The sequence below is a fragment of the Tachypleus tridentatus genome, chromosome 13, assembly GCF_004210375.1.
Source record: "Tachypleus tridentatus isolate NWPU-2018 chromosome 13, ASM421037v1, whole genome shotgun sequence".
NCBI classification, from domain to species: Eukaryota; Metazoa; Arthropoda; class Merostomata; order Xiphosura; family Limulidae; genus Tachypleus; species Tachypleus tridentatus.
The window spans coordinates 142,604,557-142,658,080 of NC_134837.1; the positions used below are offsets into that span (position 1 = coordinate 142,604,557).

Here is a 53,524-nt window from a genome sequence, read left to right on the forward strand (position 1 = left end):
TTTACATATATAAGGTTCCCCTGACATTAATTTTCCAACTTCTATCTTCCAGGACTCCTCGGTGTGGATTCCTGCAGTGGTGAGGGGACCTCCCAGGGAAGGTTATGTTCTGTCTGGTTACCTTCTCTGGGATCTAAACATCCACCCACGTGTTTACTGTGCGTGGCGACCCGTGAAGGGGAAAAAAGGATCCTGGTGGTTGAGGGGTCCAACCCTAGCACACTACTTTGGCCTTGAATAATTCCTGTAGACGGGCGACCTTCGGGTGGTCCCCCTTGGGTCAGTCGGCTGGTCCACTTGGGCTAGAGTCAACCAAGTCCCAGTGTTGGAAATTCTCAACGGGTGTTGTGGACATTGTGCCTGATGCTGGTGTTTGGATATAGTGCTCACGAAACCCTGGCGTTGCTGCATTGTCCTTGCATGACTTTGTAGTGTGTCCCCTCGTAGGGCTCCATGGTGGGTGGGGTCAGTGGGTACCGAAATTTTTCTTTTTTCCTATGGATCCTCCTTCAAAAAATTTAAATAAAATAGTGAAAAAACAGTCAACAGGTAAGCGACCACGTTTTGAAGACTCTGAGCAGCACTATTCAACATCTGTAACACATGTACCTCATTTTCTCATATTACATTCTCTTTCAAAAAAACCTTTAGGGCAATTGTCCCCCATTTTTATTCAGAAGAGACGAGAGGGTCTTGCTGGCTCTCCAAAGTCACTAAAGAAGCTTCGATTGGAGACATATTAGTTGAAACATCCACAACCCACCACAGTGAACTCCTCTTGAATTCAACAGCAATTGGGGATATACCTATTGAGGTTACCCCTCATGCTACCTTGAATTCATCACGACGAGTTATTGTTCAGAGGGATTTGAAGAACGTCCTCGAGTCAGAGATTCTCGCTGGTCTCTCCACTCAAGGAGTTTCTGCAGTGAGGCGCATTTCCACTCGCAAAGATGGAGTTACACTGCCAACAAATACCCTCGTTTTAACATTTACATCATCACGTGCACCTGCCACCATCAAGGCAGGTTATCTAATTTGCAGGGTACGGCCATACATTCCAAACCCTCTCCGATGTTTCCAGTGTCAGAGGTTCAGCCACTCAAAGACATCTTGTCGTAGTTCCTCGACATGTGCTCGTTGTGGTGCCAAGGACCACGATGCCTATGAATGTGACATAGACCCACATTGCGTCAACTACAATGGTTCTCATTCTTCCTACTTTCGTTCTTGCCCAAAATAGTTGGAGGAAAAGAGGTGCAGTGTTTGAAAACGACTCATAACATTAGTTATCCTGAGGCTCGGAAATTGCTGCCCGCCACTCCATCTCGGACATATGCTGCTGCACTTCGTTCCACAACTACAGTGGGAGTGCAGACAGATTCTCTGTGCCTCCAAGAGAATCGTTTTCAAAACAAATGAAAAGCCTTTTGACCTCCATGGTTAAAAAGGTTGATGAATCGACTTCCACACCCATCTCTGTTCCTCCCATACATTCCAACTAATCCCAAGATCCACATCCCTCGGTTTCAAATACAGGCATTTCTTCTAATACATCTTTTTCTTCCACCCCAAGAGAAAAAAACAATCATTCGTTCACATCCTCAGTCACTGGAATCCCCTTCCAATTACAAAGACCTACCCAATCGCCCCAGGGCAGGATCCATGGAGGTTGATAGACCTCCTCCGACTAAGGACAGTAAGGAAAAAAGACGTGGTCGTAAACAGAAGAGTTCTCCACCCAATTCACCTACACCTAAATAAAAATGGCCACCTTGATACAATGGAACTGTCGAGGTTTACGTTCTAATCTGGATGATATCAAAACACTGATTGCTTCCTTCCATCCTGTATGTCTTTCCTTACAAGAAATATTTTAAAAACCTATTGATACAATCACCATTCGGCAGTTTTCTCTGTACAGAAATGACAGGCTCTGTGATGGACAAGTACATGGAGGGGTGGCATTATTGGTTGAACAGCATGTGCCCACCCTGTCTTTGTCACTCAACACACCCTTGGAGGCCGTAGCCATCCGTGTTTCCTTGGGTCATACCATCACTGTTTGTTCTCTCTACCTGTCCCCTGGAGAGACATATGATCAATCAAACCTTGATGTTCTCGTTGAACAGTTGCTGTCTCCTTTTCTAATTCTGGGAGACTTTAATGGACATTATCCCCTCTGGGAAAGTGCTGTTATTGATGGGAGGGGTCGCTCTGTAGAGCGTATGCTCTCTGATTACAATCTTTCTCTTTTAAATACTGGTTCTTCCACTTATTTTCATGCACCTAGTCAGTCCTTTACCGCTATTGATCTCTCAGTTTGCTCCCCTTCATTATTCTCCCATTTTTCATGGAGGGTTGACAGTAATCCACTAGACAGTGATCATTTTCCTATACTTTTGAGAGAGACTGGCCGTGATCGATGCCACCCTACCCACGTGCCCCGGTGAAAGCTGGATCAGGCAGAGTGGTCCACTTTCACTGCTCTTGCAGAACTTGATCCTGCCATCGTGAATCAGCCATCAATAGACGACTGTGTGGCAGTGGTAACTGACTGTATTATACAAGCAGCTACTCAGTGTATTCCTAAAACCTCGACACGTTTTCCACGATATCCTCGTCCGTGATGGAATCCTGCTTGCCACTTAGCACAGAAGGCTCAAAAACGGGCCTGGGATACTTTTCGTAGATATCCCACACTTTCGAACCACGTCGCTTTCCAACGGGCCCGTGCACATGCTAGGTGGGTAAGATGTCAAAGCCAGAAGGAATCTTGCATTAAGTTCACAACTAGCATATCTTCTACCACCAGTTCCAAGGTCACATGGAACAGGATTCGAAAGGTCAGTGGGCACTACAATTCTGTCCCCCCTCTCGATTTTACTCTCTGATGGTCAGGAGGTAGCTGATGTCCGGAGCACCGCTGATACTCTAGGTGAAAGCTTTTGCCGAGTATCTAGCACTTCTGCTTGTTCCTCCACCTTCTTGGCCATCAAGACTCGGGCAGATCGTTCACCTCTTTTCTTTCGAACTAACTGTCTCTTTGACTATAATTGTCCCTTTACACTAGTAGAACTGAAAATGGCCCTTCAGCGGTCTGGCAGTATATCTGTTGGAACTGATGATGTACACTATGACATGCCGCACCATCCATCTCCTGCTTCTCTTGATGTCCTTCTAATTGTCTTCAACCGGATCTGGCAGGAGAATGTTTTTCCTGATGCCTGGGGCCAGGCTATTGTCCTACCTTTCTTTAAGTCTGGGAAGGATCCCAAGATTCCTTCAAACTACCGTCCAATTGATTTGACGAGCTGTCCGTGTAAGACCTTAGAGAGGATGGTTAATGCTTGCCTTGTTTAGTTCCTCGAATCAAACAACCTCCTTTCGCTTACCCAGTGTGGGTTCCGACGACAGCTCTTCACCACGGACCACCTAATTCGACTTGAAACATCAATCAGAGAAGCCTTTCTCAAACGCCAACATCTTGTATCAATATTCTTTGATATTGAGAAGGCTTATGACACAACATGGAGGTATGGCGTTTTATGGCTCTGCCAGACCCTCGGCCTTAAAGATGCTGGACCCCATTCATCACCAAGGACTTCGACTCTGCACTGGGGCTTTCTGCACCTCTCCAGTTCAAAGCTTATACGTTGAATCTCATGAACCTTCTCTGCACCTTCGCCGTTTGCAACTATCTTTACTATATTCTTCGAAACTTCGTTCCTTACCAAAGCATCCCACCTGGGGATGTGTTTTCTTTCCTCAGTGGGCCGTACTTTTCAGAACAGACGATCTGCCATTGCTCCGTTTGGCCTTCGTATCCAGGCGCAACTGGATGACTTGGGTCTGTCCTTGGATAACATTGTAGATTCCATAGGTCATCCCATCTCTCCATGGCTTATTACAGCCCCCAAATGTGACCTTTCTCTCAGTCATCTGAAAAAGGCAGATTTTCCAGATTAGAAGTACCGTTTTGTATTTAATGAACATCTTTCAAACGATCATTCCGTTCCCATTTATACAGATGGTTCCAAATCAGGTAATTCAGTGGGCTCTGCTGTTCGGTGGTTACGCGCATTATCCCCCTCTACAGCTTTTGTGTTCACTGCTGAACTGAATGCAATATCTCTTGCCCTGGATCACATTGAAGGTGAGTAGTGCTCCAACTGCACTATTTATACTGACTCGCTTAGTTGTATACTGGCCCTGGAATCGCTACACGTTGGCTCACACCCTGTTCTCGCTAATATTCAAAACCGACTGGCTCGTTTCTCATTAACTGCTACTTTTATCCAGTTTTTCTGGATACCAGGCCATGTTGGTATTCGCGGGAACGATCTTGCAGACACGGCAGCTAAATCTATCTGCTCCGGCACTATCACCACTGTGCCTATTCCGTACATGGACTATGGTCTTCTATTCAAGGCTCGGCTCCGTGCCAGCTGGCAATCCACTTGGAGTGAGCAACACGACAACAAGCTTTTTCAAATAAAACCTAATATTTGGCCATCTAGCTTCCGTAAGGTTCGGAAGGAGGAAGTTGTTCTAACTAGACTACGCATTGGTCACAGTTTTTTAACTATTGTTTTCTTTTATCTGGAACTGATGCACCAGTGTGTAGTTTGTGTAACACTCAAATCACTGTTAGCCACATTTTACTTTCTTGCCATAGTTACGATTCTCAACGACGGCACTATTTTAAACATGTTTTTTCCCAGGGTTTATCTGTAACATTGGACAGTGTTATTGGTGATGATGACACTGTCTACCTTGATAATGTTATAATTTTTAATGGCCTTTAATCTTTTTAATCTCATTTAAGTGTTGGATATTTATTCATTACACCTTTTTAATTGCGGTTCCCTTTTTACAGTTTCATTTTCTCTAGTTCAATTTGACATTGAAAAATGGCCAGAACATTAAATAACTTGACACCAGAACTGGAAAGGCCAACTTCAGATGACTAACGCTGCTGTTTGAACTATCCTTTTGAACTACCCGTTAGTCGTCCTGGCGAGTTGTTATTCCAGTTTTCTGCATGTCTTTCAAACTTTTATTACTTTACCCTTTGGTACTGGCCATAATGACACATAACCCGGAACCAGGACTGGAAAGACCAACTTCAGGTGACTGACAGTGGTTCTAGTACTTACCTGTTAGTCTTCCTGGCGGGTTATGATCATTATCATTCTGCTACAGAAGTGTTTTACAACTTTGCAGACTGGATATCAACATTGGTTTTATGCAATTTTCTTTTTTTAATTGCTGTTTTGTTTTTACCTTCGTTTACTTTTACAAATTTTACTACATTTGCTTTACTTTTACCTTCTTACTGGACATTTGGCGACTCATTATTAAGATTTTGCTATATGTCTTTTAAAATTTCTATTATTTTACATTTTGATAATGACCGCTATGACACATAACCCGGAACCAGGACTGGAAAGGTCAACTTCAGGTGACTGACGGTGGTTCTTGAACTTACCTGTTGGTCTTCCTGGCGGGTTATGATCATTACCATTTTGCTAAAGTAAGTACTTTACAATTTCTTTTACTCTGCTTTCTCTCTTACCATTGTAAACTAGGTGTCAACGTTGGTTTTATGCTTTTTTTTGTTTTTCAATGATGTTTTGTTTTACCTTCATTTCCTTTTCTGTATTTTACTACATTTAATTTATGTTTACCTAGCTGCTTTGTGTCATAAAACACTAAATCAATCAATCAACTATCTTCTAGGTAGTTAGATAGCCAGGTGATCTGTGGTCTGTCTCTATATTTTCTAAATTCATTTTTAATTCTGGTAATTCTCAAGTTATTTCTAAACAATTTGAGAGTCTATTACTAATTATTCTTTCGATAATTTTTCCTACACAGCTGGCCAGGCTGATCGGGGGGTAATTGTTTGGTTTACTTGCTGGTTTTCCTTTTTTATGGAATACAAAGACTATTGCTTGCTTCCAAAAAACCGGGATGTATCCAGAACTGAGTGATAAGTTAAAGATTGCTGTTATATGTTCACACAGTCCCTGAACGCCTTTTTAAAGAGGAAAATGGCTTGTATGTCATTCTCTCCTGGTGTCTTGTCTTTTTTTAGATTTTATTGTTAGTTTTACTTCCTTTCCTGTTATTTTTTTAGTTTGATTGTTTTTTTTTAATTTCACGCAAAGCTACACCACGGCTATCTGCGCTAGCCGTCCCTAATTTAGCAGTGTTAGACTAGAGGGAAAGCACTAGTCATCACTACTCACCGCCAACTCTTGGGCTACTCTTTTAACAAAGAATAGAGGGATTGATCGTAACATTATAACGCCACATTTCTGAAAGGGCGAGCATGTTTGGTGTGACGAGAATTCGAACCCGCAACCCACAGATCACGAGTCAAACGTCTAAACCCAACTGGGTAAATTGGTACATGCTCGCACAAGTGTTGATTGTCATTGAAGCGCGCAGGTGCGTAAATTGGTATATGCACGCGCAAGTGCTGATTTTCGTACATGTGCGCGCTTGGACATAAATTGTTACATGCGCACACAAGTGCGATAAATAGTACAAGCACGCACAAGTCCTTATTTTTGTAGATGCGCGAACAGGTGAGAAAATAGGTATATACTCCCGCAAGTGTTGATTTTCGTAGAAGCGTGCGCATGTGCGAAAATTGGTACATGCTCCCGCAAATATTGATTTTGGTACATGTGCGCGCATATGTGTTTCAGATTTTGTTTTCTTTACTATTTTCATGTGTGAGTGGTTGGAGTAGGGACAGTGATTTCTTCTTTTATTCAACAGATATAGATATACAAGGATTAATTTGCTACATGTTTTAGTAACTGCTGATTTTGCAACAAGATATTCTGATTCTTCGATTGTTTGTGAATGGAGTTTTTCTCTTGCTACGTAACATAGATGAGCGTGTATCTGATTTTAAGAAAACAAATAATAATTTATTGTCTGCAGTATATTAATAAGCAATGTGAAATAGTTTTATACAACAAAGTAACAGGTTAATATGAATTTTATAAATCAAACGTTTTTCAATCCGCTTTTGACGGTGAGGTATGTAATTCTCTTCAGCGTCGAATAATTCCTGTAACCGATTTAAGTTTCATTTAGAATGTAGGTGTCTTATACAAGGGTTCTAATGCAATATCAAAAGAAAAGAACACGTGAATTTATGTTGTAACTAGGGTTAACATTTTCTTACTTTATATAAAAAAGAATTCGAAATAATAATATTTAGAACGTGATTCATATGGTGAAATTATCTTGTTGCTGTAATGTAAAAGCACTGGTTTTTCATATTATAATCTTGCCCTTCCTCTGATACCATTATCTCGTCTGTTGTTTTCTAATTATAAACAAACTACAATTAATATTCTTCCATGCTGCATGTGTATATGAATCTTCTGGCATACCAATTCTCAGGAAGTTACACGAAATACAACTTTTGTCAGAAATAAAGTTACAATAATATTGTTCTAAAAACAGTTCAGACAGTTGAATCAAGTTCTTAATGCTAATACATACTTCAATATCTTTTCGTCAGATCAAGCCAAAAGCAAGCAATCCAAACACCCAAGGAAACATGTTGACCTAATCTGATTTATTGTTGATTTCCTTTCTTTTGAATTGTCTAACAAAACGATTAAAGAGCTATTTGCTCTGTGAATTCCTTAACTTTGAACGGAAATACTATAATGACAGCAGTCAATCAACAGTATCCACTACCAATTGTAGTTTACTATTGTTTGACTAAAGAATGAAATTTGACCTTACTCTTATAACACACCCATGATCCAAAAGTGTAGACCACATTTTTTTGTTGTTGTTTATTTACATTGGTAGAAGAAGACAGATTAAGAAAGATCCACGAGAATAAATCGCCCCTCTTATGTGTCCCAAATATTCAAGTCTATGGTGGTGGATTCACGATTTGAGGCATATTTTCCTGACATACGATGAACTTTTCGTTCCTTTAGAATGAATATCTCAGTATGATTTGTGATATTCAGCTACTCCAAAGACGACAATACTTCCATACGTCATACCTAAGATTTGAAGAAACTTTTGACATCACCTTAACCACCAATTTCCAAGATCTCCATCCTATTTGATTCTGTTCATTGCTGACAAAATCCGTTGTCTGATTAACATCTTTACTAGCCTGTACATATTAAAAAATAATTAGAAGCTTATAGCAATTTTAATGAAAGCTAAAACTATAAATCCATATTATTTGCTGAAATATGTGAACACCATTGTACCAAGTCACGCACCTGCCTGCGCATCTACAATTTTACTAATTTCGCGCTCATTAAAAAAATAAGCACCAGCGTGCGCATCTACCAAAAAAGCGCCTGATCGCACATGTATGAAAATAAGCATCTCTGCGAGCTTACCAAAATAAACACCTGAATGTGCATCTACCAGTTTATGCAATTACGCGCAGATGTACGAAAATTAGAAATAAGCACCTGCGCGCGTCTATCAATTCATGCACATCTGCCTAAATAAGTACTTGCGCACTCATTTTCCAAAATAACCTCATGCGTGCCCATATACCAAAAGTATCTGCACTCGCACCCACCAAAATAAGCCACTGCGGGCGCATCTACCAATTTATGCACATGCTCGCAAAGGTACGAAAATTTAGAACCTGCGTGCGCTTCTGCAAAATAAGCACTTGCGCGCGCATCTAAAAATTTATACACATGCAAACGCATATACGAAAATAAGCTCTTGCGTGCGCATGTATTAAAATAAGCATCTATTACGCCATCATGTATCAAAATAAGCTCCTGAACACACATGTACGAAGATAAACACTTGAGTGCGCATGTACAAAAATGAGCATCTGCGCGAATGTACAAAAAGAAAACCTGTGCTCGCATTTACTAATACAAGTACATGCGCGCGGATAACGAAAAAAAGATCATTGATGCGCATGTACCAAAATAAGCTCCTTCGCGTGCATTTGTCAATTTATGCACATGCGCTTACATGTACGAAAATTTAAATCTGCACGCCCATGTACCAAAATACGTATCTGCGCGAGCATTTTCCAAAATAACCTTCGAGCTGATCTACCAATTTGTACACATACAAGCACATGTACGAAAATTAGCTTTTGCGTGTCAATATACAAATTTATGTACAAAATCAGCACCTTCGCCCTCATGTAGGAAATAAGCATGCGTGCGCATCTACCAATGAACGCGTATCTATCAATTTACCCACTAGCGCGCATGTAATAAAATAAGCATTGGCTCGCGCATTTACCGAAATGACCAACTGCGCGATCATGTACCAAAATCAGCACCCGTGCGCCCATCTACGAAAATAAATACCTGCGAGGTAATGTATGAATATACGCACCTGCGTGCTCAGTTGTATTTTATTTTTGGCTTCACTTGTGGATGAATTTTAGATTAATGTATTAACACACAGATATTTGTTACAGTTAAAAACGCTATTGGCATGACTTCCTTGGAATTGGTTTCAGTTTTATCTGCAGAGGAGGTACAAATGTAAATTCATTGGGCTTTAGATTCACATGCACAGCTAGTGATCGTTTTTCTCTCCAACATAACACTGTTCAAAGGAACAATACAACTAGTGATAAATAAATTTGGACAGTTTTTCTGACATCTTCCACCAGTGTCATTTCATTCACCTTGGTGGCGAATTGTTCTTTCCCTCCTTTCTTCCTGTTATTTCCAGTTCTCCCAGGAGATCTTTAGTAAGTTTCTCGACATATACAGAGTTGATATATCCACAGTTAAGATGCCCTGCTTATAGCTTTGTCCTTATTCAAACATGGGAAAATTATATATTTCCTATCATCAGTGCTCATACTTTGGTAAGTTAGATATTTATGTCCTCTGTCATCTGAGTTACTTTAGATGAATTGAAAGTTAGTTACTGATTGCTACTTTGTTTTTTCTGGGTAAACTTAATTGTCTTGGATGTTCATTACTATTATAATCCTAATTTTTAGAAGTGCAGGACTTAATTATGTGTCCTTCCTTGTCCTTGTTAACTTAGATATTTGTTAACTTAGACATTAATTATTAACGTGTTTTTTAAGGTAATTTTGGTCAATTTGCACATTCTTTATTATTCCATACTTTGTTGACTAGATACAATTAGATGGTTTGTCCATAAGATATTTATCAGTGTTTTGTTAACTGAGTATGCTTTAATAGTTTCTACATTACACAGCTTTACTACTTGTAATATTTCATTTATTCTGTCTGATTGTTTTTCATCATTGTTAACTGTATACCTTATTATCCTAATTTTCATCAGTGGGACTTAAAATCTTTTGACTTGTTATGTATTTATTTATTTCCTATGGCTATACTTGATTTTGGCTACTTCAAAGTTTGTGACACTAGAAACCTAATTTAATTCCAGTAATCTACACTTTATTGTTCTGCCCCATAGTATCCACTTTATTGATAGCTGCTTGCAACTTTAAGTCCAATTCTCAAATTCAAGACCGACCATTCAGACTAACCTTGGCTCTAAGTTGTGTGGAGGTACAAACTTTTTCTGACTCTGAGTCTTTGCACCCTTCATTCTGGACCCTGCTTGCTTCCATCCATTTGAAGTCCAGAGACCACACTACTCTGCTCTAACAAGATGCACTATTGCATAGGATTCTAATGATGGAGAGAAGTCTCTTCTCACCCTTCTCAATAACTCATTCAGTGATGAGTTCTTCTTTTCAACCTCAGTAAAGTTTAGTTTCCTCCTTCATCTTCACGTTTGGAATGAATAATTCACACATCCATCACCTTCCAATCTCTGGTCTACCATGGAGTGTTCACTCCATACCACCTTTAATGAGGTTCTTAAGCTTTGTCCCACTTCCCTCTACTTCTGCTGGGATGGTGGTTGTTATGGTGCATTACAACATCTTCAAAGTAGTCACTTATATCATAGAGCCAGTGGTACCAATTCCAGGGCTCTGTGCTCATGGTCACCACATTATGATTGTAGCTTTCCATTTTCCTGGCTCCCTAAATTTGGTGTTAATTTGATTATATTCTCCCAAGTTTCTTCTCATGGAGTGGCCTCTCATTTCGTGGGTGTCAACACTTCCTACCTACATGTATGGCTTTAGTCAGTTCCATTGTCTCAGCCCAGTCTCTGGTTGAATGTGTTACATTTTTCCTTTCCTGATTCATCAAGCCTCTGTCCATGTCTATTACCACAGATAACACATCTTTTGAATTTTGTCTCTTTCTCATTGTTTCTGCACTTCCCACCTTTCCCTATTATTCACCCAGTTGTTAAATAAAGACTTCTCCACTTCGATTGTGTCTAGCTATTGGGCGACCTTACTGATTACCCAACATTTCATCTGGCTTAATTTTTTTCCTTTCTTTTCCCTCCTTTTTTACTTCTTTGAATTGTTTATTGTGATCTAAATGTGGTCCTTAATGCTCTTTCCTCCATATAAACTTTTGTTTTCATATTCTATCTACATGCTCTTCCTGAAGACCTCTTTCCTTACAGTCATAGTTCAGCTACTTATTAATGTTACCCACTCATTACATCATCCCTCTTATGTCATTCTTTATCCAAATTGGTCCTTCTTCTCTAAGACCTATGCCAAAAGTTTAATTGTTTTTTACTCTCTCACCTTTTCTTAACCTTCCATTTCTAACCTATATTCCCATTCCAGTCCTGATCAACTTCTTTGTCCGATTCATTCCTTAAGATGATATATGGCATGTACTGTCTCCTACTCCAAATCCTATTAACCATATTGCTAGCTAAAATACACTGCTTAAATGACTTAAGTGATTTTTTTCTATCACAACATCATGATATTTTTTTTTACGTGCAGTATTTAATATATTCATATTTAAATTTTAAGAATAATTTGAATTGAGAAAACCCACACACATCACATTTTGGACATGTAAACATCTGCCATGTATTGGCCCAATACATTAAATGATCTAAATCTCCTAGTAAGTCTGCAGCATCTCTGATGCAGTTAGCAACCCCAAAAACCTTAATGTCATTTTCAAACTTCAAAATTTCATTACTCATTCCAGAATAAATATCATTAATACAAGTCTCAAATAGCAGATAACTCAGTAAAGAGCCCTGAGACACACTACTTGTTAGTATGACCCAGTCAGATCTAATTCCATTTATTACTGTTTTCTATCCAATTTAACAAAATTCCTCCCAGAACCACATATTTAGTTTTTGTAGCAAGTGTTTTGTAAGGCATCTTATCATCAGATGCTTCCTGAAAATCAAGGTAAACCAAATCCATGGTATTTCCTTAATTAACTCTTTCAGTAACATCCACAAAGAATGTCACAATATTTGTTAACCAAGACTTTCCCTTACTGAAAGCATGCTGGCTCTTTCATATTATGTTAATCTGCTTTAAGTGAATTTGTAATGCATCTTTAATTACACACTCCAAACACTTTCCAACTACTGATTTAATATTAACTGGCCTATATATCTCAGGATGGCTGGTATGGATATAAACACTTTTACTAATGAAGCAGAGAAGAATGTTACAACCTTCTTAGGTCATTTTCAAGTTAATCATACCAGCTGTCCTGTGATACATTTTTACTTTAAGTGGGTTTCTCATCATCAAGAATAATTGGCCTATGATTGCCTGGGAAATGTTTATCACCTTCTTTAAATATTAGACTAACATCCAACTTCCAGTTGTCTAATACTCTTCCACTACTCAATGACCTATAAAAAGTATTAGCTAGTGGTTCATAAATATAATCTTTAAGTTTCTTTAAAACTCTAGGATAAAATTTGTATGGTCCAGGGATTTATCAATTTTCATGTTTCCCAATTTTAGTCTTACAGTTTCAGAACTTCAAATGATATATTTTACATCAATATCTTTCTCATACATTAAGTGCTCTGATTTGTCCATTAAGTTTAAATTTATTGTGTTTATTTTGTTTATCCCAAATATGATTGCTTAAACATTACTAAACCATACTGGAACTGTCCTGTATTTCATGTATAGAATACGCATGTCACGTATGCATATCAATTATTTACCTTAAGTTCTTACCACATATGTTCAAGATCACCTGCCAGCTCTTTAACCAAATCTACAGAACTAGATCATGTTTCATTCCATCAAAATTATCTTCACCAAAATTTGGAATTAGGATACAATTCATCTTCAATTTTACATGTAATAAAATACCAAACCTAATAGTTCCATATCTGCATGTACTTAAAAGCTCACCAACCACAACTTTATCCTATTGACTTTGGAAATTAATATTAAATCTAATATAGATTCCTTTATTCTAGGATCTGTCACCAATTGGTGTACAAAAGAATTCTGAACAATCTCCAGAACCCTATCCCTCTCATTGTCAGATGCAAAATTATCCCAATCGATACCCCTAAAATTAAATTATCCCATAATAACATCTTTTCATTGATATCCATTAACACTAACCCAAGCTGACTCAACCTTATTGCTGTTATCTTCAATATACTCTAACTCAACAGAATGTAGTTCACTCCTCACACATAAAGCTACTACTCCCACTTTTTTTTTTCAATATTCTATATCTAGTAAATAATCTGTAGATTGGTATTTCAAATAAATTTCCTTCATCAAAATTGTTCAAACTTAATCCAGTCTCAGTGATACCCATAATATCAAAATCATCAGCTTTTCCCAGATGGGTATTGATAGATAAAATAATAAACTAATTGGTTGGAACAGGTCCATCTCACGTGGGATCTTTTCATGATGTTGGAGTAAAATAGATGCCTCTGTTCTCATTAATTACAGTTGCAGAAGGTTCTGTCTCTGCTTCTAGAGGTGAGAGTGGGAGACTTTGTCCAAAAAATGTAAAATAAATCAAAATTACTCTTCTTTTCTTTCCAAAATGATTTCAAATTGTAATATGAAACTATACTCATAACAGTATACATCCATTTACAATTAAACTTTACTTTTCTCCCCGTTTGACTACCCTTTGAACTGTAACTACTATTCGTGCCATTATAAGTTGTGTCACTCAATATGCACGTAGCTCTCATTATGCTATTGAATTACACTACCCATTAGCTACTGCCTAACTGCTTGCATTCTTGTCTTGTAAAACATTTTTATTACATTATTATTACTATTTATTTCACCTAATCTGATCTTAACTTACAAAATCCCTATTTTTACATTTTAATTACCTTTAGAGTATTGAATAAAGAATAAACAGGAAAAACAAGAAATAAAGTACTTACCCAATTTCTTTTCTTTCTTGGTGTCAAATGTTGAGAACACTTAAGCATATTTTTATAGTAATGATAGCAATGTATTAACATTTTGTTAATTAACTAACACACCAAAGAACATAGACTAATAACATGCAAAAGGAACATAAGTTTCTCAAACAATTACAATAATTCTGGCTTTCTAACTATGCAACAAAAGCTGTTACAAATTCATCCAAGTTACCTGTTGTGATTCCCATGGTAACAAATGTTGTATTGTAAGAGAAACTGACACTTGTCAATTCAGATGAAACTTAATACAAAATGTCATAGGATAGATCAAACCTTGATTTACTATTAGTTATAGGTAAAATATAATTAAATGTAAAAGACAACTATTAACAAAAAGAGGATGTGACAGGCGGGTGCAGCAAGAGGGGTCTGATATTCTATGACAGCTTTGTAACTATAAAAAATTGAAAATTGTGAAAAATTATGTTTTGTCTGAGCAATCAATATTTTATAGTGAGTAACTTTAATTTTGTACTTTATGAATGTGTGATGGATAAAACAGATGAGAAAAGATGGCTAGAAAAAGTGTCACACTCGAGGAAACGCAGTATTTTTTAAATATTGCCCTGCAGAATTAATATCTTAAAACTTAAAGTATTAAAATATGGATCATTAGTTGAAACTTTACACTCTGTTAATTCATTTAATGATGTCAAAAAAGCACATTAATAAATTTTGAACATAAAGCACTAAAACTTTGTTTCATGCACAGTAAAGGATACCCAGGGCAAAAGGGTTAAATCTCAAATTCATATTAACAAATTAGAAAACAGACGTTTATCTAAAACAAACAAGAAGAAACAACAGAAATCAAACACAAGTTAAAAGTGATATTAATTTATGATCAGTCATGGTCCAAAGTTTGTTACATGAAGAATGATTTAGAAACACATGTCTAAATACTATAGAATGCCAACTGAGAAAGTTAGCATGGTGCTAGTGTGGCAGAAGTAGTTAGCAATGCTAGTAATAAATGACACAATATGATTGATGGAGGGTGGTCACATGATCAGCACATGTTCTGAAATGGTGAGAAAATAAAGGAGTAGAAAAGACTGGTGCACTGATAGCAAACATTTCTATAGCAATGCTTAAAGGGCAAACCAGGACTGATATAGCTTTGGGTGAGAGGAAGTATTGTTTTGGAAAAAGACATCAGTAAAAAAAAATGTTGCAATGGTCTAGAGTAATTTGCCACTACAACCAGAACAGAAAAAAAAATAATACTTTGACAATCACAGAAATCCAAAGGGTGACTTTTAAATTACTGAAATACAAAGCTGATAACTTACCACACAGTAAATGAATATGTGTGAGGCTAGGACTTGAAATTAATGTTAATGAACAATACAATATATAAATTCAGAATAATAAATATTTAAATGAATAAATGAATCAGGAGTAAAAAGAAACAACAAACGTAATCACAAAATCACTAACAACATTTAGTAATAACATTCTTCATCAATATCTTGTGAACTAACTTGTGAAACATCAATGTAAGATTTTCATTCACTTGTTAGATCACAAGATCACAAACCATGTGACTGTAATTTTCATAATGTACAACATTTATGATATCTGTACATCACCACCAGGGAAAACTGATGCCAGTTTCACATTACATGCATGTGTACTCAAATTAAACATGATCATTTAGAAGGTGAGCTATTATTTTAATGCAATTAAACATTCAGAGATAAGCTAGAAAATAGAAGGAATAATAAATGAATGCTAACAAAACCGTAACCAAATATAAAAACGTAATTTATTATCTCTCAGTGTTGATGTAGCCTCTTTCTTGTAACTTTATTATACAAGTTACATGGTTTTAATTTTGTCACATGAATAACAGTGTTAAAAAAAAGTCATGACAAATTCACCAAGTCATCTCCAGAAACCACCAAATGTAAATGTTATAAAATTCATATTAAATTATCCCATTCACTTTTCCCATTTTTTAAATAAATTCTCTCAATATGACCAATCATGTGACTTCTTTTTACTAATGTTGAATATTTTTTGATTTAATGCTTCCAACTTTCAATATAGTGTGTATACATTCACAACTTCTGTAGTCAAAACTAATTTTATGTTATGCCTTGCCTGATGGCAGTGAGAATCTTATTCATTTTGCTCCTTCCTCTTGATCTGAAAGGCACTACAAGTAGTAAATAATACAACAAATAAACATACGAAACACAATGATATATCAAATTATTATGACTTTTTGAAAATAGTCCATCTAGTTACACTTCTTTAATTCAGACTGCTGAGATTTAATTAAAATATAAGAGTATGTATATCTTACATTAGATGTAAGACAATTATGGTAAGGTACTCATGATGACTCAATCTTATACTTATTTTATTAATCCATATTCACAATGTTAAAACTTTAAGAAAACATAACTTTTTATACCAAGCAATTACAGCCATATTATTTTCTCTGAGTACATGTATCTTGACTGTGTAAAAGGATCTGAGAATGGTATCTGTAATAATTAATTTAAACTCAGCTAAGCCAATACAAATTTAACAGGTGATTACACACTGTTCATTAACAAGTCCCAAAATTGTTTTACAGAAACAGCTGTTTAATATACATAAAGTTTGTTCAATAATAACTGCTATTCAAGTTTGATAACAGCTGATTAGCATATGTCATTTTTGTTCAACAGGACCTGTTGCTCAGAAGTGGTACCAATTGTATGTGTAAAGTTTGTTAAACAAGAACTGATGTTGACATTTTGTACTAGCTGTTTAGTATGTCTCATATTTACTAAAAAAAACTGATGCTTAACTTGATAGTGGCTGTTTATCTTCTTAAGATTGTGCAACATGAAAAAATATTTAAACTTGGTAAAAACTGTTTAGCACATCAATAGACGTTAACCACCTGTTAACAGGATTAAACATAATGTATTTCTATATCAGTTCCTGTTGAATTGTCAGAAACATGTTAGACTCAACATAGTTCAAAAGAAGCTAACATAAGAATACTAACTTGTCAATAAGTAGTTACACACACCATTATTTCTTTTACAATGATATATATATATATATATACATATATAGATTATTTTTCAACTCTCCTTTAATTAAACACAAAAGATGTTAATATTACTTGAAAACCATTGTTAGCTACATAACTTAAATGTTTTTGTTCTTTACGTTTAAAAAATCTGAACATTAATGAATGATGATTTTGTTTATTAGTGTAATGTTTTTCCAATTATCTGATGTTCTGAACACAGGGTGAGACCTCTTCTTTCCATTTCATGATAAGATAAATATTTGTTTGAAGGTGTTTTATTTTATTTGCAATGTATTTTTCTTTCAAGTGCTAATTAAAACATCCCTTTACAATTTATAAAATAACTACTGTAGAGAACATTATGTTATAAATTTCAAGAAACTTACCATTGGAAGACTACAATATTGTCAATATAAAGTTATTAATAATAAAAATTCAACTAGAATAAATAAAAAAATAAGTTATTACATGTCAAACACCAGAAGCACACACCAACACAACCTACCTTCACACATTTGATCATCCTAAACATCTTTCTACAGTTCTACATACATCTTTTTTCCTCACATTGTTCTTCTACTATTTCCTCAGCCTCTGTTAAACCTTGTAAGGGATCTATATCAGGTTTGGTTTCATACCTTTTGAAGTCAAATAGGTAGTATAAAATCTGCTGTATGACAGTAATATAACAATTTGTGGTATAATAAAGTGTAATTACTTAGTGTCACTGTTATTTAAAAAGGAACTGTACATTGGTGGAAAGAATAAAAGCCTTTATAAATGCTGACAACTAATAAAACACATAGTAATTCAGGAATAAATCATTAACACACTGATTTGATTTTATCTGTGAATCAGGTAGTTAATGCAATAAAGCATCATCTATCACATAATGAACCACAATGAAACAACTATTGATCTTTGTTCAAAAAATGTTTGAGAAAATATACATGTAAACATGTGTATACAAGCATCCAATTAAGTAAACTGTACAACTTCCAAAATGAACAGAGAACGAAAAACAGTTTTACAACTAATACAAATGCTACATTAAATATACAAATAGTAATAAGGTTTAAGGCAATGAATGATCAGTGGTCAAGAAATGACTTTCCGTTTTCTTTCAATAAAGTTTTAAGGTGTATTCCTCTTTCAGACATAAAATTCAGTACAATTATCCAACTTGGATATAGTAGTCTTACACATGTTCATTAAACATTTCTGTTTATGTTTTAATTATTAAAAACAAATGTTGAATGAAAAATGGAACCATTAATATCAAGTTTAAAGCATTCCTTAGCAAAATTCAAAGTGCATATGCTAGAAAATAAGGAGAAAAAACTAAATTTTATGCACAACCATGAGGCTACAACAAAGTATAAAATAGCACACAGAGTAACTACAGTTCAAACCATCTGTACAAACAGGAGTAGGAAAATGCTTCAGAAAATGCTCAGCAAAAAAAGTGTGTTACTTCTAATAAAGAGTATCCACTTCAAATGGCACAAAGAAAAATCATAGGTCAGGATAGTAATTAGCCTCAAAGGGACAAGCTGACAGCACCATCATCTAATAACAGCCACAACTGATTGTAATAGCACTGATTTTCACATTGAAAAGCATGACACTCAAGATACAGCCCTCAGTCAAAGATTCCTTTTGGCTTTGACTTTGGACCTGCGAAGCATGAGCATGGACCCACTAAACACCAATGCAACTAGAAAGAGTGGAATATCCACAAAAGATATTCCACGCCTGTTTCAGAGTCTTTCATGTCTGCTAGCAGGCAGGAAACCACCATGGAAAACAAGTTGAGGTTCTGAGTGTATAACAAACAGCTGCTAAAATGATACAATCTGCTGTTGTCTCCATGTAATCATTAATAGCTGGAAGATTAAAAACAGCAGGACCAGTTCTGGGCCATTTTACATAGTGGCACTCAGGTTGGATGACACTGACCACACCCAGTCTCTCTCAAAATGACAGAAATATTATCACTGCCCAGTGTCACTGTAAACCTTCCAAGAAAAAAAGAGAAACAGAAAAAATGAAAGGGAACAGACATAGATCATTAGCAGTAAAAGACTGACTAGATGCATGAAAACAGATAAAAGAACCACCACTGATTAAGAGACAAGTTATGAACTAAGAGTTTATGATAAGTGGAACAACTCCTACCATCAATATCAGCACCACCCCAAAGAAGACTGTGTCAAGTCTCCCAAGACAAAAAAGAAAGGTAGCCACAGTTCTATAACAGCATCAAAGTTGACTGGTTTTAAGTTCCTCCATGATATAAGTAGAGAGAACAACCAGTGATGGTACAACACAAGAAGATATTGATAGCTACAGCCTCCAAGTGTATATTGCCACATACAAGGGGGGTTCTTGCTGGTCAACCAGCAATGCCATCCCTCTACGAACTTATCCATCACACAACCTGTTATTTAAACATAAAGAAAACTGCCAAAAGGTGACGGTATCAGCAGGTTTTAGGAATGCTTCCTGTAAAGAAAGAGACTTAAGGTAACAGGAATCACTCAAAGCCTTAATTTCATCCAAATTAAAACAAAAACCTTGAAAGTTTCACTGTATTGGGTGAAGAACTCTTCTGCTTGCAACCACATTGCTTTTTTGTAGTAGGACGTCTCTTGACCTCCTTGTAACCTGGAGTTATTTATGCATATCTCTGTCAGTAGAAGCAGATTCAAGTGACAAAGAGTGTGAATGAATAATTATTCTGTATCTGGCTAAGTAATGTTTACAATACAAAAATGTTGTACCTCTTTCACCTACATAAGGCAAGAATGGAAAAGAGGGATAAGAAACACCATGATGCAGTGAGGGTCAAGTTGACAACTGTATGTATCAAGGTCTTTGCAACCACAACAGGCACACAACAAAGAATTATGACAAGATTATAACTTTGTATGTTCACACCTTTGACACTGGAAACATCTCAGAAGGTTAGGAACATATGACTATATTTTCTAGTAGTAGAAATATCCTCTCATGATAGAAGCATGACGATGTGGTGATGTAAATATCAAAATTAGAACACTGGTCAGTTACATAATTTTGTCCTCAAAAGTGGAGATGTGTTGTAAAGCAGAAATTCCTTTGCTAGAGAAACCAGTGAGTATCTCCAACTCTAAAATGTTTTATAATAGCTCTCTCAACAATAACTCCTCATGAAGAGTTCAAAATAGCATGGGGGATAACCTCAATAGGAATTTTGACTTCACAAGGAGTTTGCTAAGATGTGGCATAAATGTTTCAATCAAAATGTCTCCAGAACTTAACTTCTTGTCTGACTTGAGAGGGACAGCAAATCACTCTAACCTGTTCTGGACAAAAACATGTGACATTTGCCCTAAGGATTTGACAGTATAGGAATGTAAACTTAGAAACATAGGTACAGGAATTGACTTTGATGGTGACTGTAGAACAGAGGTTTCTGTAAGTAGTCACTTACGAAATAAGGAAAGGAAAAATATTTTGTGCCCTCTGACACTATCAACCCTGGGGTCTCATGAAGGGACATATAACAATACCAACAAGGACACTATAACAATGCCAGGGATTCATGAGCACTGTACCCAAACACCAGCATCAGACAATGTCTACAACACCTGCTCAGAATCCCCAACTCTGGTACTCAGTTGACTCTAGACCAAAAGGACTAGACAACTGACCCTAGAAGGGCCACACATCTAAAAAAATTCAAGGCCAAAGTGGTGTGTTGCAGTGCTCTAGATACTATTCATCAACCAGGATTCTTTCCCCTCTTCACAGGTCTCCATACTCTGCACACTCATGGGCTAATGTTCAGATCCCAAAGGAGGTAAACTAAAAATAAATAACCTTCACTAGAAGTCTCCAAACCACATAGAAGAATTCATCTTGAGAGATTTCCCATTTCAATTTAATTTTGTAACCTTGGTCAACCGATAATGCTATCATAACTGTTACTCTGTTTTCATGAACTGTATTACAATTCTAAATTTCTAATTTCATTTTTTAACTTCTTAAACCTATTACATATGTGGCATAACAAACATACCTATAATAAACTTTTACAGTCATATTAAACCCTACAAGACATTTTATTTAACTGGAATTTTCTACAGCATATTTCTAAAATAATAAACACCAAGTATGCAAAATAATAAAAGAGAAACATTATCATTGTATAAATTACTTAACAATTAATGTAGTGATTTTCAGTGTCTTGAACTTTCTAATAACTTCTAGCACAATGTTCAATATTCTGTTGTATCATCCAATATCAGTTATTTTAATACAGAGTTTTCCAGCCAAACTTAAAACTCTGAGGTAAGTTCGCATTAACACAGATCAGAGATTGCAACTTTTCTTAATGTAACTCTTAGAAAACAAAAATTATAAAAATTAATAACAATAAAATTGGTTTCAAGTCCTTATTTATAAATATTTACATTTTTATATTGCTATTACAACAATAAATTTGCATATTCCCTGATAATTGTTACAAAATCCCTCATTCCCAGATCACTTACATGTTCCTTTTCAATCCTCAAGCTAACAATCTTCAACCTGTATCAAAGTGAGGGCAGCAGCAGTCTCCAGTGCATATCATGGAATCCTTCTATACCAAATGTTCTAGCATAAAGTTGGCAACTGTAAGAACTGTTAAAACTGCATAAACACATTGCATTTTTAACAAGTTTCTGATTTGATCAGCATAAGAGGGATGTAATTTTTGTCTTATAACTAGCATAAACAAGTTAATGGTAATATAGAAATACTGTAAGTATATAACATTGCACTTCATGCTACAACAATCTGAATGAAAATGTAATGAACTGAAGTATGTATTCAGTCAATATAATTAAATATAGAACATCATCAACAACATCCATGTACAGTGTAAATGTTTAATATACAACTTCAACCCTTCTATAATTGTAATTTAAATGTTATGCAGTCTCTTTGCACCCTAACAGTATCTATGAAAATTAGTTGTGGAGAAAATAATTCAACCTACCCTATAAACTAACCTTTGAAGCTTCAGAACTTGATTAAAATAAACTGAGTAAAATTTGAAAAGTCTCAATGAAAAACGATCTTCCTAGTTATAAAGTTTAACATATTCTGCAAGTGTATAAAGAAACTACACTTCTATATTATATATGCAGCTAATTATGGTTGTTTACTACGTACTACTGGATCTTTTGACATAATTATAAAAAAATTTGAGTAATGTCAAGATAAACAAAATGAAAAAATTCTCTATTTTTCTAATTACTTGTAACAAGTTCCTTGTTATATATATTCAAACTGCTACGTTTCTAGTCATCAAAACACAATGCATGACAACACTACTGCTAAAGTAATTCAGTAAAAAATATGTACTTGATAGTTTCTCACAAAGAGTACACATCAAATGAAAATAAGCTCCAGATTAGTTGTAAAGGCAATAACTTTTAATACAAAATACATAAGAGTACATATATCAATACACAAAATAATATTTGCACAAGAGCTAATATTAAATTCTTAAAAGATTGAATTTCTCTATATTAGTCTATTGAGTTGTAGTGACATGATCAGCATCATTTATGAGCAACCTCAATGGCTTATGTGAAAAGTATCACTCACAACATGGTCTTCAGAAAAATCATAAGACCATGCTGTGTAAAAGAGATTACAATATACATATAAATAAAACCAAGCAAGATCAAGATTTTAATATACTGGAAGCAAATTTTATGAAAAGACAATTTCACCAACTATACAAATAAAGATGTATAAATGTTTGATGTGATTAATTTTTATAGAACCAAGCTAACAGGATTATGGATATTCATCTCTTCAGTTATTTTCATAATGTATTTTATCTTGTGAAAGTGAAAATTTATGTTAGTATTTTCCCACACTGAAAATGTATTTCTGATAGATACCTTCTTACACAAACTGGCTTTCCCTGACTAGTACTGCTCTTTACTGGCTCAAATTTTCAAGACATATCACTAACCCTGCATCTCCTGCTTATGCATGCTTAATGCACATGATCATGCAGCAGCTCTCTGAATCTGCACTCATTAATCACTTCAAGATCGATCAGAAGACCTACTCCATATATCATTGGAAGTGAGGAGGCAGGATAGGAAATCCTAGCTTCCCATATGATATCTCACCTCCTGCCACAAAATAGCTAAAATCCCACACTGAACTGGTGAAAGTCTAATTGAGAAACAGGATGTCCCTAAAAAAATTGCTTATAAAGACCAGAAGGCATGAAATGCAAAGTAAAAACAATGCACCTCAGTGGGAGATCACACCACACCTGATTCAGGTATACTCTTCACTCTTTAATGACACTACTGTGAACTTAAAAGTTTGAAACATGAAGGGATCCCAGAACATGTTTAATCAATGAATGGGACTCCTGGGTGTTGAGTGGCTAGGATGCAACAAACCATAGTGGTAGTTCAATCTCAAGCAACACCAGACAGTATCTGGAATGCTATAACAGATTTGCAGTAGGTAGAGGAATGCCTACCTTTTATCCTTGAAATGGGAATTGGTAAAGAAGTTGAGCATCCACATGAGAATCCATCATCACCTGCATGATATCCAACCCAACCAACACCAGGTTTATTTAAAACTGTCACCCAGCAGATTGCATGAAGGTGGAAAGCTCAGGCAAGATGGCATAAACCTGATAGAAACAAGCGTAGCACTTTTGGTCTGCAGTACAAGGAAGATCACTGGTTGTAAACAAGTGAGAAAATATTCAGTATCCAGCTACAAACAACACAAGATCTGCCAGGAACTGACATCCAGCCAATGGTGGGAAAAGGAACCACAAAGGTGAGGTGCATCTCCAATCCAAAACCTGTTGGCTGCTGGCATTCATCATTCACTCTATGGTAGGAGGAAGGAAACAAGCCAGCACATGAGAACTTACTTAGCTGTACCATTTCCAACCCTAGATCCAGCAATAGTTAGGAGAAATATCTCAGTCTGAGAGGCAAACTGCAATTATAGTTGTTTGATATATACATGACATGGTGGAATGCTTCAATTAAAACCTGGTGGCATCTGGGATTGATTATCAGTTTCAAAGTAGGAAAGACATCAAGATACAGAAAAAAAATAGATATATAGAAAAAATATAACACAATGCAACAATAAAAAAGCAGATGCAATCTTAAATTATAGATCAGGTCAGTACTAGGAAGTTCCACATGCCATCAAAACATGCATAATGCCACCCTCTACTCTCAAATAAATGGTGTGATTCATCGCAGGAGGACAGGCCTCCATGATACAACACCCCAACACTTAGGAACTGGTAAGAGCTCTCATACTCCACTATAATAAAGCTTGAAAAAATGAGCATTGGAAACTCAAGAGGACCAAGTAACTGGAAACAGTGTAACAAGCGGCCTTAAAATTCTATATTGAAAAGCAGAGCTACCACATTGATAGGGTATATCAACAAAAACTTGGAGGCATCTGGAATTCTAAATCAGGTCTGCAGTAGGAAAGACTACAATGTAACTGACAACCAGTATTGTCACAGGATGGTGAATGCTTTCCAAAAATAAAGTATACAGGTCAGACTCCACTTGCCACAGAGTGAAATCCATAATATAAAAACAAAAATATCCCTGAAAAGTCACATATTTTTGAAAAACTGGTAAAATACCAAAATGCAAAACTTGAACAAAGTGTAAAGAAAAATGAAGTCGCTAGTATAACTGAAAATATAGACAAATCTATGAGCAAAAAATAGCATGTATGTGCAGCACTACTTCCAATTAAGAAGTGATTTGGTGCACTTGTTGAAAAAATGTTGGTTACAATAGGAGTTATATGTCAAGCTTCCATTTGTGAAAAGCTGTTCCATGATCATTTGAATACGAATATGCAGAAGCAGGATATTAAAGGATAATGGCATATGTTAAACATTTGTGCTGATAGAGGGCAATACTAGTCAAGAAAAGCTATTCTGTGAGTGAAGGTAAGATATCTTATCAAAATAGTATATTCTTCTCACTGTTTATGACCAAAATACAGTTGATATAGTACTATTTTTATATAAATAAATATACCTATTTTAACATCTACACTTGTTTCCATACAGCACTACATAGTTTGCAAACAAAAACGTTACATAGCTAGTATATGTAATTGAACTAATTACCTATGAGCAAATACTGTACAGTTGTAAAGTTTTACTGTAGTAATGAAATTAATTTAAAACTACTCATTTATAGTTTTGGTACATAAAATAAAGACTACTGAGAAATAAAGACAATATATAAATTAGCTATGATTGTTCAATTAATACACTAAATCTCCTGGCTAAAGATCTATAAATACAGAATATTAAAGAACATACACTGAAATAATGAAATAATTTATAAATAACCACACAGCTATTGCTGCATATGAAGAAGGTGGTAGTTCGATATTTGCATTGTCACAGATGTCCACTGAACTACAGTGGCAGATTACTTGAAACCATATTTGAGTTCATTAGCTTTATTAATTGTATTTTGAGATAAGGCAAGAAATAGACAACATTATACAATGCTACATTAAAGATATGTTCAAAATATCAAAGCACATTGCTGTTACATTAAATAAGGTTCAGAATGATGAATACAATATTGGTGAAGCCACAGAAGTATGGAAAGATTTGGACAGTAAGATGCTTGACAGTTATGCAAAGGAAAAATTGTAAAATGTAAATGGAGCTCTTATATCTTGCAACTAACTTACAAGGGAAACAACTGAGCTTCAAAGAGAAAAAAATAACAAGTGAGAAATTTCCAAATGTTGTTGCAACAATTTTAAAATATAAGGTAAAATTTTCACCCTTTCTTAAACAAGTTTCATAAACTACCCCTGCAGTTTAATCACCTTGCACAATGGAGTTCCCTAAACCAGATCTTATATATTTCTATTTGCAGTTTTGCAGGTACAGCTTATAACCATAATCTCTCTGGTGCATCAGTGTTTTCATCATTTGGAATGATCCATTTAAAGTGAGAGACCAGGGTAAGAGAAGTAATCTTCACTTATAAATGTTGCAATAAAAAGCCAATAAAAAAAGGATGCATAAAATTTTTTGTTTAAATAATGGTAAAACTGTTCTAATTTTTATGGTGAAATAAAACTTATTATAAATGAATTCATTTCCATTTGCTTACTTGTAAAACAGTAGTTACATTTATGCAGACTTCTGTATTACACATGTATGAAATTTCGGTAAAATTAAAAAATTAAAACTACCACATCTCGTAAATGTAACAAGACCTACTGATTGAGATGACAGGTTGCTCTGTTTTTACTAAATGTAACAAGATGTAATGAAGAAAACTTTTTATGTATGTTCTTAAAAACAAAAAAGCCACACAAATGGTTTGTTAAAAAGGTGGTTCTTTAGAAAGAAAACTGGCTAGATGGAAGAAAGCAGAGGGTTGTTACAAATGGAATTCAGTCAAATTGGAATAATGTAGTGAGTGGGATACATAAAGGCTTAAGATTATGGCACTCACTCTTTTGGATTTTTATAAATGGCAAAGATGAAGGAAGTTAACAAATTAATTGAATTAACTGATGATACTTCAGTTTTCCATGTTGCTGGATGTGAGTAGAGTACTACTGCCTTATAAAAATATTTGGAGAATTTGATGAGTTGAGAAAATAAATGGCAAATGACTTTTAATTTTAACAAATGTACAGTAATTCCTGCAAGATATCACAACTCGAATTATAATTACAATTGTTACAGGATTACTCTTAATTGTGTTAGAGAAGAAACAGATCTAGGTATTCTGGTTGATCAGTATGAAGTAGTTTTAGTAATGTGCCATTCCTAGTGGCAAGGCAAAATAGGATTTTAGGTACTGCATGATTTCATCACCATCTTCAATAGTCACTCTGTTGGCTCCTTTAAAGGATTGTAGTATAAACTTAAATTTTGTTGCACACAATTCCACTTTAAACCTTAAAAGTTAAGATCAAGGCAAAACAAGTTATGAATCAGTGTTTAAAAGAGCTCTACCGAACAAGTGTTTGACCACTGATAGCAGAAACTGTTTGCACTGTGGCCTAAAATTCTAGAGTAGTATGGTCACTAATACTATACACTGTACTGGTAGAATGAAGTACCCTCACCAATGTTTCTCCAACAAAACCATTGTCAATTTTCCTTGCTTCAAAATGATTGCAATTCTTTTCTATCTCTGCACCAATCAAATTCATAAGTTTGTTTGTATCTTTTAAACTGTTTTGTTTATAAAATCTCCTTAAGATTGTTATTATAAGCTTCTCTGTATCTTGTGCTAAAATTAAAAGTATAACTCTGTTTAATATACAATTTAGGGTTCTAAAGGCTTGGCAACACAAATGAAACAAGCAAGCTTTGCATGAACCAGTTTATCTCAACAGGCCAACTTACCTGTTTCTCCTAGATACAGTTACAGATATGTAAAAGTTAACTGCTGGAAGCATGAATCTTTCAAACCTGCTTTCAATCTGTGAATTGTTCAAAGTACTCTCAGTTTTAAACAAACAAAACTTACCACTTTCAGAACAAAGTTGTTACTTTGATTTACTACAGAAATGTTTACTGTTCAAGTAATAACTAGCCCCTGATAATTCAGTGGTATGTTGATGGCTCATAAAATGAAAATGAAAAAAAAACATGTTTTGATACCTACAATTGGAAAAGAATGCATACTGTGTAACTTTGTGCATTAATTAAAAGTCAAAAACTAATGCAATTACATTGACATTGTATCAGTCAGTAATAACCCATGATGTTAATAATGCAAATATGACTAATTAATTCACAAAACATAACAAAACGATTCCTTTTGACAACCAAGATGTTCATTTTCAACAGAGGTAATAAAATGTTTCCGGTGTCTTTTACCTTCAAGTTCAAGTTGGTCCAATAGGGTCAACATTCTCTAACAGTTATGAAATATAAAATTAAAAGCTGATTAGAAGAAGAAGAAAAAAAACTAAAATAAAGTTCCATTGCAAACCAATTTCAATGACCTCACTTTTTTTTTTTTGTATATTTTTAAAAATTTCTTTGGATTTTCAATTTTGTTCAAATTTAATTTTGTGTGAAAACATGTAATGCTAAGGCCAATTTTTCAAACACATTTGAATGGCAGTAGCCTTCTCCAAGAGTTTGGTTGGCACAATAGAATGTATCCTTGTGTATGTAGTGTACATGGAATATTTAAACCAAAATGTGGATTTTTCTTCTATACAAATAATCTAGCTTAAGCCTAGATTGAAATATGTTAAATGCAAGTAATTAAAACTTTATAAAATCATGTGTTTATGAAAAAAGAGAGAGAGAGAGACAGAGGACCTTTAAGAACTTTCAGAATATTGGCTTGATCATTTGACCTCCTCTTAATTCCAGCGGCTCAGCAGTAAGTATGAAGGCTTATAACACTAAAATTTTAGTTTTAATGCCTGTGGTGAACATGAAATGAATAATCTGTTGGAGAGATTTGTGCTTAACCAAAAATAAACACTCCACCCTCTCATCCTGGATATGCTCCTGTTCTTGTTCCTTTAACTGAAAGGGATTGTTTTGTTTGACCAACATAAGCATAATTACAAGAAAAGGAATGAAATAAATAGCCAATTTGTTATAAGCTTTTACTTGACCTTTCTCTTTGCTATGTTCATTTTAATGTTTGTTCATTGGATTTTAATTTGTTTTGATGTTATTCCATTTTAAACAGCCTACTTCTGATTTGTTATTAAGGAATACTGTGGAATCCTTATATAACAATCACTGCTTAATTCCTCTGCAGTTATTTGCCCTATTTATTACTGTTCAGTTTTAATTTTTGCAAAACAGCAATATTTTTGGAGTACTTCAATTTATCATGGGGAAATGTATATACAGGCGAACACTTTTTGGTTTACAATAGTGTTGTTTATAACTTGCTATATGACTACATGTAACTAAAACACTGGAAAAAGAAAGTATGATTATAACATTTTTAAAAAGAAGTGTATGCCTGAATAAACTGAATTTAATTTTTCATGACAATATTCAATATCATAGTCTCTAGACTCTACATATAAGGATGCCCAAAGTACTCAAAAGGCATATAACAAAAATACATGTCAAAATTCAACAATGAAAATAGTTTTATTTTAAAAGATGATTGTCATTTACTTTCATTTATTTCTTTACCCAACAACAATGAAATGAAACATGTTGTATTCCTTTCAAATACTTAAGTAATCAACACTATTTTGTTTCCTGTGGTTGACTCTTAGTATCATAAAAGTAATTTTGCAATATACCTTTTGTTTTACTTTATGTGACATAAACCTGGTTATATTTTATCTCCAATATTTAATAAACAAACCATTATTACATGTGGAAGTATTTTTAATTTATGATTACTCAAGTCTGTCTTGCAGTCAACATCACTGCCTTTTCATTTGGAGTCTACTGGTTGTTTGTAAGTAAATACTGATATGAACGTTGTAGCCAAAAACTAGTTTAATGCAAAGAATATACTCAAGTAAAACTTTCAGCCAGAAATTATCTTACCATCTTTTAATTATTTAGACATATTTTCTGCATAATCACTTAAAAGTGTAATGACTAATTTATTATCAACTTGTATATGAATATTAGAAATGATATTTTGGTTACAAATTGCAAAAAATCTAATTTGGAAAGGATGGGACAAAACTATCAGTTCTGAGATGAGCATCTGAGTCGTTTGAAAACACTGATCAAATGTGGAAAATGTTTAAGTATTCAAGATAAAGTTATTCATTAAAGAAAGACATATCTGATGATTATGATATGGCTAAATTATTAAATTCTGCTTTATGGACAGTTTGATAAAAGATGATTTATAACAAACAAAATTTGGAATTTTCTTGAATGTATCAAAAATTGACCATGAAGTTACAAATTTTCCATGTATGAACTTTTTTTTTGTCTTCTATATTATGGCAACAAAATATGCTCCATCTGTGACATTTAAAATGTCTAAGGTGAAAATTCTCAGTATTTTGATATACATACATTATCTTTAGACAAGGATGCCCTGTAAAAACACTTTTCAGCAATTCAATGACAAGGCCTTATGTCAATTGTTATTCCCAAAAACTATTATATATCAATTATTATCCCAAAAACTATTGATTGATTGATTGATTTAGTGTTTTATGGCACAAAGCAGCTAGGCTATCTGCGCCAAATGTCCAGTAAAAAGGTAAAAAAAAAAAATAAATGTAGTAAAATATATAAAAGGAAATGAAGGTAAAACAAAATATCATTGAAAAGCAGAAAAAGCATAAAACCAATGTTGTCACCGAGTCAACAATGTTAAGAGAGAGAACAGAGTAAGAGAAATTGAAAAGGACTTTCTCAAGCAAAATGGTAATGAGCATAACCCACCAGGAAGACTAACAGGTAAGTACAAGAACCACTGTCAGTCACCTGAAGTTGGTCTTTCCAGTCCTGGTTCCAGGTTATGTGTCATTATGGCCAGTACTAAAAGGTAAAGTAATAAAAGTGTTAAATGACATGCAGCAAAAATGTAATAACAACTCGCCAGGACGACTAACAGGTAGTTCAAACAGCAGTGTTAGTCACTTGAAGTTGGCCTTTCCAGTCCTGGTGTCAACTTATATAAAGTTCTGGCCATTTTACAATGTCTGGTATCCAGAAAAACTTGATAGAAGTAGATGTTAATGAGAAATGGGCCACTCAGTTTTGAATATCAGGAAAAACAGGGTGTGAGCCAACGTGAAGTGATTCCAGGGCCAGGAGAGAACTAATAAGAGTCAATAGTGCAGTTGGAGTACTGCTTAGCTTCAATATGATCCAGGGCAAGAGATATGGCGTACAGTTCAACAGTGAACAAAAAAGCTGTAGAGGGGATTCTGCATGCATCCACCGAACCGCAACAAACCATGGCAGAGCCCACAGAGTCACCTGATTTTAAACCATCCGTATCAATTGGAATGGGAAGATTGTTCAAAAGATGTTCAGTACATAAAAAACTGTACTTCCAATCTGGAGTATCTGCTTTTCTCAGATAACTTAAAGAAAGATCAAATTTGAGGTCTTTAATAAGCCATGGTGGGATGGGCTGACCAGTGGATTCTGCAATGTTATCCAAGGACAGACCCAAGTCATCCAATTGTGCCTGGATGCGAAGGCCAAAAGGAGCAATGGCAGATTGTCTGTTTGGAAAAAGTATGGCCCGCTGAGGAAGTAAAACACATGCCCAGGTGGGATGCTTTGTTAAGGAACGAAGTTTCAAAGAATATTATAAAGATAGTTGCAAACGGCAAAGGTGCAGAGAAGGTTCATGAGATTCAACGTATAAGCTTTGAACCGGAGAGGTGCGGAAAGCCCCAGTGCAGAGTCGAAGTCCTTGGTGATGAATGGGGTCCAGCATCTTTAAGGCCGAGGGTCTGGCAGAGCCATAAACCATTAATCCATAGTCAAGTTTTGATCGAATAAGAGCACGATATACCTTTAACATTGAACATCGATCTACTCCCCAACTGGTAGAAGAGAGGACATGGTGGATGTTCAGTGCTCTTGTGCATTTGACCCGTAGCTGCTTTAAGTGTGGTATAAAGGTCAGATTACGGTCAAAGATAAGCCCCAAGAACTTGGTCTCAGGGACCACTGGCAGCGAAACTTCCCCGATATGAAGTTCAGGATCAGGGTGAATACCCCGTTAGCAGCAAAAGTGCATGCATACGGTTTTAGAGAGAGAGAAATTAAAGCCGTTCCCCATGGTCCACTTCAGTACACGACTGAGGGCAGTTTGTAGTTGCCGCTCAATATATCTCATGTTCGACGACTGACATGAGATGTGAAAGTCGTCAACATACAGCCCATTCGCAATAGTGAGAGGGAGTTGTTCAGTGATGGCATTTATCTTTATACTGAAAAGTGTGGCACTCAAAACACAGCCCTGAGGGACTCCAAGTTCCTGTACAAAAGAACGGGAAAGTGTCAAACCCACACAAACTTGGAATCTCCTGTCCATTAAAAATTTTTTAATAAACATGGGTAAATGGCCACGTAACCCATATGTATGGAGGTCTCGCAAAACGCCACACCTCCATGTTGTGTCGTAAGCCTTCTCAATGTCAAAGAATATTGATACAAGATGTTGGCATTTGAGAAAAGCTTCTCTGATTGATGTTTCAAGACGAATTAGGTGGTCTGTGGTGGAGTGCTGTTGTCGGAACCCACACTGGGTGGGCGACAGGAGGTTGTTTAATTTGAGGAACCAAACAAGATGAGCATTAACCATCCTTTCTAAGGTCTTACAGACCTTACAGTCAAAGCAATTGGACAGTAGTTTGAAGGAATCTTGAGATCTTTCCCTGGCTTAGAGAAAGGTAAAATAATAGCCTGGCGCCAGGCATCAGGAAAAACATTCTCCTGCCAGATCCGATTAAAGACAATTAGAAGGACATCAAGAGAAGCAGGAGATAGATGGTGCAGCATGTCATAGTGTACATCATCAGGTCCAACAGATGTACTGCCAGATGGATAAAGGGCCATTTTCAGTTCCACCAGTGTAAAGGGACAAATATAGCCAAAGAAACAGTCAGTTTGAAAGGAAAGAGGTGAACGCTCTGCCTGAGTCTTGATGGCAAAGAAGGTGGAGGAACAAGCAGAAGTGCTAGATAACCGGAAAAACTTTCACCTAGAGTATCAGTGATGCTCCGGACAAAAGCCACCTCCTGACCATCAGATAGTAAAATCGAGAGGGGGACAGAATTGTAGTGCCCATTAACCTTTCAAATCCTGTCCCATGTGACCTTGGAAAGGGTGGTAGAAGATATACTAGTTGTGAACTTAATGCAAGATTCCTTCTGGCTTTGACATCTTACCCACCTAGCATGTGCACGGGCCCGTTGGAAAGCGACGCGGTTCGAAAGTGTGGGATATCTACGAAAAGTATCCCAGGCCCGTTTTTGAGCCTTTTGTGCTAAGTGGCAAGCAGGATTCCATCACGGACGAGGATATCGTGGAAAACATGTCGAGGTTTTAGGAATACACTGAGTAGCTGCTTGTATAATACAGTCAGTTACCACTGCCACACAGTCGTCTATTGATGGCTGATTCATGATGGCAGGATCAAGTTCTGCAAGAGCAGTGAAAGTGGACCACTCTGCCTGATCCAGCTTTCACCGGGCGCGTGGGTAGGGTGGCATCGATCACGCCAGTCTCTCTCAAAAGTATAGGAAAATGATCACTGCCTAGTGGATTACTGTCAACCCTCCATGAAAAATGGGAGAATAATGAAGGGGAGCAAACTGAGAGATCAATAGCAGTAAAGGACTGACTAGATGCATGAAAATAAGTGGAAGAACCAGTATTGAAAAGAGAAAGATTGTGATCAGAGAGCATACGCTCTACAGAGCGACCCCTCCCATCAATAACAGCACTTCCCCAAAGGGCATGATGTCCATTAAAGTCTCCCAGAATTAGAAAAGGAGACAGCAACTGTTCAACGAAAGCATCAAAGTCTGATTGATCATGTCTCTCCAGGGGACAGGTAGAGAGAACAAACAGTGATGGTATGACCCAAGGAAACACGGATGGCTACAGCCTCCAAGGGTGTGTTGAGTGACAAAGACAGGGTGGGCACATGCTGATCAACCAATAATGCCACCCCTCCATGCACTCGTCCATCACATAGCCTGTCATTTCTGTTCAGAGAAAACTGCTGAATGGTGACTGTATTAGCAGGTTTTAGAAATTTTTCTTGTAAGGAAAGACTTAAAGGATGATAGGAAGCAATCAGTGTTTTGATATTAAACAGATTAGAACGTAAACTCGACAGTTCCATTGTACCAAGATGGCCATTTTTAATGATGGGTAGGCAAAGTGGCTGGAGAACCCTACTGTTTACGACCACGTCTTTTTTCCTTACTGTCCTTATTCGAGGAGGTCTATCGACCTCCATGGATCCTGCTTTGGGTCGAGTGGGCAGGTCTTTGTTATTGGAAGGGGATTCTAGTGACTGAGAACGTGAGCGAATGATTGTTTTGCCTCTTGGGGTGGGAGAAGAAGATGTATCAGAAGAAATGCCTGTATTTGAAACTGAAGGATGTGGATCTTGAGGTCTGTTGGAATGTATGGGAGGAACAGAGATGGGTGTGGAAGTCGATTCATCAACCCTTTTAACCATGGAGGTCAAAAGGCTTTTCATTTGTTTTGAAAACGATTCTCTTGGAGGCACAGAGAGATCTGTCTGCACTCCCACTGTAGTTGTAGAATGAAGTGCAGCAGCGTATGTCCGAGATGGAGCAATTTCCGAGCCTCAGGATAACTGATGTTATGTATCCTTTTTCAAACGCTGCACCTGTTTTTCTTCCAACCATTTTGGGCAAGAACGAAAGTAGGAGGGGTGAAAACCATTGCAGTTGACGCAATGTGGGTCCATGTCACATTCACAGGCATCGTGGTCCTTGCCTCCACAAGGAGCACATGTCAGGGAACCACGACATGATGTATTTGAGTGGCATTCTCTGACATTGGAAACATAGGAGAGGGTTTGGAATGTATGGCCGTACCCTGCAAATGAGATAACCTGCCTTGATGGTGGCAGGTGCACGTGATGAAGTAAATGTCAAAACGAGGGTATCTGTTGGCAGTGTAACTCCATCTTTGCGAGTGGAAATGCGCCTCACTGCAGAAACTCCTTGAGTGGAGAGACCAGCGAGAATCTCTGACACGGGGACGTTCTTCAAATCCCTCTCAACAATAACTCCACGTGATGAATTCAAGGTAGCATGAGGGGTAACCTCAATAGGTATATCCCCAATTGCCTTTGAATTCAAGAGGAATTCACTGTGTTGGGATGTGGATGTTTCAAATAATGTCTCCAGATCGAAGCTTCTTTACTGACTTTGGAGAGCCAGCAAGTCCCTCTAGTCCCTTCTGAATAAAAAAGGGGGACATTTGCCCTAAAGGTTTTTCCAAAGGAGAATGTAATATAAGAAAATGAGGTACGTGTGTTACAGATGTTGAAGATTGTTGTTCAGAGTCTTCAAGACGTGGTCGCTTACTCATTGATTGTTTTTTCTCTATTTTATTTAACTTTTTTGAAGGAGGATCCATAGGAAAAAAGAAAAATTTCGGTACCTACTGACCCAACCCACCACGGAGCCCTACGAGGGGACGCACTACAAAGTTATGCAAGGACAATGCAGCAACGCCAGGGTTTCGTGAGCACTATACCCAAACACCAGCATCAGGCACAATGTCCACAACACCCGTTGAGAACTTCCAACACTGGGACTTGGTTGACTCTAGCCCAAGTGGACCAGCCGATTGACCCAAGGAGGGCCACTCAAAGGCCGCCCGTCTACAGGAATTCACGGCCAAAGTGGTGTATTGAAGTTGAACCCCTCAACCACCAGGATCCTCTCCTCCCCTTCACGGGTCGCCACGCACGGCAAACACGTGGGTGGATGTTGAGATCCCAGAGAAGGTAACCAGACAGAACAGAACCTTCCCTAGGAGGTCCCCTCACCATGTACAGGAATCCACACCGAAGGGCCCCAAAAACTATTATAAAAAATTTGCTTTGTCCCCAATGCACCTTTATGTTCTATGTAGTTTAAATTTTTATAAATGTTTCTTTGTAAATCATAAATGCTGTCCCAATGTTTATGACAAAACAATTATATCACAAAAACTATCAAACATATTTTTTGCTTTTTGATATTTCAATGCAGTAGTCAAATATATAGTTTATGCAAATTATGGCTGAGAAAGTAATAAATTTGCTCTGCCTATAAAAAGACTCATCAAAGTATGATGCAGTAAAACAAATTTCATCATATGAAATACAGAGCTAGTATAACTTGCACAAATCATGTGAAATAATACATGTTTTTCAAACTGATATTTTCCTTTCATCAGTCTGGTGTTCTGCTTTCAAAAGAGGAAAGTCATTATTAAATATTCATAAACAGGTAAAAGTAAAAATTCAATTACTTTCCATTGGAGCCACGAACTTGATTAAAACATTCCATAGTGATGTTTGTTTGAGAAACCAGAAACTTTTCTTCCCATGCTTGATTAAACATTGTTTATACAACACACACCTTCCCAATTCTGAACATTATTATTTTGAGAAAGAAAAAAAAGTCAGTTATTTAGCCACAAATTTCTTAATTTTACCTAATATTTTAAAAGTGGTGATAAAAAAGATTTTTAAAATACTTAAGTTAAATACTGAAACTTATAACACCTATAATAAATAATACACCTATACAAAAATGTATGGGTACACTATTTAAAAGCTGTCACATAAATGGGCTGTTCACATTTTACTGTGCTGTACTACTGCTGCTACGAAGAGCGTTAAACTTACAGCTCATGTTACATCAAGAAGAGAAAAATGGATAAACTTCATTATCTATATCTTCTCTATGGCACACTATGGCTCCCATTCTTGTGGATCTCAAAAGAGATGGGAAGGCCCAGTAGGTGGTCTGATGCTGTGCGTTTATTAAAATTTAACAAATTTGTCATAATTGATGTTTATGTTAAGTAACCATGTAGAATGTGTAAATGTGTCTACAAAACAGACACTTGATAATAACAATATTTCTTATAGGTGTTGTAAGTTTGACTATTAACACTTTTTATCATCACATTTAAAATATTAAGGAAAAGTAAAATTTGTGGCTGCATAACTGTGTTATTTTACTTTATTAAAATAAAAAAATAAACAATAAAAATAATATAGGAAGGTGGATATTGTGTAGACTAAAGATTTAATCAAGCATAGGGATAAAAGTTTGACTTCTCAAACAAATATTATTATGGGAAGTTTTAAACAAGTTTGTGGCTCTTATGGAATGTAATTGAATTTTTACATTTACCCATTTATGAATTTTTAATAATGACATCCTTGTTTTGAAAGTAGAACACTAGATAAATACAAGGAAAATATCAGCTTGAAAAACAGATTTTATTCAATATGATTTTTACAAGTTACATTCTGCTATCTTCTACTGTATAATAATTATTCTACTACATTACTTAGCACAGTAGTTATTACTGATAAACATTTATTAAAATATATAAATTAAATAGTCAAAATGTTAGTTGCTGAATAGTAAAATCTCATGCTCTTTCCAGAAGCAAAAGAGAAAAAGAATTTGACCATGTACCAAGAAAATTTCAAACATTTGCACCATGTTGATGATGAAGATGAAATTAACTCAAGTTGGCATTTGATACAGAAACACTTATTATGAGAAAATGACTTTTAGAGGTTAGTAAAAGTACTTGATAAAAAATAAGCAGCATTTTTATGCCATGCTTATTTTCTCTGTCAACACCAAATGTTTTCCTGTATTTTTTCAGGTATGAATTTATCAAATATTTAATTCAAAATTATTACCAAAGATCCAATCAAGAGGTAGAAGTATCTACTTTCATTTTATGAAGAGAAAATTGAAAAGAATAATTATACTGTTGATTTGGAATGGACATTCAGTAACACAATAATTCCAGAAAACATTATGATGCAGTAATATAACTGGATGAAATGTACCAATTACAAAACCAATACCAAAGCTAGCTGGAAAAAAAAAGTTATTCAAAGGTGCACAGTGGACAGAACAACCTTTTTGACAATGGTTTCTTGGGAATAAAAATTGACATCAGAACTTGCCAGTTAATTGTTGAAAATATTTTTATCAATGTTTTTAATCAAAACTAATGTATTTACATTAAAATATTGGGAACTTTTGCTTTTGACATTTCAAATGTTACAGATGAAGCAAATTTCATGACCATAATCTAAAATAATGCATTGCATAAAAGACTGCAATGACAATATTATCAACCAATTTGTGTTACATGAAATAAAATTATAAACTTTGTCATATGATGGCACATAACATCTCTAACCAGACTTTCCACAAAGCATAATTCAATAATGCAACTATGGTCTTTTGAAATTAAGCACAAAGCAACACAGTGGGCTAACTGTGCTCTGCTAACCAGTGGTATCAAAACCCAAACTGCAGAGTTATAAATCTGCATACATATCACTGCACCACTATAGTGTGGCAGATATCTCCTAATAGGTCCTACTTCCATCCCTACATTTGTTTACCCTTGATGTATTGAAATAAATCCTCATTGTTAATTTTTGCATATTCAGCTAACCCATTTTCTTTCATACATCCTCTTTTATACTTGGGCCTGCTATGGTCAGTTGGTCAGGGAGCTTGATTTGAAATCTTAAGGTCACTGGTTTTAATCTCTGTTCCACCAAATATACTTGTCCTTTCAGCAGTGAAGGCATTATAATGTGAAAGTCAAACTCACTATTCAATGACAAAAGAGTAACCCAAGAGTTGGTAGATATGACAACTAGTGCAACTAGACCTCTTGTAGCTTTAAGTGAAATTTCAAATAAAATGAACCAATCTTTGAGATCTTCCTCTTCTGCTTGATCAATTATCTTCATCTTTTACAATTTTTCCCCTGCTGGGACAGCTGTAAGTCCTTGGATCTATATTGCTAAAACCAACAGTTTAATTCCCTTCAGAAGACAGCAATTAGCCCAATGTAGCCTTGTTATGATAAAACACAATTTTATCATCTTATAATTTTCTTATCATAACATCCAATTTAAATTTCTTAAATCTGTTACACTTTTCTTGAATTTTATCCCTTATACCTTTTTTGACACAACTTTGTTTTTTTGCCTGCAGCCACTTTTTTTTGTCTTTCTATATGGAATATATTTATCTTTAGCATTTAAACATTTTCCACTTATAATCAGTGTTTCCAAATAACTCAGATGCTAAATGCACAACTGCCAATTCTTTTCTCATACCTTCCAAATTTGATTTTTTACAATTTGTAACCATTTCTGATCTCTATATTCAAATTTGCTAACCAATTAATTTTACACACTAAGTACTTATGTTTCAATAATTGAAAAAAAAAAAGGAAAACAGTAATTTTGATTAGTTAATTACCATTATGAGTTGTGATACACATACATGAATCCATACAACCTTAATTAATTTAACATGATGGGAAATCATAATGACAATATTTAAAATACTAGAAACAACTAAAAACAGTAATGAATGGAAACACTAAGTCTGATTAATTAATTAATGACATTATACTTTTGATTAAACAATTTAATTACCCAGCTCTACTGATAAGATAATTTCAGGCTGAAAGTTTCACTTCAGTATTCTCTGTATGAAACTAGATTTTAGCTGTAAAGTTCAAATCCATATTTTCTTACAAACAACCAGTAAGTTCCAAATGAAAGGGTATTGATGTTGATTACAAGATACACCCATGAGATCATAGTTTAAAAACAAGTCTCTGTGTGATGATGGTTTGTTTGTTAATAGTTGGGGATAAAATATAATCAGATTTATGTCATGTAAAATAAAACAAAAAACCTGTATTTTGCAAAACAACTTCCATATTGCCAAGAGTCAACCTTGGAAAATAAACTATGTTGATCATCTAGCTAATCAGAACTACTGTTACATTGAAATAAACTTCTATTACATGTTATAACTTTCAATAGCCTGAAACTGAGTAAAATGATAAGTTAGAAGATAAATAAATGTCAGTATGTATCCAATCTATGATACTTTCCAAGAATGATCAGTGTTTCTTTTTAAAAACAAATACATTTGAATATACAAACAATGATACAATTTACAATAATGGATATAACATATAACGATCTATGTACAAGAGTTTTAAGAACTTACAAACAATATTGAGTCTTCTATCTAGACTGGAACTTCCCTGATATCACACTGAGGATTCATGACAAGTGAATTAATTTTGAGTTGACATAGAAACAATTCACTTAATTCTGTTCTTTTTTCTTCATCAACCACACATCAAATTATCTACCAAGGAAGTTATATAATGATTTCGTAAAAATACAATTGTCCAACACGAATCCACTGAAGTCAAATGGTTTGTAATTTTCCAAATCTGTAAATGTTCCTAGTCAGTTATCTGAAGTTAATAAGCATTATAACAATTGCTTATAGCTTTCAGGGTTTTCAGCATACCAACTATAACAAACCCACAATATATACTGTCTTATGGCACATTGTATTTCTTGTATATAATTATAGCTGTGAGGGGATTCTCAAGTTTAGCTTATGCATTAACACAGATGATACACCAATGTTTACATTCACACACATATATTGTTTATTTTAAGTTCAAAAAATTTCTACGGTGTTGGTGGATATGCAGGAATTTTGCAATACTGATTTAACAGTACAAATTATGTGCATTTCTAAATATAGATTTAACTTAAACATCAATATTAAGTAGATATGTGATGATAAATTCATCACACTCAAGAGAACAAAACCACATGAAAAGAATGTTAAGAAACAAAAATTCTCTAATTAAGGTGTTGTAATATACATTATAACATTTGTCATTTATTACCATACTTATGCACTGACAGTACAAAAGAAGTCACTAATTGGTATATTTTGCTGATTCACACACCAGCTAACAACAGTTGCTTTCTGACACATTTGTTGGAATTAAATTAACCTCAATATTTTGTTTCCACATGTAGAAAGACGTTTGTGTTTAAAAACAACTCACTGTGATAAAATTTGCTATACCTTTTTGTAAGGACACAGACAACTGACAGGTTGTTGTCATGATTTTTACAGAATACCTGAGGAACTGGAGAGCAGAGCATAATGGATGAGATAGGCTTATGAGACCATAAAAACATGTTCATATGTGATAACAGATTGTTTGTTAAATGTAGAAGATAAAAGATAATCAGATTTATATCAAGTAAAACAAAACGTGTTGCAAAACAACTTCCACGTTGCCAAGAGTCAGCTGCAAGAATGAAAAGAATGTTGATTGTGTAACTAATCAGAACTACTATTACATTGAAACAAACCAGTTACTTAAAAGTGATAAACTACAACAGGAATGAATTTATAGAACAGAAATTCTCTAATTAAAGTGTTGTAATAGATATTATAATGTTTGTCATTGATTATTATACTTATGTACTGACAGTATGAGAAGCCACGACAGGTAGATTTTGGTGATTGGTACACCACCTAACAACAGCTGCTTTCTGACATATTCAGTTGACATTAAATTAACTTCAATATTTTGGTTCCATTTGTAAAAAGATGTGTGTTTACAAATATCTAACTTTGATGAAATTTGTTCTACATTCTTGTGCACAAATAAACAAGTGACATGTTTTCTTGACTTTTACACGACACCAGAGGAACTGGAGAAGAGACCACAATGGATCTGGATGACTTGACATGAATGTTGGCAGGCATCTAACACTGTCTTCTCTTTTTTATTAAAGGTAAAATGAATCCAATTATCAAGGATAGTAGATGGTACTTTTACTTTTTGTAAAGTGCTCCAGGGAATTAAGAAAAATGTATAATAATTGCTCATGTGGAATAATAAACATTTTTAACAATAACTTGAAGCAAAATAAGATTTAACTTAAGTGGGAAAATAATCAAATAGCTTAATTGTGAATAACTTTTAGACTGAAAATCAGGAGACAGGATAAAACTCTGACCAGAACTTGGACCTTTGATTGTTATTTAAGTGAACAATACTGATATGGAACTATGACTGAACAAAAGGATCTTGTTACATAAATGAATAAGTACCTGAAGTTGTTGTGTGTGTGTGTGTGTGTGTGTGTGTGTGTGTGTGTGTGTGTGTGTGTGTTGATTTGAAGTCACACTTGAAATGCTTTGTACAGATTGGTGGCCTTATTTAAAATTATAATGACCTGTTGAAAACAGTCCAGAGAAAGGTTACGCAGATGATTTTATAGAAATAGGTTAAAATATGTTTTATTGTGAGAAGAATATGAAGTGATTTTATTGAAGTTTATACGACTATCTGGGTGATTAATCAAAGTCCTCTAATTCCATTGTTATATATTCTAAACGTAATTCTACAACAGGTCACAAGTTTAAAGTTTAGAAAAGACAGGCTAGGCCCTGATAAAACATTTATTTTTAATGGTAATTTAACTAATGGAATAAGCTGCCATTGACAATAATAGAGACTGCCATTTTTGAAGAGTTTGAGATTGGAATCTGTGATTTACTTTAAAAAAATATTTTAATTTCTTTAATGTTGAAATGTTGTAATTTCTTTAGCAGAGTCAAAGTAAGATCATCATTTCTGACCATAACCAATGCTGTAATAATGACATTAAATGTTTTTTCATTGCCAGTTATCAAACTTTAGTTTTTATGTGACTTTCATAATTAATCATATCAATCTTCTTTTATGAAAGTAAATTTAAAAAGTAATATTTTGATTTACAAAGTTATTATTACAATTGATTATCTTTTACTATGTGCTTTTTAGTTGAAATTAATAAATAAGTAAACTATCAAAAGATATTCATAAAATGAAAAACTTAACATGATATTCAAGGTTTTCTACCATTCTATTATCCCAATTATAATTCAAAGTGTAAAAGCAAAGAAGTGAAACAAATTTGGACAAGCATAAGACAATTTAATTTTTTATGATTTTCATAAATGTTTTTTTCCTACTGTATTCATTTTGAACTTCATTTACTTTGTATTTATTACATTTTTTTTTATTTGTTATTAAATATTAGGAAGAATATGCTGCCATACTGTGTCCAAAAGTTACGGTAAGAAATTTAGGATATTACAGTAAAGTTACGAAGAATTAACCTCTTAATACATAATAAAAAATAATTGTTATATTTACTATATTATATTTATAAATGATAAAACTTAACACCTGAATATTACGTTTAATCCAAAAAATTATCTCTTTCTCTCTTCTTCATCATCCACTTAATTTGTATTGTTAACTTTGTTTGATCATCTGAATTATCCTGGAGTTTATGGTCATGAAGTGTCCAAAAGTAAAATTAACAAGAGAATAAACACAGAATATCAAAACAAAATGTAAAAAAGTTATTCCTTAATGTTAAAAAGTAATAAAACTGATAAAATTAAAGAAATTAACCCTTATTATTTAGATAAAAAATACAATGACAAGATTACCAAAAATTTAACTTTAACATTATTTTCAGTTTAGAAACACTGCTTTATGTTTTATTCATACCAAACTTCATTTGTTTTGCATTTAACTTAGATGTTATCAATATACAAATGAAAAATGTAGAAGAAAAAAGAAAGGAGAAAACTGTTAATATTTAAAATAAAGCTACATATGAATATTGTATGGTAGCAAATTCTATACTGTATACAATGGCTTTAAGAACCTTTTGAATCAACCAATAAAATATATATTTTGTGTCACTAGCAAAACTGCTCATTATAATAGAGGATATGGCCAATTAAAGAATGAATTAGGCCTGCATGTAACAATTTTTCTTTCAATTTCACTTATGGTGAAAAAGAACTGTTTAACATGTATATAAAAATATCTGTCACTACAGTTTAAATCAAATAATAAAGAACTTAATAATAAAAAAAATTATTGCAATTGTCCTAACTCTTTAGAAAGCTATCATTTTTTTTAAACATAAATATGTCTTTTAATATTGCTCATACAGTCTCTGTTCATAAGCTTAATTTGATTCTAGATAAAATCAGCCATAGTGATATGAAAAAATGGGATAACAAATTAGTGTTAAAAATGAAAAGATGTTTTGTGTAAAAAAACTAGTGTACAACTGCATCTCTGATTGAAAGGTCTACAGAATTGTTGTATTTGTTTCTTGAAGTGTTTTTTCTTGTGCCTAGAAAGTTTTCTGTTAATGATTCAATATATAGATAAATTTCACCATACCAAAATTAAAAAGAACAAGAAAAAAAAAGAACAAGAAAAAAGTTAGGAAGAACAGAATAGGTACATAATGAAGTCATGAGGATTATATATGCACAAGTAAATTTCAAAATGATGCATTTGTGTTATTACCTATAGTAGTTCTCAAAGTTTGTACTCAATTACTTTTAGGTATACTGATGGAGCTGTTATTATACTTTTATTTAACTTCACTTTCATTAGATAAGTACCAAGTACATCATTTGTACCAAATATAAGCAGAAACAGTTCTGTTATTGTTGTTAACTTCTAATTACTCTTCAGTAAAAATATGAAGGCACAAACTTCTGAAGCTAGTGCTGAAAAGTTTGAGAGATATGGCTTATGAAGACATAATGCTAGAAATTGGGCTACAAACTGTTGAATGTGAAATTTCACAAAAGGTATAAGCTTTTAATACAAGTTACAAATCCATGCTAAATAAAATACAAATTTTTAAATCAAGACAATTATCTTCACAGATAATTAGTTGGTTTACTAATTCCTTGGAATGTAATACAGCTTTAAATTTAACTTCTTCACAAACATATGACATTGCAAACTAAAATACTGCACATTGCAAGTTAAAACTAATTATGAATGAAACTTGCTTTATTAACAAGTTATTACAAAAAAATTATAATTTTGTTCACATATTATAACGAAACATTTATAGGTCAGGATCAGGTATAAGTAGTTGTATTTTTTAAATAGTATATTGAATATACAAGTCTGTTTGATCGTTTGTTTGTTTTTGAATTTTGTGCAAAGCTACTCGAAGGTTATCTGTACTAGCTGTCTTTAATTTAGCAGTATAAGATTAGGAGGAAAGCAACTAGTCATCACCACCCACTGCCAACTCTTGCGCTACTCTTACCAACGAATAGTGGGTTTCACCCTCACATTATGAGTCAAAGGACTTAACCCACCTGGCCATGCCAGCTTAAGTCTGTTTGAAATAAATGCCAAATAATACCAGGGAGTTATAAGATCTTAATTTTGCACTTATCATATGCATGTTAAGTTAGTATTTAAGTCTATTTAAAATAAATACAAAATAATGGTGTTAAAATGAGGTCTGAAAAAGTTATTTATAAAGTATTTTAAATAATATTTAAATATCATTGCAAATAATATGCATAGTTCCTGTTATTTAGATTCCATACAGTTGAAATAAAATATATATATATATATATTTTATTTCTACCTATTATATGAAAAATTATTTAAGAAATCAGAGAAGCACTACCTTCTATTTACTTACATAACAAAAAGGACGATAGCATTTACTGCCATCATCAGTCTTGAAAGCTAACTATCTTGAGAGCTTTTGAAAGTTTTTCATGCTTTTAAATTTTGATAATAGATGTAAAAAAAACTGTTATGAAATTATTTATTAAGCTTTGTAAATGAAATATTTGTGTTTTGTCAATGGTCTTCAGTTTAATTGTTGAAAAACTGGGTTTCTTTTTATACCTTTTTTCTAAAATAATACGAAGGTAAATTATATCTTTAAGACACACATACTTGTAATAGGAAAATTCTGTGGTGTTAAACCTATATATTTATAGTGCACAAAGTAAATTTTGACAAGAAAAACTTTCTTTTTATTAATTACAAGCCATCTAGGTCTGGCACAGCCAGGTAATTAAGACACTTGACTCGTAATCTGAGGGTCCTACCAAACATATTCAACCTTACAGCAGTGGGGGGAGTTATACGATGACAGACAATCCCACTATATGTTGGTAGAAGAGTAGCCCAAGAGTTGGCAGTAGGTGGAGATGAATAGCTGCCTTCTCTCTAGTCTGACACTGCTAAATTAGGGACGGCTAGCACAGATAGCACTCATTTAGCTTTGCACAAAAATCCAAAACTCACGTCATCTAATGATGGTAAAAATAACGTGTATGAAAGAGTGAAAATTTGTTCTATTTGGTCGTGAATTTTCATGCTTATGTTAAGTTCTTTAAATTATGAAAGCTATAATATACAAGTACAAAGAAAATAAAGAACCTGAAAAAATATTTTGGGGGAATTTCAAAAAACATAAAATTATGTGTTCCTTTTGAACAAAGTAGTTGACTTATTGCTGCAGGTTATGATTATACCCACTGAAGATGATACTGAACAAAATAGTTGATTAACCATTGTAACTAATGATCTTTCTCAAGTCTCCTTCCTTCTGAATAAAATAGTTAAAATTCCACTCAAAATGGTGATCTATATCCAGACTAGTTATTTATTCTTCTCCAGTTTCATAACTTTTGAACAGAACAGTTGATTTACAACTGTAGGTAGTGAAATATTGCAGATATGTTGCTGCTAAATAAACTATTTCTCTTACTACTGCAAGTACTGAGCATTCTTTAGATTCATTTCACTGAATAAAACATTTCATATACCACGGGAAATAGCAATTAGTCCCTAGAATTATTCCAACTAAGCAAAACAGCTAACTTACTTTAGCAGGAAGTGATCTCTCCAGAGTTGTTGCTACTGAACAAAATAGTTGACTTACCTCTGAAAATAGTGATTTCTCCCTGGACTCTTGCATTCTAAACAAAATATTTCATATACCACAACAGGTCGTTATCTTTTTCACTCTTAAGATTCATAGAGAACAAAAACTTTCACCTACCACTTTTTTTAGCAAACAGTCTAATGACTTTTTCTACACAACAAAATAGTTCACTTACTAATGCAAGTAGTGATTTGTCTCTAGAAAATTGTTCATTTGACACTGCAGGTAGTGATTTATTTCAAGACTTCTTGTTCTCAACCACATGTTCGCCCTGCGAGTATAGCTATAAGTCTACGGATTTACAACACTAAAATCAGGGATTCGATTCCCCTCGGTGGGCTCAGCAGATAGCTTTGCTATACGAAAAATACAAACACACACACACTCAACCATACACTTGATTTTCCACTGAAGGTAGTGATCTGTCTCCAGTCTTGTTTCAATGATATAAATAGTTGGCTTACCATTTCCAGTACTGAGCTTTCTTTGGATTTGTTTCTGCTGAAGAAATTATGTATTTGCCATTGCAAATAGTAACCTGTCTTTAAAATTATTCTATCTTAGAAAATCAGTTGATTTACTGTAGGAGGTAGTGATTTCTCTCCAGACTTATTTCTTCTGAACAAAATAGTTTATTTTCCATTGGAACTACTGATCATTCTCAAAACTGTTCTTTCTAAACATAATAGTTGTATTTCCACTTGAAGTGATGATCTACCTCCAGACTTGTTATTTATCTTTTTCCAGTTCCATTACTTCTGAACAAAATAGTTGACTTAGAACTGCAGGTAGGGATTTATCTCCAGGCTTGTTCCTTCTGGAAAAAAACCAAAAAAAACTAGTTGACCTAACACTGCAGGTAATGATCTTTCTTTAGACTTGTTACTCCTAAACCAAAATAACTGACCTATTGCTGCAGGAAGTTATCTATCTCCACCATTGTTACTTTTGAACAAAGTAGTTGAATTTCCACTTCAAGTAATGATCTATCTCCAACCTCGTTGCTTCTTCACAAATAGTTTACTTACCGCTCTAGATAGACATCTGTCTCTAGACTCGTTTCTTCTCAACAAAACTATTGACACTCTACTGTAAGTAATAATCTATTTCCAACATTCTTGGTAATGCACAAAATGACTGACTTTCCACTGGAATTAATGTGACTCGTTGCTACTGAACAAAATAATTGACTTACCACTTAAAGTAATGATCTTTAATGATGGTTTGGGTCTTTCAGAGGCTTGTCACTGACACTCCCCCTATCAAAACGTTCCTAGTAAAACAACTCCTACTAATATTGTATCTTTGTTAATCTAAAAATGACCTAAGAAGGTCGAAACGTTGTTCTCTGTTTTATTAGTAAAAGTATTAATTCTCACACCAACCGTCCTCAGATACATTTTTACTTCAAGTGAGTTACTCGTTATCACGAATTTCTCCTACTGATATTGCCTTCTGGTTACAGTTTGTGAAACCATGACTCACGTGACCTCCTAGACTCCCTGATGTATAAGGCCACATGACCGCATCAACAGTTTCGACAAGTTAACGACGTAGATGGTTTGAGAAAAGTGTTTTTACTTCTTTACCTAATAAACAAAGATATATTTGACTTGGTATAGACATCAGGCAGAATGGTATTAAAGGATAAAAAAGAAAAGGTACTTTATCAGCGCAAAACACTGTTACACAAAATTTCATATCAGTCTATGTTTATATATACATATATTTGAGCATTACATAAAAGTTGGATACAGGAGGTTTGTACCTACTTCTTAACTTTCAAAATTTAAGGACAGTAAATGTAAAACTAAATTTCAATATTACCAAATGTGTAGTAGACGAAGGCAGAAATAACGTGATTTTTTCATCCGTAAATAAACCGAACGTGACATAATTTCAACAGGTAATAAAAAAGGCAACTGGAGATATAACATGTTAATAAAGTTCATAACTGGGATTATTTTGGTGAAATTAAAATACAATATTAATTAAACTTTAACATTCGAGATGAACTCATGAGTGTTACCGGAGTTGTTTGTTTATTACATTTGTTTATCAAATAGTTCGCTTTTAAATTATAGATAATTTAAATGTTTTGAAACAATGACGTGTTTTCTTAGCGTTTTCAAATTTCCCTTTATTAGTTTTAACCATTCAGCTAAAGAAAAAAGGAAAGCTTGAACAATAAAGTTAGTACAATAGTTGTGGTGGGTAAAGCGCAGATAACCCATTGAACACACACAAAAGGTTTACACCGAAGTATTACAACAGGCTGACTGATTTTGTTTCAGAATAATTTTGACGCAAACCTATCTTTAGGTTACGACCATCCCACATAACACTTTTAACAGGCAAAAACATAAGATTACCCAATATATTGGAGTATGTGGACCACTATCAGTAATTAACAGCTTAAAAGAAACAAATAGACAATTTGAAAGGTATATCAGAGGATAATGATGCGAAATAGAACTAGGTCGATAACGACCCGTTGGTGCTTCAGAGAATGTTTTACTATTAGTAGTCACAAAACTAAGCCTCATGAGAAGATAAAAGATAATTACATATTTACATCTACATTTATAATTCGTTTTTCCGCTTGTCTTACTGATTTTCATTTATTTTTGCTTTAATAATATTTCAGGTACTTAAAAAAAAAACGCAATCCGTTTTTTCTATGCCAAAACAGTTTAACAAAATTTAAAAAGAATTCAGTGTAATGACTTTTATGGTTCATTTATGAAAAACATTAAATTGTCGATTTGGCAGATCCTTATCAACACCTTTTCTCACCCGTAACTGTCGAATTATTAATGAAAGTAAGATATATTGATTTAAGAAAGATTTAAATTAGTTAAAGAGATCTAAAACGTGATTATTTTGATAGTTTCAGGAATCTTTCAGGAGACATTGAAACCATAACTTGACGATCTGGATTGAAGAAAACAGATGAAACTTTAGAAGTAGATGACGTGAACGTCAAACAGGAAGATATTACAGAAGTGAACAAATTAATAATAAAAAATAACACGATATTCCTGACAATCTTACCATATTGTAATCTAAAGAACGTTTGAAACTGTACCTGAACATTAGAAAGATCTTCGTTTAAACACCATTTTTTAGTTATTCTTTATAGACGTCTCCTCTAATGTTGTTTTTTATTAATCATATTTTCTGTGTATTTATATATGTGATGTATTAAAAATTATATAAATTGTTTGTTTTGGAATTTCGCGCAAAACTACGCGAGTGTTATCTGCGCTAGCAGTCCCTAATTTAGCAGTGTAAGACAAGAGGAAAAGCAGTTAGTTATCACCACCCACCGCCAACTCTTGGGCTACTATTTTACCAACGAATAGTGGTAAAATATTATATGTATGACCTAATTTTAATGTGTTTTTAAACCTTTGCCCAAGCAGTATCTTCCTCTGTGTAGTAGTTAAAAATAGGGCTTACACCCGGTTAAAAATAACCGATTAATAATCGGTTAAGACTTGTTACTGCTTAACCGTTAATCGATCTCGATAATCGCAAATAATCGGCTAAGCTAGTTGTATGAGCGATAATGGCAGATCGAGTCACTCGATGGTAAAAAAAAATAAAAAATTATTGCCCTGCGTTACGTACATAATTATATATTTCTTTTTCGAAGTATTTTCAGGCATTTTATGTGGCATTTTAGTTTACATTGGGAGCATTTGGTGTGCAATATATCAATTATATCATAAAATATTATTGATAGGGGAAAACTTCGAAAACTACGCTGTTGCTACGTCGTGATTAATTATTCTATTATTTACGTCATAATTACTTCTTTCATAATTATTTCTTTTATAATATTATGACATTATATTATTAAATACACTCAAAGAATGTTCTAAATTGATAAAAATGGTTGTCACCTTCTGAAAGCATTGTAAAAATGACTTTGAAGTGGGGTTCCAAAGGGGATTATTTTCACTAAAAGTCGTAAAAATGTGTGAATCAGATGACGTAGATATATTCTTGCGCAAGTAATTCGGCTCGGGTTTAATCGATAGCTTCTATGATATTGCGCATTGTCACCAAATTTTGAACAGACGGAACTAAATAAATAGCGTTTACCACTGAACTATATTTTTTACCACAAAAATGGGGAAAGGTTTTAAAAAAAGGAAATCTAATGTTTGGGAACACTTCGATAAAAAATACTGCTGGTGCTAAATGTAAAATATGTACTAAAGAGTTGAAATGTATTGGTGGGTCAACTTCTTCTTTGTTTTAGCATCTACGTGTGATGCATGGTATTGACCCTAACACTGAGGGCACTGTTCAACGACCATTGGATGCTTTCATCAAGAAACCTGACATTGATGAAGAGATTGCGAGGTTAGTTAGTCTGGATGGACTGAGCTTTAAACAGATTGCATCTAGTCACTTTATACAAGAAAGCCTCAAGAAAAAGAAATATGATAAACCTGTACCAACCAGTGTTTCAGGCGTGAAAAAAATAGTAGTAAATTATGCTTTACAGAAAAAGCAAGAATTACGCAGTTATTTTCAAGTCCAGGTTGAGTCTGGTGCTAGATATTCCTTGACCCTTGATGAATATACGTCAATTCAAAACAGACGCTACATCAATATCAATGTTCATAGTGATAAAAAGCACTGGTCTCTAGGATTAACAAAAATCTGTGGATCTTTAACAAGTGCTAGAACAATAGAAATTGTGTCCAGGAAACTTGAAGATTTTGGTTTCAGCCTCAACCATCATATTGTCGGATGTACAACAGATGGGGCTTCAGTCATGGTCAAATTTGGAAATGATGTTAGCCCCTTTCACCAGCAATGTGTCGCACACACTATACACTTGGCAGTTTGTGATGTATTATATGCAAAAAGGAAGGAGGTCAAGGAACATGAGGGTAAGAAAGAAGATGAGAATTTAGAAGCTGCAAGTGACAATGAAACAGAGAGTGATAATGAAGATGGTGAAAGATGTTTTACTTTTGAACAAATAAAAGATATTGATGATTCAGATGGTAAGATTCACGAAAATTTTCAACAAGTGATTGACAAAGTCAGAAAAATATGCAAACTCTTTAGAAAGACACCATTAAAAAACGAAAAATTGCAGGACTTCATTAAAGGTGAATTTGGAAAAGAACTGAAATTGTCTCTTGATTGTAAAACAAGATGGGACAGTATGTTGATAATGATAGAAAGATTTGTGAAGGTTAAAGCTTGCATACCCAAAGCTCTGAGAATTATCGGGTCAGTTGAAACTATCACTGATAATGAGTGGAAAACATTAGACAACCTTGTTGATGCTCTGAAACCTGTCCAAATCGTAATGTAAAATCTTTGTTCTGAAGCAAACAACTTGCTAAAAGCTGAAAATTCAGTTCATTTTTTATTGTCTAAACTCAAAAGCCAAGAAAATCTCGTAGCTGAACAATTGTATAAGCATCTTTTAGACAGATACACTGCCAGGCGACAAAGGGATGCTGTTTCACTTCTTTGTTACCTTCACAACCCTGGGTTAATAAGTCAATCAGGATATGACTTCGTTTATTGCACAAAAGGAAATATAAAAAAAATTGGAGAGCATACATTTGAAAGATTGCATAACATGCAGAAGGAAAAGGCAGAGGATAAAGACCAGTCAGTTGAGCATGAAAATGAAGTTGAAAATGAAACTAAAATTGAAGAGGACTCAGCTGTCTCACTTTATAAGGAGTATATGGAGGCTATGAACACTTTCGACAAGGGACTGGAGGGAGTTGATTCAAAAAAGATAACTATGAAAGATGAGCTGAAATCATATAAAGCAACTGGGACAAGAAGTGAGAATGTCCTTAAGTTATACCATGACATGAAAAGTATACAAGCCACAAGCGTTCAGACAGAAAGAAGTTTTTCTGCAGCAGGTCTTTTTATTAAGATAAGATCAAGTCTCTCCGATGAAACTGTCAATGGTTTGTGTTTCCTAAATGATCTGTTCAAGAATAAATATTGATTTATTGAGTACTGACATGAATCGACACTAAATAGTTTAAGTTTTTTAACAAGTTCTTTTTTAAAAAACTACAAAATTTATTAAATTTAAAACTTGTCAATATGTTGTAAATCTGTAATCCTGTTAATAGTTGGATTTGGAAGTTCCAAAAGCATTTTGATATAACATGTAATACAAAATGGCTTTGAAAATTTTTATATTGAACTAAACCCGATAAACAAAAACTTAAACTCTGACAAATGTATACATATGATACGCACCTAAATATAAACAAACTGTTCCCTAAAAATATCTGTAAAGATGTCAGATTTATTGATACAACACCTTCTTAGATCTACCAAACAAAACATTAACTGTGCTGAGCTTGTTAATGTGTAAGCAAACAAAAACCATCTGTCTGGCGAATCTTTAAAAGATATAAAAGTTTCTGGTATGAAACAATTATTATTTTAAATTATCGTAATTAAATAATTTTACTCTAATGATAAAAAAAGAAAATCCGTTAAGTATCATATTTTTAAAATATTTCTAAACACTCTTGTAGAATTAAGTGTAGACGGTTGTGTGAATGTTTTAGTAGAACAAAGTCATATTTATCTGACTTTTATGTGATCCGAGGAGAATCGAACGCCTTACTATAGTATTGTAAGTCCGAATACTTATCGTGCGATTGGTACCAGTAGTGTGTATTGGAGAATTGTGTCTCATTGTTAACCAACACGAGTTTTCATTAGT

At 34.4% G+C, this 53,524-nt stretch overlaps 1 long non-coding RNA gene across 1 annotated transcript; it reads right to left on the reverse strand.

Annotated features, from left to right (window-relative positions):
• Positions 1 to 16,064: 16,064 nt before the first annotated feature.
• Positions 16,065 to 48,473, reverse strand: LOC143236942 (uncharacterized). Its single transcript, XR_013019814.1, has 5 exons — positions 47,981 to 48,473; positions 46,961 to 47,602; positions 21,892 to 22,030; positions 17,859 to 18,020; positions 16,065 to 16,477 (listed from the first exon to the last, which is right to left on the reverse strand). It is a non-coding gene; the product is annotated as an uncharacterized LOC143236942 (long non-coding RNA).
• Positions 48,474 to 53,524: the final 5,051 nt, after the last annotated feature.